This window comes from Thamnophis sirtalis, unplaced genomic scaffold (genome assembly GCF_051295495.1).
Source record: "Thamnophis sirtalis isolate CommonGarterSnake01/CBP01778 unplaced genomic scaffold, rThaSir2_p1.2 scaffold_7, whole genome shotgun sequence".
NCBI lineage: Eukaryota > Metazoa > Chordata > Lepidosauria > Squamata > Natricidae > Thamnophis > Thamnophis sirtalis.
The window spans coordinates 14,546,069-14,618,157 of record NW_028261387.1 but is presented as its reverse complement, the minus strand read 5'-3'; the positions used below and the strand labels follow the sequence as shown (position 1 = coordinate 14,618,157).

General features: G+C 39.9%; 3 protein-coding genes across 6 annotated transcripts in view; 2 read left to right on the top strand and 1 right to left on the bottom strand.

Annotated features, from left to right (window-relative positions):
• CLCA4 (chloride channel accessory 4) overlaps window positions 1-6,112 on the top strand; it is a 23,646-nt gene extending 17,534 nt beyond the window's left edge. The window contains exons 12-14 of the mRNA XM_087719351.1: window positions 1,050-1,214; window positions 3,874-4,113; window positions 4,410-6,112. Coding sequence (XP_087575477.1) covers window positions 1,050-1,214; window positions 3,874-4,113; window positions 4,410-5,104 — 1,100 coding nt within the window. The 3' untranslated portion in view covers window positions 5,105-6,112. The remainder of the gene's footprint in view (window positions 1-1,049; window positions 1,215-3,873; window positions 4,114-4,409) is intronic.
• A 6,571-nt stretch (window positions 6,113-12,683) lies between these two features.
• On the top strand, window positions 12,684-39,124 carry SH3GLB1 (SH3 domain containing GRB2 like, endophilin B1). 4 transcript variants are annotated; one of them, XM_087719349.1, is made up of 11 exons: window positions 12,684-12,852; window positions 21,909-22,050; window positions 23,964-24,092; window positions 24,401-24,534; window positions 24,793-24,885; window positions 27,437-27,523; window positions 31,271-31,294; window positions 34,530-34,619; window positions 35,126-35,226; window positions 35,712-35,946; window positions 38,130-39,124. In XM_087719349.1, exons 1-11 carry the CDS (start codon window positions 12,781-12,783, stop codon window positions 38,235-38,237), a joined length of 1,215 nt encoding a protein of 404 aa, XP_087575475.1. In that variant the 5' UTR covers window positions 12,684-12,780; the 3' UTR covers window positions 38,238-39,124. The 4 variants fall into 4 exon arrangements, with proteins under 4 accessions (XP_087575475.1, XP_087575476.1, XP_087575473.1 ...); XM_087719350.1 differs by having other exon boundaries at window positions 12,685-12,852; window positions 27,437-27,475; XM_087719347.1 differs by lacking the exon at window positions 27,437-27,523 and having other exon boundaries at window positions 12,685-12,852.
• A 21,794-nt stretch (window positions 39,125-60,918) lies between these two features.
• Window positions 60,919-72,089, bottom strand: part of SELENOF (selenoprotein F) — a 22,820-nt gene continuing 11,649 nt past the window's right edge. The window contains exons 3-5 of the mRNA XM_087719345.1: window positions 70,358-70,421; window positions 63,675-63,724; window positions 60,919-61,801 (exon numbers count right to left, since the gene is read on the bottom strand). Of these exons, the coding sequence (XP_087575471.1) occupies window positions 61,670-61,801; window positions 63,675-63,724; window positions 70,358-70,421 (246 nt within the window). The 3' untranslated portion in view covers window positions 60,919-61,669. The remainder of the gene's footprint in view (window positions 61,802-63,674; window positions 63,725-70,357; window positions 70,422-72,089) is intronic.

Below are 72,089 nucleotides of genomic sequence, written 5' to 3'. Positions count from 1 at the left end.
GGCTGGATACGGCCTGCACAGACCATGCCCATCCGGCTTCACAAAGGCAAAAAATGTCAACACGAGGCTTTATTCTTTGGGTGGGGGGACTGTAGGCAGAAGTCTGGGAGAAAATGAAGGAGAAAATGAAACAATTCTATTTATAACATTGTGAGATTCTATCATTATTTTGTTTGATATAAAGATTAGCACATAATTATTAGAAATACTTCTCACTCAACACTCAGCCCAGAAAAACCAGGCCAGAAAATGAGGAGTATTTTGGTACTTACGGTATTCCAAGTCTTGTGAACTCCTTCATTAGTCATTGATTTCAGTAGAAAAGCACAGAGATTTGGGCAAACCAAGGTACAAAAATTTACGCTACTGAAACTTAAGATAATGTTTGTTTTTTTACCATACAATTACTACAATTCAATTGGCATAACATTGCTTTTCAGTGTTTATATATTATCTTAGGTATCTACACTTAAAAATATAATTATACATGCCTGTTAGTTTGAAGTTTGAAATATATCTCTCATGATGAATGAATATATACATGTTACATACAAAAAAAATCATGCATGGCATATACCATCTGTGTGATATCTCGCTTAGAGAAATTACAGTCTGATAAATCTTTAGTCATTAGATCATTGGATACATTCTTTATGCAACAACCATTTTCCATGAACACTTATAAGATATTCTGAGTATTTTTAACTAAAATTTATGGACATTCATCTTAAACAATTCTGAGTGGCTTACAACAATATTCAAAATTAGCTCATCATCCTAGATTTAGGAATCTATAAACTATGGATTTCTAAACTGCCTCAGGAAAACTATGCCAATACCATTGTTGCATAGAATCTAACACCCAAGAATTATAGAATTAGAAGTCATTTTGACAAACTTCAAACCATAAACAGCTATTCTTTGGTTCTGAATGTAAACAATCATAGATTTAAACATTTACTTTGATGAAAACAGGGATAGATACAACTTAGTTTTGGTGTCTTTTCTACATTATCCTGGATGTTAATTTTTAATATTTTTGTTTCAAGGTGCAGATATTATCAAGAACGATGGGATCTACTCAAGATACTTCACATCATTCAAAGAAAATGGTAGATACAGCATAAAGGTGCATGTCCAAGGGAGAGATGGGAGCAGCCGACAAACTCGCCAAAGAAATCACGCTTTATATGTCCCAGGCTATATAGCGAATGGTAAAAACTATGAAAAAACAATAATGTAGTATAACTGTATTATTAATTACATAACTTCAAGTTGTTTTGGGCTCCTAGAAGCCACATATATTTTCTCAATCATGATCTATCATGAAGACCTAACCTGATCTTTCAATTTTTCCATCACCACAATAACTGAGTCCATCAACCTTGGTACTGGTCCTCTTCTTCTCTTTACTTCTACCTTTCCCAGTATTATAGGCTCCTCTAGAAAGCCAGGTCATTGCATAATGAGTCTGAAGTAGGATAATTTGAGTGTAATCATTTTAAACCTCTGAGTTGATGTTTGATCCATTTGTTTGTCCATAGTATTCTCCAACATGAAAGTTCAAATACTCTTCCTATCTTGAAGTCCAACTTTCACTTCTGTAGAGTATTACAGGGAATATCATGACTTACATGATTCTTTTTTAAAATATAATTTTATTCTTAATTATTAATTATTTATAAAGTATTATAATATTAGTAAAATACTTATAAAGTATTATTAAGTATTATGATACTTAATAATACAAACTAATACAGACTAAACTTAGAGAAAAAAAAGAATAGAAAGAAGAAAAAGTACAGGAAAGAAGAAAAAAGAAAGAGAAGAAAGAATATAATAAAGAAATATATAAAGAAATGAATTTCAAACTTCATCACAATAAACATAAATAAATTTAGCAATTCTTCACTAAATAATTTTACAAAAAGCTAATCCTTCATTTCATATTCTTTACCTTATTTGTAAGCAAATCCATAAAACATCAATTTTTCACTCTTGGTGTTGGTAAAAATTGCACAAAGAGTTGCCATATTTTGCACACAAAAAAAGTATTTCATTGTGATGAAATAAACTTATTCTATACTCCTTTCTTTTATTTCTAACAGTCTTAATTCAATCAAATATTGTCATAAGATTTTATTTGTCTTCAATTCTTCTTAATTCCATTGCACAGTTTTTCTTCAAGACTTTAACAAATCTCTTTTATAAGAAAATATTTTCTCGGTCATTCTCTTGGTTTATCACTTGTATTTTCCTTTTAATTTTAAAACTTCAACCAGTTTCTTTTGCACTTTCTCTGTCTTGTCAGCTAATATTGTTCCATGTCTGTCATTCCTTCATTAACATCTTTTGGACATTGTCTATTCGCAGAAGCATAAATCCTGTTGTAGTTACAAATTCTGGCTCCGTTCTCCTAAGATCTCCTTTCATATTTTTAATATTATAACATTTTGTAACTCTCAGTATTAGCCAACATCAAGAGCAGGCTTCCATTTCTAATATACTGATTTTAAAAGCTATATTAACCTTAATTTTATAACACCAGAGAAAGCTATGCTATTCAAAGCTCAAAGAATGCCATTCTAGTTTGAATATCTTATTTCTTAGCAGTAACCACTCCGTCATCCAAATCAAAGAGTGGGCTTCAAGTACAATTTCATGCAATCCCAATCTTCCTCCTTCCTTTGTAGCTTGGATGATCTTATATTTAAGCCTTGGCAAGGTGGCTAGCATAGATGTTTAATAATAAAAACCTGGACTTTTTCTTTTATCATGCAAACCTAGATATATTTTTCTGCCATTGTTGAAATGGTACAGCAGCTGTCTCAATAGGTATTCTCTGAAACAAAAACATCATTTTAGGCAGTAAATTCATTTTTATCTTGTAATTTCTCCCATCTTTCATGTCCATTTTAATTTAATTTCCTGTCTTAACATACTGTAATTATTCTGAAATAACATACAATTTATATTAGTCACAGTAACATCCAAGCATTTCAATTTTGTCAGTCTTAAATCCATTGTTCTCATTCTTTTTGCTCTTCCAGATTCCTGTTTTTGTTTATATTTTCATTATCTAATTATTAATTTTAAATTCGACTAATGCACTACAATCCTTTAATTTTCCATTAATATTTCTACTCCTTTGAAAGAATTTTCAAATATTATCACTATATCATCAGACAACACTCATAATTTATATGTTTCCCTTTTAATCATCATTCCAGCAATTATTTCATCTTGCTTTATGTCTCCATTCACTACTTCAAAAGCTAAAATGTGACAAGGGGTATCCTTGACTTCTCTCTCCTTTTCTGTATTTCGCAAGGTTTTGCTAATTTTCTACTTAAAATTATTTGTGCCTGTTGCAAAGTATAAATCAATTTTATTCATTTAACAAAATTCTCACCAAACTCCATATCTTCCAAAAGTTAAACAGGAAAGCCCAGTTATCAAAGGCCTTTTCTGCATTTGAAAAGATCAAAGAAGACTTTTTTTCAGTATTTTGTTTTAAGTATTCCAAAATATCCAATACATTTCTTTTGGGTAAAATTATCTTCATTAATATTAAAGTTATTTTAAAAAATATTATCCTTGGGTTAAACACCCACACTGATCTTCACTATAGAAATCAATATAATAAATAACTATAGCTATCTGTATATCTATATCTATATATCTCAACTTCTAATAAATAATGTATCTCACAGTCCCTGATGAGTAAATAGACATTATTTATGTATATCTATTTATATTTTCAACAATATGGAAATGATTTCACATTCTTCTTTGAAGACAACTCAAATAAGCATCAGAATAATGAGAAAATTTGGAGTTTTTGCTGAATGATTTTCTTTTCTTTTATAATAGGTGAAATAAAAATGAATGCACCAAGACCAGAAGCTAGTGATAATGATACCCAAGCAAACCTTGGAAAATTCAGCAGAATTGCTTCAGGAGGTAGTTTTGTAATGTCAGGAGTGACTCCTGGAAATCCTTCAGATGTCTTTCCACCCTCTCGAATTACTGATCTTGAAGCAGAACTCAATGATGAGGATGAATTCCTTTTGTCATGGACTGCTCCTGGAAATGACTATGATATAGGAACAGGTAATATTTTCTTTCCTATGTTAGGCAGAAGAAATCATGCTAAAGGAGGAACAAAATGCTACTTGTTACTAGCTCCCAAATTTAAATCTTTATAGGATTTTCCTTATGGGATAAAATTGGGTGAATACAATCTAATTTAGCACATAGGGTGATTTCGGTTTAAATGAGATGCATTTGCCTTAAAATATACCCCAGAACCATCTGTGTGCTTGTTGCAAAGATTTAAAAGATATCAGTTCCCAAGTATTGTGGAGAATTTGTCTTAATGTGTCCTTGAATATTTTTATTTTTTCCAGCTGAAAAATATGAAATAAAAATGAGTGAAAATCCTGACGAATTAAGAGATACTTTTCAAAATGCTGCTTCCGTGAACACATCTGATCTGAAACCAGATGCTACTGGGATCAAACAGTCATTTCAGTATAAGATGGAAAACTTCACAAAAGAAAATGGCACTGCAATTTACTTTGCCATTCGTGCCAGCGATGGCAGCAACAATGTTGGGGAAGTGTCTAATATAGCAAGAGCAGTTGTACTTCTTCCTCCATTGCTCACTACTCCTCTCACACCCACCGATCCTAGCTCTACTTATCCCACACCAACCAATCCTCCTAGCTCTACTCATCCCACACCAACCAATCCTCCTAGCTCTACTCATCCCACACCAACCAATCCTCCTAGCTCTGCTCATCCCAAACCAACCAATCCTCCTAGCTCTGCTCATCCCAAACCAACCAATCCTCCTAGCTCTGCTCATCCCAAACCAACCAATCCTCCTAGTTCTGCTCCGCCTACACCAACCAATCCTTATACCTCAAAAGGCAATTCTAGTTTGGAAGTTCCCAATAATGAATCTCCTGGTGTGATAAATATGGTGACTTTAATTGTTATCATAGTGTGTATTGCTCTAATTATCATTTGTGCTTGCATATGTATAACTATATGTGTTTTACATAAGCAAAAAAAGGTAAATCCACAAACTGTAATGTAGGAAGAAATAAGATCAAAACGATAGAATGGAAGGACAAATAAATACAATCTATGATGGTTACATGAACTTAACAACCTGTGTTTATGTATTTAGACAACCAGTTAATATTATCTATCATAGCTATAGATTTTTGCAGAATCGTTGATTCTAAAAGTTGAAAGGATATTGAATCACTATCCACATCTTTAGGGTAATATTTTAAATTTTACAAGATACCCGCAATCATCTATGTGTGAGTTGGGTGGATAAATAAATTTCTTTAATAAATAAATAAATAAATATAGAAATAGTTTTTCTCTTTCATCAAGCAAAGTTGAACTTCCAATGCAAATACTCCATCTATCTACTCCTCCTTTTACCTTTAGTGTAAATTTAACATAAAGCCAATCTGAATTAAGCAACCTCAAAGGCAGCATTATTAATTTCATCTATGCTGATTTATGAGAATAAGTTCTATGAGGTTTAGGTTACAAGATATTATTATAATGGAGTCTGATTCAGCTTTATACTGGTATTTTTTTATGTGATGAGAAAGATTAAATTAAATTAAATCAAGTTTCTGAAGGAAGAATTTAGATGAGTTGAACATGTTGAATGGCTAAAGTGACAACTTTTTAGGAATTATGGATTTTACAGACTAAGAAATCTGGAAGCAGCAAAGGTGGGGGATTTGGGATAAAATAATTATAGAACAATGATGTTCATATAATTTAGTAAAATTGCCAAATACCCAATCATTATATTGCACCATAATATTCTATACTAGACTTTAACTAAATGGAAGATGGCTTAGCAATTCTGATGCCTACCAACAGGGACAAAATTGCTTCTCCTAAATATTCGTAAATAAGTAAGACTGATGTCAAAATATTTTTTTTAACAAACATGTTTGGTAGGGAGAGATTTAGAAGAATCATATAAGACAAAAAAAATTCAATGTTCCATTTGAACAACTTTATTTATTTGTAGTTGTTTATTCAATGTATTCAGTCTCCGTTCCATGGGTAACTAACCAGGATTAAAAACAAAATAAAAACAACGAATCACTAAATAATAGAGAGAGTAGCCAATGTAGAAAACCAACTAACTCATCAATCAACAGTTGCTCCAGTCTTTCTGAAGTTTAATAAAGAATAAATTTAATTGATTCTCAAACTTGGTTACCATTGTGTGTCTGATTGCTACATTAATAGCCTTTGGTATATTTGTGAAGAAGTATATCGAACTGTTTTGTTTTTGCAGGTATAATTCAAAATTGTGGGCAACATGAAAATGGATGTGGTTATGATTACCATCCTGACATTGTCAGGTTCCGAAAGGAAGGAAAAGTCACCAAACACAAACCTGGTGTGTCAAAATTCTTTACTCTGGTTCCAGCACAGGCTGACAATCACAGCTGGCAAAACACAATGAAATTCTATTTAGGGCAGATTGCCCTATGCTCCTCATTGCCTTTAAAACTTGTGCCGCCCCATTCTATCACAAATACAGTCCCCTCCCACATGACCCCAGACACTCCTCAAGTGCAGACGCCAGTCTCCAAGCTGGACCGGCCCCTGCAGTTTCTTTTTAAATGTTTAAGTGATTAGCTATCTCTTCACTGGCTCGCAGCTCAGCTGCAATGCTCTGCGGCACAGCGGGGAGCGACCACTGCTCAGCTATGGGGATGGTCACTCTGTCTCCTGCTGTTCCTGGTAACGGCAGCCCCTTCCTGGATGTCTGCCATGGCTGCCGTCCCGCAGTCCTGTATTGACATCCCCTGAAGATACCCCTGTATTTCTGTCCTGAATCCCCAATTTCTCCTTTGAAAATAACACCCTCAGAATTTGCAATTTGAAGCATGTAAATGCAAGTAGATAAGGTATCACTTTGGTGGAAACATTTTGTATCTGCTCATTACCTATCTACCCATCACTGTGTAGAGCCATTTCTTTGGTCTTTTCAACTCTTCATTCTCATGCTTGCATACTGAAACTCTAGCATCACCATAGACCCGCCATGTTTCACCAGCAGTGATTTCCATAGAAAGTCCTAATCAGGGGTGGGTTTCAGGTGGTTCGCGGCGGTCCCCGTGAACCGGTTGGTCAGCGAACCCGGAAGTAAGTAACTTCTGGGAACGCCGAAGGGTCCACCCGCCCGCCCACGTTTCTTACCCGGTTTTGACGAGTTCTGCGCTTCCACACATGCGCAGGACGCGTACAGAGCCTGCACGATCCTCCAGGAGCAGCTGGAGCATCGCACAGACACTAGTATGCATGTGTGCACTGCGCGCGTGCACGAGGACGCCACCGGCCCCGTTCCAACCGAACCGGTTGGAACGGGGCGAGAAACCCACCCCTGGTAGATAGGTAATGAGCAGATATAAAATATTTCCAATTATCCATGTGCATCAGAGGTGGGTTTCTGCCGGTTCAACTCGAATTGGGCGAACCAATAGTGGTGGCAGCGGGAGGCTCCGGCCACCCAACCAGACATTTCTGTGCAGAAGCGTCGCGCGTGCACAAACCAGTAGTAAAAAAAATAGAAACCCACCACTGATGTGCACATTTCTTTATTAGAAATGGTAACATCCATTAATAACTTATCATGTAAGAACCAGTTATAGGAACCCTTAACAGATTTATAGATGGTAGTGGGGTGGGTTTTGGAATTGTACTTAGGCCCAATCGGATGGCAGTTATCTGGCACTTGGAGTGTACAGTATTGTTGAAATACAAATGAGATAAAGACTTTCCAGTCACATTTCTCTGAGTTAAGGACTTTCCTCTTTCTGTGGGACTAATTAGTTTATGACAGAAGTAGTTTGGCGCAGTAATTAAAGCAGGGGTCAAACTCAAGGCCCAGGAGCTGGCCCGCGGGGTGCTTAGATCTGGCTCACAGGGCTATCCTGGATATAGCAAAGGACCGGCCCACAGTATCTCTGCCAGTGAAAATGGAGCTTTGTTGGGTTGCATACGGCAGCTGAGCTCCGTTTTCACTGGCATCACAGTCGAAAACGGAGCTTGGGAGCCTGTTTTCTCTGTCAGAGTGCTCTGGCCACCATAGGCACCGCTGACAGAAGTGACATCAAGCTGGCTACACCCACCCTAGCCACACCCACCCCAGCCCGCCAAGGTCAAATACAACCCTGATGCAGCCCTCAATGAAATCAAGTTTGACACCCCCGGATTAAAGTATCAGGCTAGAAACCAGGGGATGGGGTGGGGTGGAGGAGAACGGACCCCGAGTTCTAACACTGACTGAGGCAGAAAACCAGCTGGATGACTTTGGGCCAATCACTCATTCCTAGTCCCAGGAAAGAGGCAATAGCAAACCACTTCCAAATCTTGCCAAGAAAACTGCAAGAGTCAAGACTGACTGAAAGGCGGGGGGGGGGATGATTTGAGAATCTGGAGGCCCCGTAGGAGACAGGCCAATAGAAATGGAAGCGTTATATTAAGTGATTCTAATCCTGGAGCTCTTCCCATCTAGCTGTGGAAGCTAAGAATACAGTCCCTCCCTCACTGCTTACTCTGAGTGCAGCACAGCTACAGCAGATCATTCACCCTTCCTAACAGTGCGTCTCCTTTGGGAAAACTAGAAGGTCAGTTTATATTTCCCTTACAGTTTTATCCAAATGCTCATGTCTGTTTTCCTCTTTCCCCTGCCCTTCTTAATTCAATCTTCTTAGGAGATAAGGTTGGCCCAGCTGTTAGACAGGTGAAGCCAGCCACCTTGCCTGCTTCGAGCTACCTGTATATATAATTTATATTTTTCATTTATGTTTTCTAGGATTGTATCTAGTAGAACTGCAGTTTCCATTCAAGGTTTCTTTTTAACCACCAGTTGTAGTAAAATATTCCTTCTTTCTTGTGGCATTTCCAACATTTTTTTGTTATATGCTTTGTTTATCTTAGCAATCATCGATAAATCACATAATCTAAATCTAAAGCAGGAGCTCCCCTCCCAGGTCGCAGACTAGTGCCAGTCTGCAGCCCTTAGGAAAACAGGAGCCTTTCCCCCACTTTATTGTTGCACCTGCCAAATTCAAGGTGGGTCTCTAAAGCAGGCCTGCTCCTGGATGGCTCACTGAGGCTCCTTGGGACAAACAAAGGGCCACTTCAGGGACCTGTTTGTGGTATGTCCTGCAATCAGCACCTGTCATTGTGTTTTGGATGACACAATTGAGGACTTCTACCTCCTTTTTGCAATAATATAGTCTGTTTTATTTTTCCTGTGTTTCCCCAAAAATAAGACAGGGTCTTATTTTCTTTTGACCCCTGAAATAAGCGCTTGGCCTTATTTTCAGGGAGGTCTTATTATTTTTAAGGTGCAGGAGTTCCTTTAACCTCGGCCCACAGATCATCTGATCCAGAGAGGTGGAAATTCTGTCTCTGTTTCTGACACACTCTTGCCAATCCTAGTGTCACTGGGCCGGCTGCCACTAAGAGAGGGGCTGCGGTAACTAGAGTTTGTGGGAACAGCCTCCACAAGGCCATTCCACATGGAAGGCAGGTGCATGTGGGGGGCGTGGGGCATGTTACCCCCTCCCTTCAAAGAAATGACGGGGACAGGCTGCGCATGCATTTAAATATTTTAGAGGAGGGCTTATTTTAGTGCTCAAAAGTCCGATTGGGCTTATTATCCAGGGAGGTCTTATTTTTGGGAAAACAAAGTATATGCTCCATCTGGTGATGTCATTCTATAGATGCATTGTTCTGGCTGTTTCAAAACAGCGTAGCTATATGAAGAAATAATTGGAGTGTCAGAAATTGATAACGCCAGCTGTTTTTATTATAAATGAGAGTTTGTGGCTTGTACATAAACTCATCTGTGATTTATTCAACGGACTGCTCTTTATGAAATTGAGCCAGTGTTATATATTGGTGTGAATTTAGCTTGTAATTCTCCAGATGCTAAATTGATTTCTTTCAGTCTGGTGACATCTAGTGGATTCACGATATAATTTTTAATTTGTTTATTTATATCCTGCCTGATAGATTCTGGTTGCTCTGATAGCATTTTTTTGCATTTGTGGCAGACTTTCACCATGTGCATCACTGACTACACTTCGGTTTTTGGGAAAGAAATTCAAGTGTGAATGCAGAAAATGAATCTTCAGTGACATGCACTTCATAGTCCAGTATGCTGCTAGAAGTTTATCACCCAGCTAAATGTAATTTGGTACTCTGTGGTAGAGTACCAAAGAAAATTCTTAATGACATTTTTGTATGCATTTCAGGCAATTCTCTCGGGCCTCACTAACAGATATTTGAATGGCTTGTCATTGAGTATGTATCTGACCAACAAAAATGCCTTATTTAATTTTGGCATTAGTTATTCTTGGAAATATCTGTCTCAAATAAGAAAAAAAACTTCATCTTCCTTGTTCACCACTTTCAGAAATTTTTTCATTAGAGTTTTATGTGAAGCAGAGGCAAAATATATATTTGTCCACTCAATAAATGCCTTTTACGTGTTTTTCTGTCCTAAAACCACATTCTTTTGGAGTGGCTATTTGTTTGTGACTGTCTTGCATGACTGTCCCGTTCACATAAATAATAACAGTACTTGGTACATCAAATGTATTCCAAGCAGCATAGCCACTAATTTTAGATATCTTACACTTGATCTACTGGATGTGCATCTACCCACAGTTCCATCTCTTTGTATGTTTCTTTCATATGTGCAGTATAGCCAACAGGTACTGAAGGATATACACAGTCATTGTATAACAACAGAAGAATTTTATAAAACGATAACGATGTGATAACTTAAATTACAGGCTATTTTCATGATTAGTAGCCAAAAATCTATAAGATACAAGCAAAAGTATTCAGGAAGCAAAATCTTTGTTGTCCAGAACTACATTGGGAAATTGAACGCAATGAAACTAGAGGAAGAATAGAGCAAAAACAGAGGCAGGTGAATTAAACAAATAGTTTTCATGGTTTCTATTTAAATAATTTCTAGTAACAGCCTGGTGAAAAGTTAATCAATGAATACTTTGCAGATAAAATTGTTCATGTCCATGATGTTAGTTTGGATTTGATATTGGGTACTATATCAGTGGGGGTACTAGCAAACTGAATTTCCTTACATAAGATTTAAGTACTGTAAATTGTAAACTAGTTTTTTGTACAGTAACTAATATCTTTCAAACCATCTTGTCTCCAATGTTCCCTCTAATTTTTTTCAGTGTGAGCGGAAAAGTATAGTGTGTGAGCTGCACAGTTTCATGCCTGAGCACCTAAGAGAGCCACAGTTTGAACTGCTGTCGCGTCTGCTGGACATTTGCGCAACCTTCCAAGTGTCAAGCGCCAATTGCGAACGAGGTTTCAGCCTGATGAATGCCAGACATGAAAAGTGCCACTCAAACACTATACTTTTCCGCTCACCCTGAAAAAAAAAGGCTCTCTGCTCAGCTTTTAGATTGTTAGACTGGCTAGAGAAAGACAAGGCACCAACAGGGTCCTGGTCTCTATTACTGAAGTTAACAGGAGAGGCACTTTAATGTAATGCTTAAGGGACCAAGCTAAAGACTGGGAGATGAGTTCTAATCCTGACTAAGGCATAAAACTACCTAGGTAACTGCATCAGTCATTCTCTCAGTCCTAGGAAGAAGGCAATGGCAAACCACTTCTGAAATCTTGCCAAGGAAACTGCAGAGATTTGTCCAAGCAGTTGTCAGGAGTCAATGATGACTTGAAGGCATGCACATAACTTTGTAAGCTTCCCAGGGTTGCGTTATAAATTCAGATATGAATTCCAAAAGGCCATTTGAAGATTGCCAGATAATAGGCACGTACACTCTTTACTATACTGGCAATTTACAGAGTTTTATATATATATACACGTATACTATACCTCTGTACAGAGTGGAGAGAAAAAACACACACCTTTTTTAATGATACGAGCCACATTGTCGTAAACGCATAAAAACCGGTAATCGCTGTTCAACGGTGAGGAAACGACACTTATCAAAGTCACATAAATTTATTTTTAGCGTAAGATATTCCTTCCGTCGGCTCCTGTTTTTAGGATAGCGGCTCCCTGTTCTGAAAAAGCAACCAAACAGTAATTACAGAGGGAGGGGGGGGAATCCACGTCGTAGCTACTCCTTAGACACCACCTCTCCAGAGATCACTACGTGACCGGGCGTTGTAATCTAATCCAGTGTTTCTCAACCTTGGCTACTTGAAGATGTCTGGACTCCAACTCCCAGAATTCCCCAGCCAGCATTCGCTGGCTGGGGAATTCTGGGAGTTGAAGTCCAGACATCTTCAAGTCGCCAAGGTTGAGAAACACTGATCTAATCTACACCGCAGCGGCTGAGGAAATGATCACGCCCAGACTCCGAAGGCCCATTCCCTTAAGATCCTCTTAGGAAGCTCGTCATTGGGATGGCCGGGGGGGAGAGGAGTGTGGGGTGTGGATGGGCGGAGCGTCCTTAGCAGCTGTGCCTTCTCCGTTCTCGCTCCTGGCTCCGCCCACGAGCTCGATGCCTCCAATTGGCTGCCGGTTTCGTAACTCCTGGCCAAGGCCCTGTTGCGGGCTGGCACCACCCTTCCACTGGCCACCGCCTTTCGCCTTCGCCCGGCGCTTCCAGAGGGAGGAAGTGTGGTGGGCGGCACGCCGCCGCCGCCGCCACCACCACCCCCGACCACCACCCCCAAATTGGTCGGCTCTGGTGAAAGATGAATATTATGGATTTCAATGTGAAGAAGCTGGCGGCTGACGCTGGCACGTTCCTCAGCCGAGCCGTCCAGGTAAGGAAGGCAGTGCAATGCCGAGGAAGCGAAGCCTTCCCTGAGGAAGAGTCGTCTCCACTCAGAGAAAGGCTCGGGCGTTGGCTAGGCCGTTGCTGCACGCGCCAGACCCCCCCACCCCTCCCCTGGCGTCTCCCCCCCCCTCTCCCCTCCCCAACTGGCATAGAAGCCAGCTCTTCTGGCATTGGGGCAGCAACTGGTTGATCAGGAGCCAAATTAGGCCTAGTCCTCCTCCTCCTCCTTTCTCAGCTCTGCCGGGCCGTCTGCATACGCGGAGAAGGCAGAGAGGCGTGGATAATGGGGTTGGCGGGTGGGGCTGTTTTGGTGCCCCTTACCCGACGGCTGTCCTCACCGCCTGGGGAAGGAGGGGGAAAGCGCCGCGGGTTTAATGCCCGCCGTTCCGCAGCTCCAGCGCTTACGCAAAGGTTTCTCTTTCCCGGCCTTCGCCTTCTCCCCCCCCTCCTCCACTTTTTGGGCTTTCTTTTATTCCGTTTCGGTTTGCCAGTCTCCTCGGAGGCTTGCGGGGGGGGGGGGCGTTTCCCGCGAAAGGGAGGAAGGTAGGAGACGGAAGGAAGACGAAGACGGGTGATGGGGAACCACCGATGGCCCTAAGACGACGCGTGAAGAGTTCAGTGCTGGGACTGACAGTGCAAAAATCGTGGTTTTTTTTTGCCCCGCAACAATAACTACGCTATGAAATTTTTCAAGCCTGTTCATAATGATAGCAGCCAGGGCAGGTGATTTTTATTTTTTTAAAAAAGGCTTGGACAGGTTGATGGAAGATTTTGGGAGGGTGGAGTGGGTGGGTGGGTCTTGACTTATATTGATAGCTGCTTGCTAGCCTTGTAAATCAAATGGCAAGCTGATGTCTTCAATACGGGACTGGATTTTGGGAATGAAAATGTTGCCATTCATTCTGGCCCTGAAGGTTTCAAAGTGCATCTCCGCTGGGTACTTTGTGACACAAAATGCTGGACTAGATCAGTGTTTTTCAACCTTTTTTGTGCAAAGGCACACTTTTTTCATGAAAAAAATCACGAGGCACACCACCATTAGAAAATATTAAAAAAAAATTTAACTCTGTGCCTATATTGACTTTATATAAAGTAATTTTCCCATGGCACACCTTACACTATGTCACGCGGCACAGTGGTTGAAAAACACTGGACTAGATGGCCCTGCAGTTTGATCCAGCAAGGTTCTTGTGCCACCATTGTTTCACTTAAATTAGATTTCTGCAGGCGAATAATTGCAAGCCATTAGGCTAACTGTATGTGGCTGCTGGCTTTTATAGACACTAGGGTTCGGTACTGTCATTTTGGAATAATGCAATACAAGTAAAATCATAATATAATAAAACAAAGCGAGGCCGCCTCCTCGCTCTCCATGTGTCTCCCTTTGTAACATTTGAAAAACAAAAAATAAAACATGTGCTCTCAGCTATTATTAGCTTAAGATCAAGAGTAACTTCGTACAGCTGACTCCGCACATTGAGATTATGTTTAACTTTGCAAAAGGAAAATGCCTGTCTGTAAAGTCTTATGGTTGCTTAACATTCACTTTTTTATATTTTCATTATTGGTAGATTGGGTGAATTAGTGGCTTTATAGTATATTTTGTTCCTAACTACACTTACATCAAACTTCCTGTGTTGTGCAATTGTTGCCATAGCACAAAGTTACTGGAGATCTTTTAAGTTTTTCTTGTTAATAACAGGATGGCATTTCGTTTTTTGGTAAAATTCTGTTAGTTGCATAATTTCCAATACAACTAGAACTATGTTAAACTTTTTTTTTGCCCCACCCTTAAAGTGCTACCCTGTTTCCCCAAAAATAAGACCTCCCCAAATAATAAGCCCAATCGGGCTTTTGAGTGCATGAACTAAAATAAGCCCTCCCCTGAAAATAAACCCTCCCCGAAAATATCGCAACACAGCAACAGCCATGAGGTGACCACGCTCGTCACCTCCTGCACCTCAAAAATAATAAGACCTCCCTGAAAATAAGGCCAAGTGCTTATTTTGGGGGTCAGAAGAAAATAAGACCCTACCTTATTTTCTGGGAAACACAGTATTATATATTAATTTTAAACCTTCCATTTGGTTTTTATGATATGTTTCTGATCTCTTTTCTTAAATATAAACTAATGATGGAAGCAGGGTAATAGTAATGTTTTCTTTTAGTTGCTGGTAACACCATGGCCATGTCTGTAGTTTTCTGGGCACCAATAAGAATGGTTTGCCAATGCCTTCTGTCATTATTGATTTTCCAGTCTAGCCTATAGTTCCAGAGTTTTTTAAACGCTCCCTATCCTGATCCTAAACAGAATTAATCTGCTTTACATTTTGAGGTGAGCCTTCATTGGCTAAGTACGGTTTATTTATTGATAGTATTAATAGTTAATTATGCAAATCTTGACTTAATTCATTGTATGATATTAAAAGTTATATATAGGGATAGAATAACAAAATGAAAAGTATGCTGATGTCATAGTGGTTTTGTCACCCTGATTTTGTGACATACCTTTCCCTATATTGCCGGCATTTCCTACCAAGATCAATTTTATTCCAGCATATGTTCAGCCCTGAGTTTAGTTGGATTTGTTTTGTGGATATCCAATCAATTTAATGTTTAATATTATTGTAACTTATTGTATACTGGTTTTTTATTTTGTTTGCTTTGACTTTGTACCTTGTCCAGAATTCCTTAGAAATAGCCTAATCCTAGGCTATGCATATTGTAAAGTAAACATGCTAAAGAACATTTAAGACTAAGTCAACTCATTTCCAAAATACCAAATATTTTGGCTGAATTTTTCACAACTAAGGAACAGTATAGGGGAGAGGGAGAGAGAGAGATGGTTTTACACATTTTTTTTAATAATATATACTGTATTTTATTTACAATTGTTTAGATTGCAGTGAACTCAGAAGAGAGAAGGTGGAAAACAGGCAATATGCAAAACAGATGTTTGCTCAGCTCGTCTCTTGTTTTTTTCATTCAGGCCACCAACACTAATGGCTCTTTGCAAAATCTCCAAGTTTATACTATTTTTTATTTATAGATATATGCGGTATTGAAAGCTGCTCAGAGATAAAGCAATGCCAAACAGATTGCATTGCATAACCCAATGTCACTAGAGATCATCCACGAGCATCTATATACTACTAAAACTCTTGTGTTTGATTGTGACCTTCAATTGGGTGAAACAGTGCAATGTAGGTCACTGGTATTTTAATCAACATACCTCTAACAGGCTAACTTACAAAATGTAGGACCCATGACTCCTGTAGGATTGACATTTTGCAAAGTTGTGGTCGCTGTTACACTCAGCCATGGTCATATGATCATCATTTCCAATATTCCCTGCCAGCTTTCTACAAGGAAAGTCAATGAGGAAGTCAGAAGTCACTCCCATTGCTTTTCTGCCGTGCTCATGGTCATTCTGTTTCTCCGATTAGGTAAGGATATCTCTCTGAAATGATGACCCAATGAGTAACCATAGTTTTGTAATCTTGGTGGCATACATAGGTCTGAATTAAGAATGGAATTCGTTTAGAAAATCTGTTTCCCCGGGGCTTTCTGCAGCTGTTGCCCCAAAGTTGTCTCAACAATTTTCCCTAGAAAGGGCTGGTTGGAGATTAATGGATAGTTGTCCTGAATTTCCAGTCTGAGCTATCGTGTCATGAGAAAGAGGTATACTACCACCTTCTCCTAAACAAGCAACATCATCTACTCTTTCAAAGATGCAATTAGCAGTGTACCAACCCATCACTGAGTCATGCCTTGGAGCCCTTTGCCAATCAGAAAACGAAAAGATCCAGATTACAGATGCCTTGTCCCCATTCTTCAAGCTAATTGCTAAAGATTAATATAAATAAAAGTTAGCATTTTTCTTAAATACGAGTGCTTCTTTAAATTACTGTATTTTTGGAGTATAAGACTCAGCAAGGTTTTGAAGAGGAAAATTTTAAAAAAAGTTTTTGCACTCTGCAAAACCTCCCTGTTTGTTTTTTTCCAAAAAAGGCATGAATAGCTCTTAGGAGGCTTGTAGAGTGCTCCTGGAGGTGCCCCCCCCCCCCCAACCAAAGAGCAAAAACCAGCCCGTTTTTCTCAAAAATGGACCAATTTTTGTCAAAAAAAAGAGGTCATGGATAGCCTTTAGGAGGCTTATAGAGTGCTCCTGGGGGCTGGGGGGGGGCAAAATTGAGCAAAAAAACAGCCTGTTTTTACTCATTTCTGCTCTCCCCAGCCCCCAGGAGCTCTCTGAAAGCCTTCTACAAGCTGTGCACGGCCATTTTGATGTAGGGGGTGGAGTTTCAGGAGGCAAAAAATGCTGTATTCAGTGTATAAGACACACCCAGATTTTCAGCCTCTTTTTTGAGGGAAAAAGGTGCGTCTTATACTCTGAAAAATATGGTACTTTACAGGCTATTATACACTTCCTCTATTTTAAAAACTACATATCTTCATTTGTAGTTTGTTCTTTGGTGCTGGAACAAGAACAAACAAAACTCTGTTCCCGTTGAGAGATCCTATAATTTTTGTCTTATGATGCTGACTTGTTCACTTTTATATGAAAAAAAATTAACTGCTTCATTTTGCATTTTCTTGACTACAAATAAATATAGTTTTGATCTGAGTTAAACTAGTTAATAGAGGCTCCAATAATTTTTGTACTAGTAAGTCATCATAGTAATAGTAATACTATTGTCAATTTATATGTTATTAATGGTAGTATTGTTATCATGAATTAGATATTTGGCTACCTCTCTATTTTCTTACATAATTGTATGCAAAAGGTTATTTGTATAACTGGTCCATAAAATGTATGTCACATAGTCTTTTGAGATTACCTGCACAAATTCATATCTCTGTCAAGATATTAATTAATAAAAGTTGCATACTGGAGATTCTACCCAACATTCTCATGCATTTCATTTACACATTATATAACACCAAATACTTACCATACGGTAACTATAGCATACTTCTTAAGCATTCGTGAAAGTTCACAAAGAAATAAAGCAATATTTAAAGGTATCTCTAAATCTCAATTTTTGAGAGATTAATCATAAGCTTAATAGTTCATTTTTGTTATTTGGTATTGATTGGAATGTCATATTTAGAGGCAATCTTCTGGAATATTTTGTTTTTTAGATTATTTTTATCCCACTTAATTACTTTATAAGTAATTAAAGGCAGTGAACATATATAATATTTCTTCTTCCACCTGTTTTTTTTCAACAAAAATAACCCTGTGAGATAGATTGGACTGAGAGACAGAGAGAGACAGTACTAATTGGACCAAAGTCAATTAGCTTTCATGCCTAACCTAGACTAGAACCAGGGACATGCAGTTAGGGGAGGCAGGGCCTCACCACTGTCATCATGAAAAGAAAAAAAAATGTAAAAGGAAAAAGGCTGAGGTAGTTGCTGCCAGAGTCACAGTTAGTGCTTAACTGTTTAAAAAAGCCTCTAAAAAGTGCCCTCTACAGGAGGAGGCGGGGGAACCACGTGCCTCATTTAGTCTATCTTTATGATCACTCAAGCAGAGTTAAGCAAGGGTTAAAAGCCAAAAAATTCCTTATGTAGATGAGGCAAGTGGTTCTCTCGCCGCCTCCTGTAGAGGGCACTTTTTTAAGAGGCTTTTTTAAACAGTTAAGCAGAGTCATCCATTGGAGACTCTGGCAGCAGCTAATCCAGCCTGACCTCAGCAGCTCTTGCCTTTTTCCTTTTACTTTTTTACATTTTCATCATGGCAGACGAGCAGAGTTGAAATCTTCTGTGAAGCAGCTGGAAAAGGTATGTGGGTCGGAGGGAGGGGGAGGAATTCAAAATTAATGTAATTTGTAAGTAATTGTATTATTGTAAGTAATTTGTGTGTGTGTGTGTTTTACCCGCCTCTGCTGGCGTGCGGGCTGGCACTTTTTTTATGTCGGACATAGCGGCAGGGCTTTTGGACATAGCGGCAGGGCTTTTGGACATAGCGGCAGGGCTTTTGGACATAGCGGCAGGGCTTTTGAAAATAGCAGTAGGGCTTTTGGACATAGCGGCAGGCCTTTTGGAAATAGCGGCAGGGCTTTTGAACATAGCGGCAGGGCTTTTGGACATAGCGGCAGGGCTTTTGGACATAGCGGCAGGGCTTTTGGACAGCAGCAGGGCTTTTGGACATAACGGGATGCCTCTATGTTGGACACAGCGGCAGGGCATTCGGATGCCCTGGCGCTGTGTCCGCCATAGAGGCGCCTCTATGTCGGACATAGTGGCAGGGCAGCTTTTGCCTCTAGCTCCGGGGCAGCAGGGGTGCTGCCCCGGCGCTAGAGGCAAAAGCTGCCCTGCCGCTAGGCGTCCCGCCTCTATGGTGGACGCCCCTCCACGGTGTCTGGCATAGAGGTGTCCCGCCCCTATGGCTGACACAGCACCAGGGCGTCCGAACACTCCACCGTGGTGTCCAGCATAGAGGCATCCCGCCCCTATGACGGACACAGCGCCAGGGCGTCCAAACGCCCCGCCGTGGTGTCCAGCATAGAGGCATCCCGCCCCTATGACGGACACAGCGCCAGGGCGTCCGCCGCGGTGTCCAACATAGGACGGCTTTTGCCCGCTTGCCTCACCAGCCATAAACCTCACCACACGTCACTGACTAGAACCTACTCTCCTGTTTTCTAGGCCAACACCTTAATTACTGCAGCAAACTGTTCAGAAAATCAATAATAATCAAGCTCATCTTGTGAAAGAGAGATCATAGGGATATATATGCTATTCCATTTTAATAAAGAAGCTGGATTAACATGCTTCAGCATTCCTTAAATGTGAACCTAGTCCTTGAGAGAGAGAGAGAGAGAGAGAGAGCAGTTCTAATCTGAATAATTTGAACAATATCTGCATAAACTACCAAGGTCCAGGAAAAACATTCAATCTACAGAATACAAAAAATATAAATAAATTGTTTTTAATTAATTTATTTAGTCGTATAATTCTAGAGACAAATATATATATATTACAATTACTGTAAAAAAATTTTTTATTTATTACATTTATTCACCACCCATCTCTCTGTCAAGTGATTCTGGGTACAACATTCCCAAAGTACTGACATTCTTATGTAGAACTAAAATGATATATCTTCTTTTAGCATAAGCACATAGCGGGGTGTCAAATGATAATCTAGCGAAGTCCCTTTCTGAAAACAGTTGTTAGAAATGAGCCACCACATCTTCTGCTTCCTACTTACAAACTAAATGGAAGGATACCATGCAGTTAATGGTACTGAAAGCTGTTAAGAGATTTAGGGAAACTATTCCAGCCACACCCTGCCTGACCTTTTTCTACAGATCATCTGTCAGGCCGACAAAGATAGTTTGTGATGAATCAGATTGCAAAGGATAACAAATTTCAGGAATTGCAGAGGCATCGCTTGCTTAAACATGTTACCAAAGGAAGGTTTTTCATCGAGGATGCAAACCCTTAATAGCCAGTCATTATTTGTTCTTACATTGTTGCCCCTTCCCCTCAAGTTCTGAAGCTGTGAGGAGGAAAGATTTCTTTCTTTAACACGGAACATGTCCATATTGGTGGGAAAGGAAGGGATGTTCCATAATGCTGAGGCAAACAGCTTCTGGAATCAAGTAATATTTATCTTCATGCTACCCAAGGCATCATCTCATCCAATGGGATTGGCCGATCCCACTTGCAGAGGTTTAGGAGAAGAGCCTTCTCTCCATGTCCTCCCTCTGGAGCATTGTATCCCCTCTGTGAGATCTGCACCAACCCTTTGGATCTTCCAGAAAGATCTTAAAATCTGGTTCTCTAATTGGCTGGTGTGTGTGCGTGTGTGTGTGTGCGGTACACTAAAGCGCGCTCGACGAAAGTGCGTACGTGACATCACAGCGCGACGAAAACAGCACGCTGTGAGCGGTAAACTTAAAATTAACGCGTAAATCTAAACCTAACCCCCCCAAACCTAACCCTAAGCCTCACCCTTAGCCTAACCCTAAACCTAACCCTAAACCTAACCCTATACCTAACGCTAAACCTAACGCTAACCCTAACGCTTAACGTAACCCTAAACCTAACCCTAACCCTAACCCTTAACCTAAACCTAAACCTAACCCTTACATTTATGTGAATCGGCTTGCTTTAAAAGCGCTTTTTAAAGCGCCCTTTTTTCTCTGCGGTCGTATTTGTCGCGCTGCTGATGACGTCAGGTACGCACTTTAATCGGGCGCGCTTTAGTGGACCGCGGTTTTGACGGGTCACGATCCTAGAGGTGGTTATGAATTAGAAGATTTAACCTCTACTCCATTGCATGCCCCTCTGCTAGCTTAATTATTGCTTTGTTAATTTTGTTGTATTCATTATCTTACTGTTTTAGTCTTTTATAATATTGTTTTATTGAATGACAGAGAGATGGGTGATGAATAAATTCAATAAATAAATAAATATACCAATATATTGGCAACTCTGGCAGCAAATTATTGCCCTTCGTCTTCTGCTCCACTTTAAATATAATGGAAATATTTTGAAACCTGGGAACCTATTCATAAATACATGCTGTGAATCAGCAGAGTGTATATAATTGCTATTGTGTGTTTTTCCCCATGTGTTTTTTCTGCCAAAGCGAGAATTTAAAAGTTGAAATTATTTTGAGTTCTCTTTTCTCTTCTCAGAGCAATAAACTCCTGCTGGGTTATTTACTTTGGAAAACGTGCAAAAATGAAAGAGTGTTGATTCTTGTCACTACTGAAAGTGTCACATTCTATTGACACTTTTATACATATGTCCATATGTATAAAAAGCCCATATGAGTATAGACCAGTAAGATATGACAACAGTTATAGAAAATGGTATATATTGTATTTGAAAAGCCATGCATGCCTATTTTAACATTCTACCTAAATACAACAGAAGAGAGGGTTTTTTTTAAAGTAATATGAAAATAAAAAAAACTAAATGAGTAAATTGAGACAATCTTTTCTATTTTTTTCTATTTTTGCTGATCAATTTATATTGCTCATATCTTGAGAAGTGCTTTTGTTTGTTTAATCAATATAGTTTACAGAAGAGAAACTTGGGCAAGCAGAGAAGACAGAATTCGATGCTCACCTAGAAAATCTTTTGTGTAAGGCAGATTGTACAAAACAATGGACAGAAAAGATTATGAAACAGACAGAAGTGTTGTTGCAACCAAATCCAAGTAAGAGCAGAACTTTATTTCTCTTTTGCCATTATTTACATTTTGATACATTCTACATGCATATATAATGTAACCTGAATTATTAACTTCTGAGGAACTAGCACTTAATTCTTCATGAACCCACATGTCATCTTTTAGTTGTACAAATATATACAAATAATGCAATAATTACAGAACTTAAAATGTTAACTTAAAACTATAACACTAAGCTTACAATTTCGCAAAACAAATTGATTCATAATAAAGACCAAACTTATAATTTCTTAAGTGATTAGGATGAAATAAAATTGATAGTATAACTCTTTGAATGTCAGAAATTCAAGGTTTGTTGAAGCAGAAATAACCAACTAATTATTCAAAGCTTTATGCTACTTTAATATAACTAAACTTAATTCAATGCTACAATTCTGAAAATTGATTTATTAAAAGCCTTTCTTATTAGATTTGTGCCTGCCCAAGCTTTCATTGAGTAGCTCAAGACAGCATTTAGCACTCTTTCCTCCAACTATTCCTCACAGCATCAACCCTTTCAAACAAGTTGGGCTGAGAGAATGTGACCAGCCCAAAGTCAGCCAGTGAACTTATATCATTGAAGTAGAATTTTAACGTGGTCTTCTTCCTTCCCTTCCCTTGCCATCACATTGTACTGCCCTTCAGCAATAATTTATTTGATTATATTATTATTATGGGGGCACGATGACTGAGTGGTTAGAGACATTGAGCTTGTCAGGTGGAAAGCTGACACCCTGGGTTTGGGACCGAGCACTGTACAATGGGGTAAGCTCCCATCCTTGCCCCAGCTCCTCCCACCTAGCAGTTTGAAAGCATGCAAATGTGAGTAGATAAATAGCTACCATTTCAGTGGGATAGTAATAGTTTTCCTCAGCATATAGTTATGCTAGCCATATGACCACGGAAAGAGTCTTCGGGCAACTCTGGCTCCTTCAGAGATGAGCCCCTCCTCCGAGAGTTCTACATGACTAGACAGGGGAAACTTTTATTATTATTATTACAAAATATACAAGTTTGGTTATATATGTAGTCGTCAAGTTACAATGACAATTGGGGCCAGGATTTCCATTGTTAAGTGATGTGATCATAAAGTATGTCATGTGACCACATTGCTTAGCAATGGCAATCCCAGCAGTCCCAGTTGCCATTATAAACCCCAGATTGTGCAGATCATTGAATGGAAACAGGTGGGAGTCCTAGGCAGGTAATGCAAGAGAGAGCATGGTTGCCATGGTGGGTGGGTGGGCACAGGGTGCAGGTACTATACAGTGAGTAGGTGGCTGGTGAGGGTGCTACAGGTAAGCACTACAGAGTGAAGGTGGATGAAAAATCAACAGGAATGACTTCCAATTTCCTGCCATCTTCCCCATTCACTTTGCTTGTTAGAAAGCTGGCAGATAACATCAGAAATTGCAATCATGTAACACGGCTCCAAATTGCAAGCCACCCAAGCACCCAGATCACATGACTATTGGGACACTATGATGGCTGTTTCTCCAAGGATTGAATAATAAATCCCATTTGTTCAATGCTGTAGAACTATGAATAGTTGCTGAATGATTGGATGCAACCCAGGGTCAGCTTCTCAAGTAGACCAGACAGGAAATATGACAGGATGAACTAATTCTAATTTAATGTAAGGCTACATTTACAAAATCGGCAAGTCTGAAAGTACAAGTCTCCTGCTATCTTTTTTTACCCATGATAAATTAGTATGGATTTTATCTAAGTTTCTTTCTTTGTCTGTTACTTAATTCTGGGCTTTTCATTTTAGCTGATCATTCCCTAGGCAATATATTTCTTCTCACCTCACCACCCCCACTTCCAAGCTCATTCTCACATTTCATTCCATCCAAGAATTTCCTGTAACAAAGAAATGTTATGTTTTATTTTTTTGCCAGATGCTAGAATAGAAGAATTTGTTTATGAGAAACTGGATCGCAAAGCACCAAGTCGTCTGAATAATCCAGAACTACAGGGCCAGCATATGATTGATGCTGGAAATGAATTTGGCCCAGGAACAGCATATGGCAAGTTGCAGCTATTAGTTTATATGACTGGAATGACGGGAATGAAGTTAACTAGATACTATTTCTATGATGAATAATTTATCTTCATTGTTCTGAAAGTGTTCTATACCTTTACGTTTTGAAGCTATGTGCTGGGTACTGAAAATAATATTTTGAACATACTATAAAAATTGTAGTATTTAAATATGTAATAATACACAATTAAGGATTTTTTGAATAAATGGTGTCAACAGTCCTAAGTTAAATACCTATAATATGTCTATATTGCTACTTATATTGCTATTAAACCAATCAATTTTTAATTGCAGGAAATGCTCTTGTTAAATGTGGAGAAACACAGAAAAGAATTGGGGCAGCAGACAGAGAACTAATACAGACTGCTGCAATAAACTTCCTTACGCCTCTTAGAAATTTTATTGAAGGAGACTATAAAACAATTACTGTAAGTTATTGATATAATTTCTTAATGAAACGTGACGTAATTCTGAAAGGTCAAATAAATGATTTTTATTGTTGTAGTTGAGCATTTGGAATCATTATCAAGAAATATAACACAATCTCTGATATGCAGCCTTCTGTGATAAAGAAGGAACAAGAAATTGAAGTAGTTACGCTATTTCATTTTTGTGAAATGAAACTGAATCTTTTTCACATTTTCTCCAAAATAATAATGCTTTGGTTTTGTTTTTGTTTTTTTCAGAGAGAACGCAAGCTATTACAAAATAAAAGGCTAGATTTGGATGCTGCCAAAACTCGACTGAAAAAGGCAAAAGTAGCAGAGGCACGTGCTTTAGTAAGTAGGATCTGCTTCTTAAGAACTTCACAATACATAATTTTGTATTTAATTAACATTTTGTCTCGGTTCTTCACATTCCAGACATTGCTGCTAATAGCAGAAAGGATAGAAAACGTTCACTCATTTGCCCTTACTCTCTTTTATAGTCATGTAGACCTTTGAAAAAGTCTGTGCAGGTTTTTGGAGCCCACAAAGTATTTATTTATATATTAGATTTTTATCCCACCTTTATTATTTTATGAGTAACTCAAGGCGGTGAATATACCTAATACACCTTCCTCTTCCTATTATTCCCACAACAACAACCCAGTGAGGTTAGTTGAGTATTGCAAGAGAAGAGAGGAGCCAGCAAAATACTTCCATCTGCCGAATGCTTTAGTTGGATGAAATATTTTTTATGGATATTAGGAAATCTTTCATTTGCAGAACAGGAAGTCTGGATCCAGTCCTTTAAAAACAGTCACTGTGGGTTCTTAATTTTTTTTAAAGTCATATAACAAGGTTAAAGGGTTTGTGGCTGTGAACATATTAGTAGAAGAACTTTGTTCCGCTTAAGGCAAGACTTTGTAATAGGAAATCTCTAGTCTCTGAAATTAGAACAATATTGGGGAAATTAAATTCTTGAAATGAACCCGTTAATTAAAATGTTAATTCCAGGTACATAATTTTAAGAAAGAATAGAGAACAGGAGAAAAATATTATATTGGCTTTAATCCTGAGATATTCTGGCAAGAAAGAAAGCTGAATACGAGTACAGCAAAGCTAAAGCTCAGTTAGCATGAATCATAATAACCAGGCTATGCAGAAAAAGCTGAAGGTGATGCATTTATTAAACTATTAACAGGTACAGTGGCTTATAAACATGTGACCACCTCCATCTAATTAATGCCAAAAAAAGGATCCAGAATTGAAAACTGTCATAAACTGATGAAAGCATTTCAAAAGCAGGACAAGAATCTGCTTGTCTTCAGGTGTATATTTATGTATTAGATATACAAATATAATTACGCATTATTAGATACTACTTTCAAAAGTCCATTTATAAAACAAAAACTAAGAATATCCAAACACTACCAAAAAACCCTGCATTAATCAAGAAAGGTTAACTAAAAACACAATCCAATAAAAAATACAGCACTCATAATGCTGATGGTCATTGTGACTGGCCAATATCATTATAGAATTGAGTGGTCTTATGCATTTTTAAATTAAATAAAAGCACAACACAACAAACTTGTCGTCTTGGCTCGTAGAAGGATATATTGTGTGTATATATGTGCATTTTAAATTAGAATTGTTAGCCTTTGCAGGCTTTCACTGTATCTGTGGCACTTTCCTTATAGGCTTAAAAAAAAAAACCTGTGTTATTTATGCCCTAAACAAGTATGTATTTACTTGTTTACAGCTGCCCTAAACAAGTATTTATTTACTTGTTTAGGGCAGCTGACAAACTGAGAGAAATCATTTGTACTTCTCTTAATTCTGACAACTGTTAATTCAAATATATATCAAAATGAAAATTGGCTAAATTGAAAAAGCAGATATTAATGTTTTTTCCTCAAGATTTTTGTTACACTGTAATGGTTTGTGTCTAAATGAGTGCTAAGCAACAATTTTTTTAGCCAACAGCTGTGGTAATATTTTTAGGAGAGACCATAAAATGATGGAATGAGTCCATATTATACAGTTTGAACTTCTAAGCCTCTCTCTCTCTTTCCATCTCCCTACCTGCCTACTACCTGTCTGTCTGTCTGTCTGTCTGTCTATCTCCTTGTGCCCTAGTGCAAAATGAGAAGTAACAGCTATCCGTTTTCAGCAATAAAAGAGATGGACTTCTAGGGCCACCCAGGAGACCAGATTTTCCATCTCGGATCTAAATCAGGAGTCTCCAACCTTGAGAAGTTTAAGACTTGTGGACTTCAACTCCTAGCAAAGCTGGCTGAGGAATTCTGGGAGTTGAAGTCCAAAAGTCTTAAACTTCTCAAGGTTGGAGACCCCTGATCTAAATGATAGCAAGACCTGTGCAGGTTTCCTGAGGGAGATCATGCTTAAAGAAAATGCACTGAAAACTTTCTAGTTATAGGTAGTTCTCGTTTAGCAACTACCTCGTTTAGTGACTCTTCACATTTGCAGTGATGACAAAAGAGTAACTTTACCATCAGTTCTTGAATTTGCAACTTTCATAGGTCTGTAAAGCAAAGGAAAGCTGAAGTCAGGTCATTAGCACAATTGTGGTTTCACTTAGCAACTGCTTTACTTAATGATTGAGTTTTCAGATCCAAATGAGTTATGATTGCTAAATGGGAACTACATGTGTTATCTAAGATGTGTAGGTAAGGCATAAGTGATGATCTAATAGTCTGTGGGTACTACATTCTGTATATTGAAAAGCATTACAAAAATTATTCAAGAAGTGTCACTGATCAGACAATGTGTTTCTTATATCTTTGGCTCTGCCTACTGATACTGCAATCTAATTAATTGATCTACATTGCATTTTCTAGCTTTTTCCCCACAACATAACATCCTTTTGTCTTTATACTTTAAGCAACTAAACCTGTCTCCACCTGATGAAAATAATATTATGGTAAATGTCTCTTACATGCTCAACTTGCTGCATGTAAAATGGCTGAAGGTTTGTTGGCCTCTTGTCTTCATAACATTTCCCTCAGGTGTTTCCTCTTGCTTTCCTGCTGATCAGTATTATTTATTTAGATGAAGAACCCCATCAGTTGGCATATCTAACCCCAGTGGGGTGTGGAAGTGGAGATGTATCTGAAAGAGCAGTTTGCTAATTGAAAAAAAACTAATCATTTAAATAATTTTATTGTGTTTCTTGTCCTTCTAAGTTGCTGAATATATTTAGGAAATAATATATGCGCATGCAAGACTCCCCATTGTACTATTAACCTTTAGGGTGAGCAGCAGTATTTGGAGTAGTGGTCCCCAACATTTCTGGCGCCAGGGACCGGTTTTGTGGAAGACAATTTTTCCACAGACTGAGGAGAGTGGATGGTTTCATGTGCAACCTAGATCCCATTAGTGCAGATAAAGCTTTGCTTCCTCACCCATTGCTTGTACGACCTGGTTCTCAACCGGCCACGGACCGGTACCTGGCCACGGCCCAGAGATTGGGGACCCCTGATTTAGAGCATAGAAAATGGGTAAGAAAGAGTAAGTTAGAAAAGGTACAAAATAAAAAAGAAAGACATATTATTAGTACTAGTGTTAGTATTATTTGATTTTTACCCATCTCTATAGGTGACTCAAGGCAGTGATTTAATACTCCTTCCTTCTTATTTCCCCACAACAATGACCCTGCGAGGTGGCCTTGGGTAGCACCATTCATTATATTTTTTCCATATCTGGAAAAGCATTCTGGCTTATATCACTTTTATACTACTCCATGTATTCCCTTTTTCTTTTTAAACTTGCCTCCCTTTTTTTAGGAACTCATCAACTCTATCCTACACATTACTTGATTTTCCTCTTCCCCATTCATTCTACTTTTATAAATTCCTGTTGCATTTTCTACAACTACATAACCCCAACATACATATTTTATGCTTGTCATTTGCATTTATATTAAACCCATATTCACTAAGCACCCATTTATTTTTTTTATTGTCTACTTATTTTACCACATATACTGCTTCGGTATTTCAATCCCCCTGCATTTACTTTTTATGTTTTTCTGATATCTCCCAACTTTTACTTTCATCTAGCAAAGTGGGCAAAAGCATCCTTGGATCTATAGCCATCTTCACTTGTTTCAACAAACATTCATTCCTCACATCAGACCTCATATTTTTTTTTATTTAGTAATTAATTATTTAATAGAGATGGGAACCAAATAGAGAAATATTAAGATGCGCTTATAGAAAGAGGGCGGGTGGCTTATGGTCTGTTATGAGGGATTAATGTTTGTTGAAAGAAATGAAAATGGTAGACACTGGCAGAATGTACATAGTTTTATCAGCTTGAAGTTTGCCATTTAAGTTCACCTATGCAAATATTCACTCCATTTTCCTTTTCAAAACGCAACTTATTTTGACAACTAATTTTCCTGTCCATATTCCTGATTGTGTCATGTAGTCTAACATTTGCTGCATATTCAATTTTAACACTCTTGTGCTTTTGGCATTAACTTGTGCTTTATTTCCATTTCTATACATGAACATTACCTTTCTTCCAATAATCAATTACAGAGTCAATCTTCACACACATTAAACATGTCACATGGCCACTTCATAAGCACACCTTAACATTTCTTCAGCTACATCAGGGGAGTCAAACTCGCGGCCCGCGGGATGAATGCATCACGCACTGGCCACCTCCACCCCCAGTTTAGCGAAGGTGAAAAAAATTGTGACCTGTCACATGATGACAACATGACGTCGTACATTTGATACCTGTGAGCTGCATCTTCTAGACATAAGGGTTTATCATGTTTCATCATTCTCACAGCACGTGAGTTTCTTACATACCAGCATTTAGGAAAATGAATTTATAACATTCAATCCCAGTCCTCAAGAGATTGGTATCCCGTTACTTCCTTACTATAGGAGTACTCCTTTTGTTCTTCAAAATTAAAGTGAAATTCCGTTCATTTCTGAATGATCTGTCTGTCTTGTCAACACCATCAACCCCTTTTTTCTGGTTTAAAAATTCTTGTGCTTTTCTTCCTTTGTTCCTTAGGAATCTTTTTATCTGCCCCTAACATGAATAGGTGGGGAAGAGATAGAGTGGCATACTCAGTTAACATTTAAACAAATGTATGAATTTCAGTAAATAAGTTAAAAATGGGCTATAAAGAGTTTAATTTAATATCATAGTAGTCCATCAACACTTATCTTTCCTAGCACTAAATAAATTCATAATTCTGTGAGTAGACTAGGACTCTGAGCTTCTCTCAAATCTATCTTTTCATCCAAATCTTCCAAATCCATCTTTTCTATACCAGTGGTTCCCAACCTTTTGGACAACAGGGACCAGTTCTGTGGAGAGAGGTTTTTCCACGGACTAGAAGGAACATGGTTTTTCATGCTGCCTGCATCCCGTGGATGGGGCTTCGCTTGCCTTCATGGCCTATAGTATAAACTGGAAAGAGATGTCCTACATGATTATATTTTGATTGGCAATTTCATTATCTAATTATCATGGCTAGCAGTATTCCTCCCAGCGTTAATCGTCTCACTTTAATTTCAAATAAATCACCACTTTCGTTTATATTTCCATTCACTTAGTGTTTTCACTACATCTTTATAAAGTTACAATTTCTACATAAGAAACTGTTTGCTCTACTGAAATTTCAAATAGACTTTAAAATACTATCATGGAAGCTTTTGATGTATACATATTTTCACAGGAATCTTTTAGAACAGAATTACGGTACTTAAAATGTAATATACTGATTTTTAAAAGACATAATACTGTAATTGTGAGCGCTAGCAATTTGAATATTGTATTGTCTTTAACGCATAAAAATTACAATAAGTGGGTCCTTTTTGGTAAATCACTTGGTTGGCCTAAATTATTGAAATGTCAAAGGCAAGCTTGGATAGCAAGAGAAATCACTTACTTTTCCATTATTGTTTGTAGTAGTTGTATTTTGAATAGATTTGGCTCGTATAAGCCATTTTTCAAAATAAATGTCATCCATTTGGTCATAATTCTGTCAATTGCTATTTACATTGTATTCTTTTTATTGCTTTCTAAGATATAGGGTAATCTTAACACTTAAGACTATTCTTTTGACACATTTAATTCATTGGATCCAGAAGTCTATAAGAGGGAACAATACTCAAGAGAAATGAGGCATTTTCTCTCTATGTATGTACAGCCTCCTAGTATTGAACATTATAGAGGAGTCCAGAGACATCTGGCAAGAAAGAAAATAAATCTCCACTGAATCAAAGCCCAAAGGGACCTTTTTTCTTTCCTACAAAAGCCACTCTGGATCCAAAAACTGAACATCTATTTAAAAAATACCCTATTTGTTTTAAGCTGCTGACAGAATGTTGAAGATTCCTGTTTCCACATTTTCCTTTCCTACAAATTGATTTTAGACTACTATGAGGAAAATTGTTGCATAAAGGTCTTATCTGGCAGTAAAAACATAATAGTACATGGATATTATAAATAAGGATAATGATGATGATAATTTTGGAAAATCAGCCTGTAAGAATCTACACTAGTAATAGCCCTATCAACTATAACAATATTCAGTAGACTAAACTTCAACTAATATCAAGCTATGGTCATTACATTATAAAATAAATTCATGAAATGATCACTAATTCATACCAGGAGAAAAATGAACATTGAGGAAAACGTAGCAATATAAATTCTTATTGTTTCTTTACATCTTTATGCTTACAAGATATGGGCGGAGGAAGTGACAAAAGTAAGTATTCCTAAGTGAATTGCTGATGTCCAGAGATAAATATTATTGCTTAATTCAACAGTCAGTGGTGTCATAGCAAAATGATAAACAATTACCAAAGAACTCCAAACATATATATATGAACTCCATGACACAAGATAATTCTGATTTTTTGCATAGGATAAATACTTATTGTATCTAGCTTATTGATTAATCTGTAAGCTTCAGTCTCCAATTCTGTATTTGAAAAGCATTCAGTACTACTCATTGGAACTATATAGTCTTTTTCAGGCACTCATTTGATTGCTTTGAGAGTTTAAAATGGGGAGGGAATGGGACCAAGTAATTCGGGGCCCAACCCATGCAGCGGGTCACATGCTCGACCTCGTATTTCTCTCGGAGCAGTGGATGTGTGATCTTGGTCTGAGGGGTAATGAGATCATACCCCTGTCGTGGTCAGACCATTACCTACTGAGGCTTGACTTCCGGAGGCCAAACCCCCACCGTAGGGAGGAGGAACCGACCAGGTGGTTCCGCCCCAGGCGACTTATGGACCCTTTGAGGTTCCAGACGGAGCTTGGGGTTATTCCTGATACCCTCGCCCACAGTTCGGCGGAGACTCTGGCTGCCGCCTGGCATTCGGCGGCGTCGGAGTCTCTCGACCGGATTGCGCCACTACGGCCCCTCCGGGTCAGTGGATCCCGGAGAGCTCCCTGGTTTACCGAGGAACTCCGGGAGAAGAAACGCCGGAGGAGATGCCTAGAGCACCAGTGGAGGTCCGATAGGTCCGAGGCAAACCGAGCACTCTTAACTACCTGCACCAAGGACTATGTCCGAGCATTAAGAACTGCAAAAAGATCATATATTTCTTCCTTGGTTGCGTCCGCCGAGTCACGCCCAGCCGCCCTGTTCAGGATAACCCGCTCCCTCCTTAATAGGAGGGATGCGGGAGACCCCTTACAGGGTAGGGCTGAGGATTATGCTCAATTCTTGGCGGACAAAGTAGCTCGGTTTCGATCGGACTTGGACTCCACCGCAGTAGATCCAGCTGAGACACAGGAGGATCATTTGCCACATCAGTTCTGGGTTGAGTTCCAGGAAGTTGCCTCTGGGGATGTGGACAAGGCCATCCGAGCTGTAAGTGCCTCCACTTGTATTCTGGACCCGTGTCCCTCCTGGCTGGTGGCTAACAGCAGGGAGGTGACACATGGCTGGATCCAGGCGGTTGTCACCGCCTCCCTTCGGGAGGGGCACTTCCCCGCCGTACTCAAAACGGCGGTGGTGAGACCCCTCCTAAAGAAACCATCGTTAGATCCAGCCATCTTAAACAACTTTCGTCCTGTCTCCAACCTTCCCTTTATCGGGAAGGTTGTTGAGAAGGTGGTGGCCTTTCAGCTTCGACGGGCCTTGGAGGAAGCTAGCTATCTTGACCCCTTCCAGTCCGGCTTCAGACCCGGTTACAGCACAGAAACCGCTTTGGTCGCATTGACCGATGATCTCTGGAGGGCCAGAGATGGAGGCTATGCGTCCATCCTGGTTCTCCTTGACCTCTCAGCGGCTTTCGATACCATCGACCATGGTATCCTTCTGCGACGACTGCGGGAGGTGGGAGTGGGAGGCACTGTTTTGCGGTGGTTCTCCTCCTACCTCTCGGACAGGTCGCAGTCGGTGTTAGTGGGGGGGCAGAGATCGTCCCTGAGGCCCCTAACATGTGGAGTACCTCAGGGTTCGGTCCTATCCCCCCTACTATTTAACATATACATGAAACCGCTGGGCGAGATCATTCGGAGGCACGGGATAAAATACCATCAATATGCGGACGATACACAATTGTATCTGTCCGCCCCGTGCCAACTCAATGAAGCGGTGGACGTGATGAACCGGGGTCTGGAGGCCGTTAAGGACTGGATGAGTGCTAACAAACTGGTGCTCAACCCGGATAAGACCGAGTGGCTGTTGTGTTTCCCCCCCAATAATTTGGCTAATACACCAACGCTTAGGCTGGGGGGTCAAATTCTACACCCCTCAGATAGGGTCCGCAACTTAGGAGTCCTCCTGGATCCACAGCTGACTTTTGATCACCAGCTGTCAGCTGTGACCAGGGGGGCATTTGCCCAGGTTCGCCTGGTCCGCCAGTTGCGGCCCTACCTAGATCGGGGGGCCCTCACAACAGTCACTCGAGCCCTTGTGATCTCTAGACTGGAATACTGCAATGGGCTCTACATGGGGTTGCCCCTGAAGTGCATCCGGCGACTACAGCTAGTCCAAAATGCAGCCGCGCGAGTGATAGTGGGCGCACCTCGGTTCGCCCACGTTACACCTGTCCTCCGCGAGCTGCACTGGCTGCCTGTTGGTCTCCGGGTGCGCTTCAGGATAATGATGACCATCTTTAAAGCACTCCATGGTAGTGGATCTGGGTACTTGAGAGACCGCCTTCTGCCGATTACCTCCCTAAATCGACCAATCAGATCGCACAGACTGGGCCTCCTCCGAATTCCATCTGCCAGTCAATGTCGACTGGCGACCACACGGAGGAGAGCCTTTTCTGTTGCTGCCCCGACCCTATGGAATGAGCTCCCCATGGAGATCCGCACCCTCACCACGATCCAGACCTTCCGCGCAGCCCTCAAGATCTGGCTCTCCCAGCAGGTCTGGGGATAGGCTTCCAATTACCCGCCCGAGTGTTTGATTGCTGAATGAAAGTTGTGTTTTATTATTTTTCTTTTGTTCACAAAGTGTTTGTTTTGACCTTGCACTTCCCCTCCCCTGTGGTTGTAAGCCGCCCTGAGTCCCCTCAGGGAAAAGGGCGGCATATAAATCCCAATAAACCTGAAACCTGAAACCTGAAACATGTAGACAACCTTACTGCCAATTTCCTCCCCAAATTATACCTTCCGTCAACTAATCTGAAACAAACATGTGCATTCATTTAAACATGAATACCTCTGTCGGGGTGATTTAAGACTACATAACATTGAATGAGAATATACTGTAGCTGTTTTTCAGAACCTAGCTCCTGAATTATTTTCAATATTTTTAGCTGAAAATGTTGTTTTTTAAAACCTATTTTATGAATATAGCTTTTACACTTGTAATAAGCTTGCTTCCATTGAAAAATGTAGTGCCTGGCTGTTTTGGAAGTGGTTGTTCAGTCCAATGAAGGACCACTACTTACTGAACCATGTGTTATATTTTGCCCACAGCATAAGTAAATTTGTGTTATCAATACTCTGAAAAGTTGTAATATGTTTTTCAGTCTGAACAGGAAGTACGGATAGCCCAAAGTGAGTTTGACCGGCAGGCAGAAATTACTCGACTTCTGTTGGAAGGGATCAACAGTACACATGTAAGTATAGGGTAAAAGGGAAAATAGTTTTGCTTAATTGTTAAGGGTAAGAAAATCAAAATCAATCAATTATACAGTAACGGACCACAGAGATGTCTTCGGACAGTGCTGGCTCTTTGGCTTTGAAACGGAGATGAGCACCGCCCCCTAGAGTCAGGAATAACTAGCACACATGAGCGAGGGAAACCTTTACCTTTAACAATGACAATGGAAAATGCTGTCACTGCTATGCTAAGTTGATGTGGTCATCTGATACCATATTCTCACTATTTTAGCAGTGGAATTGCTAGTCCAAATTACTGCATTAACAAAGATTGCCCATATTAGTGGCTATCCTATGTTAATTGTCTTCTTTTGTAAAATTTATCAGTTTCATGGCTGATAAAGGTAATCCATAAAACTTTTAATTTCCCCGTATCTTCCAAATTAACATCCTTGTATTTTTAAATGATGGAAACATCCCAGTAATTTTGTTGTCATTAATATTTGTGTTTATTGCCTCACAGGCACATCATCTTCGTTGTTTAAATGACTTTGTGGAAGCCCAGCTGACTTACTATGCACAATGTTATCAGTATATGTTGGACCTTCAGAAACAGCTTGGAAGGTAACAAAATAATCAAAGCTATAGTTATGTGTCCTAACTAAAGAGGTAAAATAAATAGAATTGGCAGGTTTGAAAAAAATCTTGCTTAGTGATTATTCAGATTTCATGATAATGCAAATCCTTGAGAATATCTTTCTGGGAAATTTCTGTTCACATAACATCAAAGATCAGGATTTGATCACTGTAGATAGGATTTTATTGCACACTTTTCCTCTGAAGAAAAGAGTAGGGTTTTTTGGTTTTATATGACTAAGTAATCATCCAGGACAATTTGAATAAAATATTTTGTAACTTGTACAATTATGTTTTTAAAGTTATATTGTGTGGAAGCTTTTGTACATTGTGTTTTGTAGTTCAAAAATTGAATTGCTTGTTTTTGGAAAATTATATTGGAAGATGAAACTCCACATTAAAATTGTTATTTGAAAGTCTTTACAACATTAGTTTTTATCTGTAATCATTAATTTTATGTTCATCCTTTATAGCTTTCCAGCTACGGTTCTTGCCAACAATAACCAGTCATCTTCAACCTGTATTCCAAGTAGTTCTTGTAGTAATACGTCCTCAGCTACTGTTACACCCTCACTAACTTCAATAAACAGTGCAGCAGCTTCTTCAAGCTTTGGTGAATTGAAGCCCTCAAGTGGTAGTCGAAAAGCCAGAGTACTTTATGATTATGATGCTGCAAACAGCAGTGAATTATCACTACTTGCAGATGAGGTAATCATTTGCTATTTTTAAATAAAAGCAAATATTTTATAAAAGTATGATTGTCTTGGAACAATTGCAGTGTGATCTGGGTTTGAATGATATTACCATAAAGCCTTTGCCTTGGTCAGATTATTGGGTGATTTCTTTTTGCTCACTGGTGATTGCCCCCTCACTTTGCAGGTATACAGATTTAGGGTTATATTGGTCTACCCTAGGTAACTGATAGATCCTGTGAAGTTTCAGGTGGACCTGGGTTTTTATGCCAAGGATCTGATAGGTGGTTAAACGTAGCCTTGGTTATTGCCTGGGATGGGCCTTTGTTGGATTGCTCCTATGTGGCCCCTACTGTGCCTTTATCTGAAAGTGCTCCGTGTTTTTCTGAGGAACTTTGGGAGATTAAATGCTAGAACATTGTTGGAAAAGGACAGAGAGTGAAACTGACCAAGTATGAGTAAGACCCATATCTGGCATTCCATAATGGCAATAACGGGGGGCAAAACATGGTTATTTTTCTGCCCTTGTTATGTCTGCAGATAGCCACCCAACATCTCTCTTTAAAGTGACTTTTTTCTTGTTGGGGAAAGATGAGCCATTGAATTATTTGGAGGGTGGTACGAGGAATTGGTATCTGTCACGTAAAATCGTTTAGATTCACTCAGAAGTAGACTCTTAACTGGATAAGTTTACCAAAGTAAAAGAAACAAGGATCTGTGTTGTTCTTCTGTTGTGCGTTTTTCTGGTAACTCCTGTGGAAATAGAGAGGGTCTTCATTCTCTTAACCTGTCCACTTGTTTATTAAATCCATGCTCCACTTGAATAGTGAACATGAGATGAGATGTGATATATCCTTGTGATAATTTCAGCTCCATTCAGAGGGAATGGTACCATTTGCATTGAAAGTAGCATGTTCCATCCTCAAGAAGCCTTTGCTGGATCCAACGGTCCTGGATAATTTTTCACCTGGTCTTTAGATTTTCTATGCTGGGGGACATTGTTTAGAAGTTAGTTAGGTTACAGCTTCAGAGGGCTTTGGCAGATATGGATTATCTAGAGCTCTTTCAGTCACATTTGAGACCAGGGCTTAATATTGATATGGCATTGGTTGTGCTTGTGGATGGCATTTGGCAAAATCAGGGTGGAATAGTACAATGATTGTGGTTCTCCTTGATTTCCTGACAACTTTCTATACCATCAACCATGGGATCCTTCTTGATACCATGCAATGATTAGGAGTGGGAGGCTTAACATCTGGGGGTTTTATCTCTGTGGTCAGGTCCAATTGTTGTTAGCAGATGTGTGAGAGAGATCAAGCCAGAGACCCTAATATATGAGGTGCCTCAGGACTTGATGTCCCTCTTGTTGCACATTGGATGAGTTTATCCATCAGTTTGGTGTCCACTCATACATGTTAAGTAGAAGATGATGTCAAAATCTTATGCTGTGTTGTTCTGGATGAAGAGGGACAGCTCAATCTCATCCTGACAAGACTTAAGTGGCTGTGGTATTTTAACTATCCTGATCTGAAGATGTTCTATCTAATGCCAGACAAAATTAAATTTTCCCAGTCATGACTGATGTGCAGTTAAGGGGACCTTTGGATTCATGGCTCCTACATGAGGATCAGGTGGTCACTGTGGCCAAGAAAAAATTTGTACACATTCCTCTACCACAGTAGAGGCACCTATGCCTGGATTGGGAAATAACCAAAGCATGAGTGATTATCCTTGAGATAATCATTCATGCTTTGGTTTCCACGTGGGGCAGCTTTGAAGACCTCACAAAAACTGCAGCTGGTTTGACATGTACTATAGTGGCACTAGCAGTTATGGGTATGCCATTTATGCCCATGTAACCCCTCTGCTTCATGAACTGGAATTGTACATGGTACAATTCAGTGTTTGTTTAATATCTATGAAGCTGTTCATAGCATGGGGCCTGGTTATCTGAGGTTTGTCTTTCATAATTACTGCCCCCCTAAATTATCTGGGAGAGTTGGAATGCTGTCCTCCCGTCAATTAAACAGTGTCATCTGGAATGATCCAGAAGTGGCTTTTCTCTTGTCACAGTACCTGCAACTCTTACTTTTGATAATTGTCTAAAAGACATTGTTTTATTCTGTTTATGGTCAGAATTATGTCAGAGTAAGATGACTTACAGTTTACACATTTAAATGTTTTCTTTATTGCTTCTAGGTGATAACAGTGTACAGTGTCCCTGGCATGGATTCAGACTGGTTGATGGGTGAACGAGGAAATCAGAAAGGCAAAGTGCCTATTACTTACCTAGAACTGTTAAACTGAGTGGTTGGCTTGTATAAAGACTGTCAGTTATGGTGAGATCATATTTATATGCAATTTAACTTTATATAAACCAGATTTAAGTGTCTTCCATGTTAATGTCTTAATGGATGAGAGTAACGAGCATTAGAAATGGGCATTTCTTGCCAATATTGTTGCATGGTAGATACTGTTTTGAGAACTAAGTTGTTTAAGGGCTTTTTACTTTATGTGCCAAGATTGTTTCCTACATAACTTTGTTTCTATTGGAATTTTCACTAATAACAGTTTTCTGCTTTTGAGTACTGTGAACCTGAAAGCAGGGAAAACAGTTTTCTACAGAACTTTTCATAATGACAAGCCTCTTCAAAATAATAAATTGTTGAAAAAATGTTGCCTTTTTTTCCTGGGTAGAATTGAGGTTTAAAGGTCTATCACTGCACTTTTGTGCAAAAAAAACCGTGGCCTTAAAGAAAAGTCTTCATAACATGGTAGTGTCGGAGTTGGTTACTACAGGGCAATGTTTATGGGATATCCTTTGCTTATTCTCCCACTTCTATACATTTAATTCTTTGCTCAGATTTAATAGCATTGCTTATTAATACAAGCATCTTGGTCAAATGTTGATTGGATTACAAATGTTACCACTGTTAGTCACCTTGAATACAAAAGGAAAGGGATAATCCCAAGGAAATCAGAATTGGGAAGTCTTTTGTGAACTTGCCTCTGGGTAACACAGTAATTCATCTAGGCAGTCTTAAGTTTTCAGTCATTTATCATTATAATTTGCAATTGTACATTTCATTTTTCCTGTGAAACATTTTTCTTTTTTGTAACGGAAACCATAACAGCCTTTTTCCAATCAGCCACAGATTGGAACACACCAGAAATAAATTCCCAGTTTCACAATGCCTCTATCTTCTTTCATGTTATCATTGTAACTGAGGGTCTTCTTAAGTCATAAACACACTTGAGAGATTGATGACACATCAGAAGCCAATTCTGAACAGGCAGCTCCTAATCAGCTGAAGATTGACAAAGTAATGGCTGCCAGGAAAGAAACTGTGAGTATTTCAACCCTCCAGAATTAAGCAGCATACCTAAAGCATTTGTAACTCAGGAATGCATGCTTCCCTCCTCTCTTAACATTAAGTCACTCTCTGAGGAAGGTATCAGCACAGTTATAGCTGGAGAAATCATTCTGAAACGAGATCCTGGGATTTCATGCCACAATAAATAAGACACCAAATAAAGACGCTGTAGTTTCACCATGTTTGCATTCAGCCCATACCATAATACCTATATTTTAAAAACTCAGTTACTGAACATAAAACGGATATTAAGACGTTTCTTATGTAGCTTGTCAAAATGTATTCGGTGGACTTTTTATCTGAAAATAGTTTGGATTTCTAGCTCCAGAAGAGGATTTTCCTTACATTCAGATTACAACTTGACTGAAAAATGCCACAGTGTATTAAAACTTTCTTGGCCAACTTCCTTATTATCCCCATAGGAGTTTTTAAAGGTTCAGCTTTATAATTGTTTCCCCAAAGCTGAACAAATAAGGGGAAGCTTGCTTCTATTAGCTTAGTGAGCAAGTCTTGTCTTATCTATAAGTTACATGCTCATATGCTTTCTCTTTTTATTTTACTTTGGAGGAGGAGCTGTTTAGCTTGATTTTTAAAAACTCCTATGGGAATAGTAATAGTTGGGCAATCTCTATCTCAGCCACTACCCCCACAGTCTAAATGAGATACTACTGTACAAAAGTTGCAAAAACTGTCCCATACAGTGTACAGTTGATAAGACTGCTGGAAATGGATGTGTGCTGAAAGAGGCTGCTGTGCATCTCAGGGATCCCAACTGGGGGAAGATTCAGGACCTGGAAAAATATTTTAAATTGCTGTGTATTTCAGTGATTAGACAAAGTAATAAGGAGAACAAGCTGTCAACTTTCCCATATAGAGTTTCCCCACATAGTTTGGCTAATTCCCCCACTATACAATATGATTCTATCGAAAGGGAGAATGGAATTCAGAAACTGGGAAGAATTCGATTTCAAGCACACACCCCCCCCATGACTTCCCAGAGCAATGAACTATAGTTCTCCCAAGTACAAAATCCTGCTCACTCACTCACTCAACGCCTCTTCACCCAACGTGGGTATAGGCGACTTCCATGGAAATTTATGGCGATCCATGGAAGCTGTTTCGGCTGGATATACCCAAGGGGACGCCAGTCCCAAGGGTCGACAGAGCCCGATTGGTGGGAACAGGGGGCACCACGTGAAGGCCGGGTTGTCGTTTGATAGTTGAGAGGCTATATTTGGCCCATCAACTATCCTTGCCCCCCCAAAATCCTGCTAGTCTGAATGTAGCTAAGCACCTGGTCTCTCTTGTCACCAGAGGGATATTAACAATTTCAAAAGAAGCACTGATAGCTGATTTTCAGATTTCATACTAGACCCGTGTTGTTCATATTAAATGGCTCCTTCACTAAGGACTGTTCTTCTGTATACAGCTTTTCAGAGTACAGTGGATGATCTACTCTTGATGGTTGACCTCTAGTGATATGACACATTATCCATTTTGGTGATGAAGCAACACTTGGAAAGTGACTGCTTTGTAATAACAGGATACATCCAGTGAAACATCAAGAATGCAGCTGGTGTTCTGAATGGTTAAAAATCTTGATCCACTATAGAAATCTTCACTAGCTTAATTTCTATTGATGCCATGTAGACTTATAGATATATTTGAATGCATTGACTGCATTTAAATCTAATCTGCATACAGAGGAAAAAACACAGATGGGTTGATTAAACCATAAATTACCAATGTGACTTGACCTTGAATGCATCAGACTAAAATTCAAAGATATAAAACAGCAGCCTATGGAGGCACACTAGATGGCCCTCCTAGCATTAAACTATCATATATAATCTCTTATAAAGGCAAATGCCAAAAGCCATTATGAAAACAAGGCAGATGTTGATTTATTCTGTCAAATTGCTGAACTTCACCTTTCTGGCATTTAACAACTTAAAGCTTTTGTAATGCATCCTCAAACTCGGCCATACAAGACCTTTATTGACACAGGAAGCACGTTATAAAGCCCTGTCTCTGAATGTGTGTTACACAGCTGTACAACAGGGCTAACAAGAGTTGAAACATGGCCCCCAGTTTCAATATCAGAAATGGCAAAACTGGTATCTGAAGCTAGGCAAAACTTTAGGCTTTGGCCAAGTTTTGTCAGAAGCAGTAAAACTGAATTCCAACTTGGGTATTAAAATTAGCTTCCTGGATTGCATACCTGGTCTCATACAAAAGGACTGAGGAGAGAGGATGACACTAATTGCACCAGGGGTGGGTTTCAACCGGTTCGCGGCGGTCCCCGCGATCCGGTTGGTCACCAAACCCGGAAGTAAGTAACTTCCGGGAACGGCGAAGGCCCCCCGCGCCCGCACGCCCGCGCCCGCTCCTTACCCAGTTTTGCCGAATTCTGCGCTTCCACACATGCGCAGGATGCATACAGCGCCTGCGCGATCCTCCAGGAGCAGCTGGAGCATCGCACAGACGCTAGTACGCATGCGCAAGGACGCCGCCGGCCTCATTCCAACTGAACCGGTTGGAACGGGGCGAGAAACCCACCCCAGAATTGCACTCATATATAAGAAACCGTATGCTAAGCACCTGATACAGGGGTGGGTTGCTAATCCCGTTCCAACCGGTTCTGTTGGAACTGGGCCACCGGCGTCTTAGCGCCTGCGCGATGCTCCAGCTGCTCACGGAGACTCGCGCAGGCACTGTATGTGCCATCCAGCTGCTCGCGGAGAATTGCGCAGGCGCTGTATGTGCCATGTGCCTGCGTGGAAGCACAGAAGCCTTCAAAGACCGGTAAGGAGGGCGGGCGGGTGGGTGGGCCCTTTGCCGTTCCCGGAAGTTACTTACTTCCGGGTTCGCCGACCAACCGGTTCGCGGGGACTGCCGCGAACTGGTTGAAACCCACCCCTGACCTGATATCAAGAACATGATTGGAGCTGGTTTAGCAAATTCCCATCATTAAATACATTGGAGTGGATTTTGACACCAAAGAAGTGCATCATGATTATGCCTTTGAAGCAGCCAGCATTATGATCTTTTGGCACCTTTTTCTCCCAACTGTAGGGAGTTGGTTTCTGTTGTTCTTAAAAAATTTTTTAAAGCTGAAACATTAGTTCATACATTATACAGAGCAGAGTTGACTATCTCTCTGCCATTAATATTGGGAACTAATTTTGTTGGTCCAAGTTGTATAATCCAAATCACTCTCAAATTTGAGGCGGCAATGCTTAAAGTTATTGGCTAATGACATAGTTCTTCCCCACTGCCCAATTATTGCTTTTATTGTCTGAGGACAATTTGCCAAACTTGAAGGATGCTATAGAGAAGGTGTGTCAAACTCAAGGCCCACGGGCTGGATCCGCGAAGGACCGGCCCACAGTGGCTTTGCCAGCAAAAATGGAGCTCGTGAGAGCCGCGCATGGCTAGTAAAAGTGGCATTTGATCACATGAGTGACGTCGAGCTGGCCACACCCATCCTGGCCATGCCCCCCCCCCGCCCACTCCAAGGTCAAACACAACCCTGATGCAGACCTCAATGAAATCAAGTTTGACATACCTACTGTAGAGGAAGCTCTCAATAGGTATACTGTACGTACATACATACATTTAAATATTATAAAGCTTAGCTTACGAGAATGTGGACTGTATACAATTCTGAGTCCTTGACTTACTTCCTCACTGACTACTTGTCAGAAGATTGCAAAAGGTGATTACAAGACCCTGGGATACGGCAACCGTCATAAATATGTTGCCAAGTCAGTTGCCAAGCATCTGAATTTTGATCATGTGACCATGGGGATGCTGCAGTCATAAACAGTCATAAGTCACTTTTCAGGGCCATTGTAACTTTGAATTATCACTAAATAAATGGTTGTAAATTAATGGCTACATGTATATATTATAGTCATCTGAAGTACAACTGTCTCATGAATGTAAGGGTAAAAGTAGACATGTACTGCTTTCTGGTGGTCAATGTATTTAAAGACACCATATGGCAGTTGTGGGGAACGATGACCCTTTTATGACTTGTGGATTTCAACTCCCAGAATTCCTGAGCCAAGCATGCTGGCTCAGGGACTCTGGGAGTTGAAATTCACAGGTCATAAAGCCATCGTTCCCCACTCCTTCCATATGGGATACACTGCCTATTTCATTGAATCCTAGTTCTGTGTTCTGTCCATCTGACCCATCTGCTTGAATTGCCCCCTGTATCGAGACAGGTAATGTCACTGAAAAATCTCATCCACAGGCACTGGTAATGAACTCTTGTCAAAATTTAAAAATACTGGCCGTAAAAGTACTGGTCTTCTCTTAAACTAAATTGTCAGGAAATGTGGATAAGAGAAGGGAAGAAAAATAGATTCATACATGATGGAAATATAGAGCCGAGGTGGCGCAGTGGTTAAATGCAGCACTGCAGGCTACTTCAGCTGACTGCAGTTCTGCAGTTCGGCTGTTCAAATCTCACCGGCTCAGGGTTGACTCAGCCTTCCATCCTTCCGAGGTGGGTAAAATGAGGACCCGGATTGTTGTTGGGGGCAATATGCTGACTCTGTAAACCGCTTAGAGAGGGCTGAAAGCCCTATGAAGCGGTATATAAGTCTAACTGCTATTGCTATAAATATGGGTAAGGATGTCCATGTTCCAATCTACCTATTCAATAACCCCTTATTTTATAAATCTATCCCCATTTTCCTGAGTAAGTCTTTTACAGCTGTCTTCAGCTGCTGACTGGACCTTAAGATTCAAGTGAAAAATGAAGCTAATTCTGCATGACATTTGCCCACTTCTGGATTTAAAAATGGTCAAAACCCAGCAGGTTAGGCCCAATTTCATGACAACCCATCAGTTTGAAATTATAACCTGTATAACCTGTTGACCCATGACGCACAGCACACAATCAGTTGGGTGGAAAGTAGGGTGGATTGCAGTTGTTATGCCTGAACCTGCAACTTTCCATAAAAGTTTATACAATAGTACATAGTATAGCTGGTTAAGAAGAAGAAAAAAACTACTAGAGTAGATAGTAGTCAGCATCACATAGAGTAACACAACCACCAATGTTTGTTTTTTTGTCACACTGTTCATGTTAATTTCAATTCCTTGAATTTAAGAACAGGTAAGAATATTTAATAAATGCAATATATTTGTGCTACTGTTTAAATGATCCCTTTAAAACAGATGCTGGAATTGATGCAAAGGTGGGATTTATCGCACAGGGTAGGCCTCCTCCGAATTCCATCCGCCAGTCAGTGCCGACTGGCGACTACGCGGAGGAGAGCCTTCTCAGTTGCAGCTCCAACGCTATGGAACAATCTCCCCGTGGAGATCCGCACCCTCACCACCGCCCAGGCCTTCCGCACGGCCCTTAAGATCTGGCTATCCTGTCAGGCCTGGGGATAAAAAATGTTAGTTCGTCCCCTCCCGAATGATGAATGAATGTTGTGCTCTATTTTTAATATTATGTATTGTCTTATGTTTTTTGTCTTTTTACCCCCTTCCCCGTGTTTTGTAAGCCGCCCTGAGTCCCCTCAGGGAAAAGGGCGGCCTATAAATTATAATAAACATTCTAAACATTCTAAACATTTAGTTCAGAAATGAATCAATCTGTCTGAGAACTATATTGTAGCAATTAAATGTTAAATTAGGACAGGGAAATGTGTATTCCATTCCATCCTCAGCCATGGGTGTGTAATTCTCAACCCATCCTGTCTCAAAGCTTGTAAGGAAAACCTGCGGGCAAAAACACTGTTTATTTCTTGAAATCCTGGAGGAAAGGCAGAGTAAAAATCTGGGAATGGGGGGTGGGAAAGCAAAAGAGAATTTTTGCCATTAATACTTCCTATATATTTACTCATTAGAGAACATTAAAGTTCATGCTTCACCTTCCTTAAACCTACGCAACTTGCCAGCAGTGACACATACCATTATATAATCGAATTTCACGACAATGTATGCATTTAGATACATTTGGAATTTAGAAAAGTAAGGTAGGTGTCCTTATAAAATGACTGCCATTAACAAATGCTTCCAGGTAAAAAAATATCTATTTACTAGAAAGAAGAGTGCCAAAATGATTTTGTGCCAACCCCTTTTATTAATCCTGTTTTTATTTTTTATAATGTGACACATTCCCAATCAAATCACGATGAATCTTTAAGTGTTGTAGAACTGCAGCCCTCATTAGCCCCAGCCAGCATAGCCAGTTTAACATTTGAAGGGCTATACAGTAATGTTAAGTTTGGTAATGTCTCTTAATGGCAATTAGTAATATCCTTTACCATTTCTTCATGGCGTTGTTTCACCAGTAGATGGCATCATCTCTTTCCTAAAAATCAATGTAGAACTATCGTTTGCATTGCTTACCAAGAGTTTTGGGGAGAGTTTTCTGCAGTCTTCAAGGCATAACAAAGTCTTAACTAATTTGTATGCAGAAAAGCTATAATCGGAGTACAATGTCTCCTATGTTATTCAGTTTAATTGCAGCAACATGCATATTGGTTACCAACAACTGGATGTGTGATCTAGTATGTCCAGTAAAATCTAAATAGATAATGTAGTTTCACAATTCATAAGTTGCAAAATTACCCAGGATTTTATTTATTTAGGAAATTTATATTGCCACCTACCGGTATTCTCATATGGCAACACAAGGCGCCTTACAAGAACATAAAAAACAGTAAAATGAATAAAAGAGAGAATCCTATAATAAATTAATATAATAATATAATAAAATAACCCCTCAGCCCAGCGACAACATATCACATGAGCCATTTAATGGGCTCCATCCCACTCTGTTCCACAAACCGGCTGGCAGAACCAGGTCTTCTGTGCTTTCTGGAAGAGTGTTAGAGTGGGGGCTATTCCATATGTTCCAGTGATTGGGACCCACCCCAAAGAAGACCCTTCTTTTGGGTCCCACCAGAAAATATCTCCATATAGGATGGGACCCACAACATTCCTTGCGTCTCTGCTGTGGTGGGTCAAGTAGATGTGACTGGCAAGATTACTGTACAGTGGGACCTCGGGTCCCGAACAGCTCAGACCATGAACAATTCAGTGCCGACTGAAAAATCCGCGAAATGTGTCACTCAGGTCACGAACACATCCTCGGGTGCTGAATAAACACAGCCCCGGCGATTTCCCCTGCCGCAGCGATTTCCCCTTCTGCGCCATTTTTTTGCATGTGCGCACATGTGTAGTCAGTCTTGCTTCTGGTCATGACCAAATTGGGGGCCGACCAAAGTCCTGGAATGGATTACGATCGGCACCAGAGGTCCCACTGTACAACTAAATCAGAAGTAAACAAACTTTGGTCCTCCAGTTCTCTGGTCTTCAACTCTCATCAGTCTCATCCAGCCACCCCACTTGTAAGGGCTTAAGATCCAAACTGTTTAGCTAATTTCCTCTCCCAGATCTCAGCCATTCATCCTGTACATTTACATGTATTTTTAAAGAAAAGACAATCATACATCTCAGCAGGGTTTTAACTCATGGGACATGATGTTTATGAACACATCATGAAAAAAAGATATTGAAAAAATATATATATATGCATTTCATTTGCCTATTGTTTCTATGTCAACGTTTGATCACAAGTGCATTATCGATGCTAAGTAGATAAAAATGAAAAGTCAAAACAAACGGGGCACAATTACATTGAGCCATTCTAACCTGTAATACAAAAGATTGAGATTAAAAGGACTTTACAGGGCTTCCAAATAAACCATTCACACGATTTGATGGACTACTGAGAACAAACTTCAAAGTCACTGTCAGATTGCATTATTTTCCTAGCACAGAACTTGATCCTTGGACCTTTACTTGTTTCACTGGAAGTGTGGGTGGGATTGCTAAAAAAGACGATAAACACAGAGAGCACAACATGCACAGTAGGATTATCACTCCAGTTTTGATGTTTACAATAAGAACAGGACATAGGTAAAATCCTCCACATGCAGCAGTTCACTTAGCAACCGTTCGAAGTTACAACGGCACTGAAAAAAGTGACTTACGACAATTTTTCACACTTAAGACTGCCCCCATGGCCATGTGATTTAAATCCGGATAGTTGATAACTGACTGACATTTATGACAGTTGTTGTGTCCCAGGGTCATGTGAACACCTTTTGTGACCTTCTGACAAGCAAAGTCAGTGGGGAAACTAGATTCACTTAACAACTGGGTTACTAATCTGACAACTACAGTGATTCACTTAACAAATACGGCAAGAAAAGTCATGAAATGGGACAAAACTCAGTGAACGCATTTCTCACGTAGAAACAAATTTTGGGCTCAGTTGTGGTCGTTAGTTGAGGGCTACCTGTAATGTTAGACACACACATTTGTTGTTATAAGTTGAGGACCTGTAATGTTCTTTGTGTGTACACACACACACACACACACACAAACATGAAAACAAGCATTTTGACAATGTGTAAAGAATATAAAGCAGTTTTATTTGGTACATGTAATTCTCAACTTATATCATGACAATTGAGAGCAAAATTTCCATCATAAGTCAGTGCAGTCATAAAGTAGGATGTCACATGGACCCACTGACTTACATTGGCAATCCTGGCACTCCCCCATTCCGATCATTAACCAAGAATGATGGGTCATTAATCGAGTATCCACCCCGATCCAGCCATTTTGGGCTTGGAGTCTCCCAGCCCCAACCCTATACACGAATGCACCCTAAACTCTTTTTATGGTAAAAGAGAACGTTTTTAAATGTTGTCCAAGCAATTCTGACGTTTGGCAAATGTTCTTTGCATGGATATTATTACGGGCATACAGCTCTGCGAGCTGTCATAGCAGTTTGAAGTAGACTGGTGGCATCAAATGGAAATGGAAATGTTTATTATGGGACTAACGGCAAGACCAATCGCTTACCCAAGAGGAGCCAGACAAAAACCAAAATCACATCAAGGGCAATGGTGGGATTCAGATGGTTCGCATCTATTCGGGAGAATTGTTTGTTAACTTTCTGAGCAGTTCGGAGAACCGGTTGTTGGAAGAAATCTCCTTCCAACAGCCTTTGTTTTTTCCCACTTCACAAGAATTATTCAGACAGACAGGTTTAGGTTTCCATGATGGCTGTGACTCTCATTGATCTTCAGTGTGTATTCCTCCATTTCTAATCTAATGATTAATATTTAAGACAGTTTTTTGCAAAGAAGCTATTTGTATTTTTGTACAGATTATCCTTGCCTTACAGAAATTCATTTCGTGACCATTGAAAGTTACAATGGCACTGAAAAAAGTGACTTACAATCTTTTTTCACACTTATGACAGCATCCCCATGGTCATGAGAGGCCAGGCGAGGTGAAGCGCCCCTCAATGTGAGTGGCGTCAAGTTGGTCATGCCCACCCAGTCACATGACCACCCAGCCATGCCTACCCAGGCATTAGAGCAGAGGACTGGTTGTTAAATTATTTGAATTCCACCACTGACCAACGGATGAATGGTTTTCGTTCTTCATCGCCCCTTTGCTTGTTCAAAAGCTGCTAACAGTTGTTCTTCAGGAAATCTTACTCCTTTGCTACAAAGAAATAGAAAGAACTGCAGAAAGTCCTCCTTTGATTCACAAGCGTGTTTTTTTTTTAAACACACGAAGTGTGAAGTTTTAGTGTTATGTTGGCAATCTTGGCTCAGCATCTAACAGTTTTTTTCAACTTTTTCAACTTAGAACTTGAAAAACCTTGAAATTAATAACAGTTATTATCTCCCCTTTCCTGTCATTTCTGCTTAAAGTGCTCTACTATGGTTAAAATTCTGAGGAATATTATTTTTAAGATTTAACAAAATTCTCTATAAGAACAAGGGTGATTCTCAAGTGCAACTGGGCTCTTTTGTTTTGCTAGAAGACATAGACACACACACACCATTAAGTAATTCTTTCACCATGGAGTGGGGGAGGATTGTATAAAGTTATTAGTGTGTGGAGTATTGGATAACAGGACCAAATTATGTACACTTGCAGAGAGCCTGAATTTTAGGAATGAAGCATCATAAAATTAGACACTCTGTGACTAATTCAGTTCATGTAATGTAAACATCAAGGAGGCTTTTTGTGTTAAACACAATCAGGAACTTGAGTATGAAGGCACATCAGGTTTTTTTTAGGGGGTTGCGGGCTGCATATCTGGTTAGCAATGGTAGAGTTCATTTCTCTCTCTTTTGTTCCCTGGTAAAACTGGAGATCAGAAGGAAAAAAAGAAATCGTGTCAAGCTGTAGCATCTTGCTTCAAAAATGAGTGGGTTACTCTTACTTTCAATCCTTTAGCACAAATCTGAAAGCAGATGTTCGGAAGATGAGCCTTCTTTGTTTTGATCTGCTGTGACCTCTCAGTTTACTCAAGGCAATGTATGTCCCAGTCTACAAAGCATTTAATTTGAACCTACTCCCAACAGAACTTAACAGAAGTAGTGGTGCAGTGGTTAGAATGCAGTGTTGCAGGCTAATTCTGCTGACTGCCAGAGTTCGATTCCCACCGGCTGAAAGTTGACTCAGCCTTCCATCCTTCCAAGGTTGGTAAAATGAGGACCCAAATTGTTAGGGGCAATATGCTGATTCTGTAAACCACTTAGAGAGGGCTGTAAAAGTACTGTAAAGCAGTATATAAGTCTTAGGGCTATTGCTATTGCTAGCTTCCGCACTAGATTCCAGTTCTCAATATCAGGATACAGGTAGGCAGTCCTTGACATATGACCCCAATTGAGACCAGAATTTCCATCTGCTAAGCAAGGCGTTAAGTGAATGGTGTCCCATTTTATGACCTTTTTTGGCCACGGATCAGAGGTGGGTTCCTACCAGTTTGCACCTATTCGGTAGAACCGGTTCGTCAAATCTACCAAACCGGTTAGAAGAGGTTCCACCAGTGGACCCAGAAAGCAGGCCACACCTACAGAAGAGGTTCCAAGATTTGTTGAAACACACCACTGGTCCTTGGATATGATTATTCTACACTATCATGCTGATATTTATAAAACTCAGTGCCTCTGTGAAAGGTAAGGATGATTACTGCGTTTGTGGTGCAATCAGAACATTGCGTGTGTTGAAGTTGTTTTAACGCAAACCAAAGATGCCTTTTAAAAAATAAGTTTACATCATATTCTTATGCATGCCAGTGCTGTGTGTGAGGTAATTTAAGGTGGTTCTGACAAGTGTCGTCGGCATCTTCATATCCGGTCACATGGGAGGCAAGCCACTCCCACAGAGTAGGTTCGAACAATTTTTGAAACCCACCACTGCCACAGATGTTAAATTGAGTTACTCCAGTTAAGTGAAACATGCAGTCGTTAAAGAAATCCAGCATCCCCTATTAACTTTGCTTGTGAGAAGTTGGTTGGGAAGGTCCCCAATACCAAATACAAGACCTGGGATGCTGCAACCATCATAAATACATGTTGGCTGCCAAGTGCCCAAATTATGATCATGTAACCCGAGGATACTGCAAAGGGCATAAATGTAAAGGCTAGTTGTAGGTCATTTTTTCAGTGATGTTGTAAGGTCGTGGACCACATATGAAAAGCCTTCTTTTAGTATCAAGTATCTGTATGGTTCACCAACAAATGCACACTCAACCAAAGTGCGTCGACAAAACCGCGGTGAGAAAACAGCGAGGATGAAATCACGCCCACAGAAGCGCGCCGATAAATGCACGCCGACGAAAGCGTGCCATCAACAAACAATGTGAAAACAACGTAATAACCCTAACCCTAACCCTTACCTTAACCCTAATCGCGCTTTCGTCCTCGCTGTTTTCTTGCCGCAGTTTTGTCGGCGTGCTTTTGTCGGGCGCGCATTTGACGGGTCACGATCTGTATTACTATTATCCTTCTCTTCCTTCCTAGTCTTTCCACACTTACGACTATAACCATGTTGCTTGGATTTTTCAATTTATATTGTTTTTATTTGTTTCCTAGTACAATTTGATAGCTTATTAGTAACCTTGACTATCAGTAAGTGTTATATCTTTTTATTCTTGATGACTGTATTTTATTCTCCTTATGTACACTGAAAGCATATGCACCAAAGACAAATTCCTTGTGTGCCCAATCACACTTGGCCAATAAAGAATTCTATTCTATCCTATTCTATTCTATTCTGTGACAGATTTCAGCTGCAACCCAACCCAACCCTTGGCCCCATTTTCCACCTTCTCATTTTGTTCCCCATTCTTAATTTAACTGCATTCTTTTACCCTAATTGGTGCAAACATGGGAATCATTCGGGTTGAATTTAAACTGCTAAAGATCAGATTCAAATGTCCATGCATCATTTAGTCATATTGGCTGAGGCCAGGGAATGCTGAAGTTTAACCTTCAAAACCCTGCTGGCTTCAGGCCAGTTCTGTGAGAGGGATTTTTTGCTATTTTTTTTCTTCCCTTAATTTTCCTCCCAGGTATACCAACAAAGTGAAATATCCAGCTATAAGAATGGCATGCGTATCCCCCTAAATTGGAGGGGACATCTGAGAATCTTAAATCTGTCCCTGAATCTTAATCCAGTAAGTGCTTCTAGCATCAGAGCTTTGAAAGACCAGCTTCAACTGGTAGTTTAAACAATATGTATATTCTTCTTCTTGGGTGTTCGGAATGACTATTCAGTGAAATCATATATTAATAATTAAATCTTGGGTCACATGTTCGATGCTGTAAGAAAATACATTCTGGAATGTCAGTGTAGACAGGCTGAGATTGTTGTAATGGTGTCTTGGCTTAGAAGAAGTATAAAATCCTATATACAGTCCCCGAGTAATCTGATCTATAGTTTAAGACCATTGAGATGCCAGAATTTAATTCCAATAATTAGGTGTAAAAATAAGCAAAAACACAGAAACTGGCATGCTTTTCAACACACCAAAGCTCTTGGAATTAAATTGAAACCTTAATTCTGAGTGGGATTTTTTTTAGTCACAATGAATTTCTATGTGTTCTCTTGGTATAGTCAGGAATGTTTGAGTTTTTAGCATTATTCTATAAATGCAAACTGACATCAGTGAGTAGAGCTAATTGAAAAATATAAGGACACATTTTCTAAATGCAAGTCTTCATATCATGTTTTACATCTCATACGCCCATATTTTTGTAAAGCATAATCAGCCTGGCACTGCCACCAATTGAAAGACAGTTCCTTGCAGAAAGATGAAATGTTATCCCCAAAGTGATGGTGATGAGTGATACAATCTGAAGATTGTCTAGAACTATGATGGCGAACCTATGGCATATGTGCCACAGGTGGCACGTGGAGCCATACGTGCCGGCATGTGAGCTGTCAGCTCCAGTGTGCATGTGCGTGTCGCCCAGCTGATTTTTGGCCTTCTGGAGGGCTGGGGGAGGCCATTTTCACCCTCCCAGGAAAGACTCTGGAGCCTGGGGAGGGCGAAAAATGGGCCCATACTTTGTTGGCTCATTGCAGAGGTGGGTTCCTACCATTTCGCACCTATTTGGTAGAACCAGTTCGTCAAATCTACCGAACCGGTTAGAAGAGGTTCCAACAGTGGACCCGGAAAGCAGGCCACACCTACAGAAGAAGTTCCAAAAATTTTTGAAACCCACCACTGGTCCTTGGATATGATTATTCTACACTATCATGCTCCTATTTATAAAACCCAGTGCCTCTGTGAAAGGTAAGGATGACTACTGCGTTTGTGGTGCAATCAGAACATTGCGTGTGTTGAAGTTGTTTTAACGCAAACCAAAGATGCCTTTTAAAAAAGAAGTTTACATCCTATTCTTATGCATGCCAGTGCTGTGTGTGAGGTAATTTAAGGTGGTTCTGACAAGTGTCGTCGGCATCTTCATATTCGGTCACATGAGTGGCAAGCCACTTCCATCCGGTCACATGGGCGACAAACCACTCCTACAAAGGAGGCCACACCCACAGAGTAGATTCGAACAATTTTTGAAACCCACCACTGGCCCATTGGTCCTGTTTTTCACCCGGGCTCCAGAGACTTTCTTGAAGCCTGGGGAGGGCGAAAACGGCCTTCTGTAAGCCAGAAACAGATCGTTTCTGAACTTCTGGTTGGCCGTTGGGCCTGTTTTTCATCCTCCCCAGGCTTTGGAGGCTTTCCTGGAGCCTGGGGAAGGCAAAAACGGCCTCTCCCTGTCCCCTGGAGGAAATATCAAGCCTCAGCTTGGAGGCGAGCAGTGTGGCGCATGTGTGTGGAAGCATGTGTGGGGGGGGTTGTGTGTGAATGTGCATGTGGGGGCACACTTTGCACTATGGGTGCCAGCACATGCGCATGTGTCTTCACATGCGCACACTAACATTTTTGGCACCCAAGAACAAAAAGGTTTGCCATCACTGGTCTAGAATCTCAGCAATCTTTTGGGTGCCAGGGACTGGTTTTGTGGAAGGTGTTTTTTCTGTGGACTAGGGGGAGGGGGAAGGCATGGCCTCACATGCTGCCTGAATCCTGCACAGGAGTGGATGGACCTGTGGGAAGTTATCATCCAGCCCTCTCCCAGAAAAATGAAATATCCTAGGAAATATTGAAAAGGCAGAATATTTCTCTGGATGTGAAAAGGAAGAAACATGTTTTAAAAGACAGAATAGTTGCCTGTAGCTTCCTGCCCATCCCCACTTTGTCAATGGGCCATTGAGAAGGCCAGGCTAGTCCACTTTACATAATAAAGACTTCTCCACTGCAGCCCCAGGGGGGATGGGAATAAAGGCATGATAATGTTGGAACTTTACTCAACTGGCCACATGGCATCTGAGAACTCATCCATACCTGGATTCAAAACACACCCTAGAGAGTAGCCCCTGCATGGCCCCATGGGAGTCTGACAACCAATCAGAATACATTCCTTACACAGGAACAGGAAACAGAGAGGTGGGACTAAACAGGTTATAAAAAGCCTAGTAAGCCCCTCCCTCAGCCCTTCTCTTCTTCTCCACCAACATTGAAGCATGTGATCACCTTTTCTGTGCAGGGCTCAAGCCATGTGGTCCTGTCCACCAATAAACCATCTTTCCAAGCAGCCTCCATGTCTCCAGTGTCTTTTTCCCCACTTGGAGCCGAACCCAGAAGGACATTTCTTTCATCAGACCTAAACTCACTTGCGTGGGCTGGTTCCTGGTGAGCCACGGACCAGTGGTGGTCTGTGGATTGGGGGCCCCTTGTCTAGATCATCTCAAGGCTATGTTTGGCATGACATTAACGTTATATCGAACGCATTTAAGTCAAGAGTGTGCAAGCTTGGCGACTTTAAGATTTGTGGATTTCAACTCTCAGAGTTCCACAACCAGTTTGGCTGGCTGGGGAATTCTGAGAGTTGAAGTTCACAAGTCTTAAAGTTGCCAAAGTTGAATACTGCTGGTTTAAATTTAAGAGCAAACTAAAGACAATGTGAGTAGTGCGAGTAGGGTTTTCATCAGGATTTCAGATATGGGTTCAATTTATCCATCCTCCAGGCCCATCCAGAGTATCTTCTCCCTAATCAGCTATTGGCATAAAATCTAACTTCTGAAACTAGTTAGAATGGTAACGAAAACATTCTTGCTGGGTGTGATTTTTGAAAAAAATCAGCCCTGTGCCAGGAAAGTGTTAAGTTACTTCACTCCACTCTCAGTTTTGACTGATTTCTTGGCCTACACTAGTGTTTCCTCCTTCCAATTTTGATATGGTTATCCTCATCTGTAATTTAACTCTCCTCTCCCACCTAATGAGGTCAAATCTGATTAGAAAGAAATTAGCTCCTTTATTTCAGCACATAATACTTTCCAGACGCTTCCCTCCCTCCTTTTACACATCACTTTATCTTTCCTTGAGTTGGGTCTGCCAAGTGCTTTAATTTCTACTGCCTGAGGCAGTGACCAAATTCAAATTTCCAAAATTCGATGAACAATAGGAACAGGGTAACAATCTTTTTGTTGGTCCGACTGCTGGACAATGCAATTTGAAGTTACGACAGCACTGAAAAAAATGACTTATGACCGTTTTTCACACTTACAACCATTGCAGAATCCCACGGTCATGCGGTTTACATTCAAATGCTTTGCAACTGGTTCATATTTATGACGGTTGTAGCATCCCAGGGTCATGTGACCATCTTTTGCGATCCAATAGCAATAGCAATAGCAGTTAGACTTATATACCGCTTCATAGGGCTTTCAGCCCTCTCTAAGCGGTTTACAGAGTCAGCTTATTGCCCCCAACAATCCGGGTCCTCATTTTACCCACCTCGGAAGGATGGAAGGCTGAGTCAACCCTGAGCCGGTGAGATTTGAACAGCCGAACTGCAGAACTGCAGTCAGCTGAAGTAGCCTGCAGTGCTGCACTCTAACCACTGCGCCACCTTGGCTCGGATCCAACAAGCAATGTCAACGGGGAAGCATGTTGTTAATTCAACAAGTGCACTGCTTAACAAATGTGGCAAGAAAAGTTGTAAAATGGGACAAAGCTCACCAAAACTCAATTTCCCACTTAGCAACAAATTCTGGGCTCAATTGTGGTCATACGTCGAGGACTCCCTGTACTCTGTCCTCATTAAAGTGCGGTGCAGAAAATGCCTAAGGAACCTTATGAGAGGAAACCTACTGACATTACTTTTCTGTATGTTGCCATGAAGTCTAGTCCGATTTGACTTATATGCCATGAAGGAAATGCATACGCCCCGTGACCCGTCAAAACCGGGCTCGACTAAACCGCGCCCGATTAAACCGCGTCGCTGACGTCATCAACAGGGCGACAACAGCCAGCACGGAGAAAGAAGGGCGCTTTAAATAGCGCTTTGAAAGCAAGCCGATTCAACTTAAGGTAAGGGTTAGGTTTAGGGTTAGGTTTAGGGTTAGGTTAAGGGTTAGGATTAGGTTTAGGGTTAGGTTAAGGGTTAGGGTTAGGTTAAGGGTTAGGATTAGGTTTAGGGTTAGGTTAAGGGTTAAGTTTAGGGTTAGGTTTAGGATTAGGTTTAGGGGGGTTAGGTTTAGGTTTAGGGGTTAATTTTAGGTTTAGGGTTTACAGCATGCTTCTGTCCCCGCGCTGTTGTCGCCCTGTTGATGATGTCAGCGACGCGGTTTAGTCAGGCACGGTTTAGTCGAGCGCGGTTTTGTGGGTGAACCCATACGCCCTTACAAACATGTAAGAAGCAATAAAATACTCAACTTACAACCAACTGAACCCAAAATTTCTGTTGCTAAGCAAGACAGAGGCTAAGTGAGTGGGGCCCCATTTTACAACACAATTTCCCATGGTTGTTTAAAAAAGTCACTGAACTTAAGTGACTCATGCGGTTGTTTAGCGAATCCAGCTCTCTAAATCAGGGGGCAACAACCTTTCGGACCTCGGCCACTAAATTCATAATTTTAAATCCCGCAGTCCACTAATATGAATTTTAAAAAAGATAAATAGTATTTAGTGCAATATAAGAAATGCAAATAATTTTTTGCGGACCACCAAAATTTTCTTGCGGACCACCAGTGGTGACCTCTGCTCTAAATGATAATTGCCAAGCACCCCAAATGTGTTATTGTTATGATTTGAGGGATGCTGCACTGTTCATAAGTGTGAAACCTGGTCATAAGTCACTTTTTTTCAGTGCTGTTTTAAATGGTCCTTAAAGATATGGTCATAGGGACGACCTGTATGTGGAATGGTAAGCTAGGTCAAATTAAACATTGTTGCACACAATTGAAGCAAAAGGAATTCATATCCGTATCAGAAATTCTGGCCAAAGTGACTTTGGCACAGATGAGTTGGATGAGAGCAAGAAGCAGCCAGATGTTGGGGCTTTCCAGGAAGACCAAGGCTTAATTTTACATCTTTCCCATTATGGATCCGAATAGCTTTTTAACAATATTTCTAAGACATCAGTAATATAGATGCAGTCTGTTTAACTTTCAATTAACACTAAGTTAATTTAGATGTATGAAAAGTCTGGTGCTTATCGGGAGTAAATGCACCAGCAAACTGAATTAATGTCTTGGCTTTTTATGTTATCTGTTTTTCTGGATCTGAAAACATCTTCCTTCCTTCTAGTCAAGTCAGAAGAATACCAATAGGATACTGATCTTCTTAACAAACCTTTTAGAAAAATAAAGCAAAATCTTTAACAAAAAAAGAAACAAAAAAAAGAAAGTAAGATGTCAATCAGGGTAGCTCAGTGGCTAAGATGATCAGAAAGATGAGGTTTAGGTTTATTAGATTTATATCAGCAGTTCGAATCCCTAGCGCCACATAACAGAGTGAGCTCCAGCTTCTGCCAACCTAGCAGTTCGAAAGCACATAAAAATGCAAGTAGAAAAATAGGGAGCACTTTGGTGGAAAGGTAACAGCGTTTCATTCCCTTCGGTGTTTAGTCATGCCGGCAACATGACCACTGATACGTCTTTGGACAACACTGGCTCTTCGTCTTTGAAATGGAGATGAGCACCGCCCCCTAGAGTCGGGGACAACTAGCACATATATGCGAGAAGAACCTTTACCTAAGATGTCAATCAAATAGTAAAATTCCCCCAATATTCCAAATATTCATCACCTCAATATATTCCTATTGCGGCAACTTATGAATGATTTTGAGATGCAGCTTGGCCTTTTTGAATATCTTGTGTTTTTCTGTGATTGTGTTGTAGTAGTTGAATAGAAAACCCATATACCCTGCAAGTTACATTGGAATTCCTTGTTCCCTCATAATCTATTTTTTAAATAGCCAAATATTCTGTAGAAAAAAAAGTGAAAACACTTTATCTAATGTAATACATTTTAATTGAAAGTTTGCCCAGTTTTGAAATATATGTTATTAAAAATTAAATCTCAATGTTCACATTGTTATATCTGCCTAATACATTTTTTTGGGGGGGGGGATCTTAAACAATAAGCAATTTCCATTACTCAACACATAAGAAATTTATACATACCAGGGGTTGTGACTTTAAGTATGTATGTATGTATGTATGTATGTATGTATGTATGTATGTATATATATATACTTCCCTCTATCCATATTTTCCATACTATGAATTACTTTATATGCTTTATACTTTCCCCCTTACTATCCAAGTCTGCAGTGATATTAGCAAGTTATGAATAAATTACCAATTGATGTAGATTAGCAATTGGGGTATATAAAGAAACAAACCTATTATTTATTGAGTTGCATGTAAACAACATTTATATATTGGCTGGCTGTAAACTATATTTTACCATTTGCTTTTATATGATGATTCAAGAACTGGAACCATTTGCTGTATCAATGCTATGGATGGTAACACCTAGCTGACCATGGCTGATCCCCCAAAAACTAGTAGACTCTTTACTGCTGCCAAAACAATCTACATGGAGGTTAGGCCAATTTGAACTTGCTAAAGAAATCTGATCAGTCACCTTTGAGAGGATGAACCAACAGAAAATAAAGTTGGTTTTCAATATATTAAACGGCTCATTTAATATACAGCCCTTTCATACGCAAATAATATAATAATGCATGGAATGTGATGAAATGTTGACGTGTAAGTACTAATTTTCAGACGTAAAAATACAAAGATGCATAAAAGATGCAAACCAATACTATAGGTCATTTTTCTGTTTCCTGAAGATTATTCCTTCTCTTGTGCTATTGGTAAAAAAACAGAAGACTAATTCAAAGCATTTAAAAAGAAAATACATAATGACAGCATGCAAGTGTCAGCAAAGCCTTCCCCTGACAGATAAGGGAAAGAGGTATATGACCCTACACTTTCAGAATCAAACAGAAAGAAATCCCCTCCGACTAAACGTGTGTATGTGTGCGTTTCGCTCCTATACTTTGCAATAGATAAGTGCAACAGACCGATCAGGAACCTGAAATCCAATCGCTTCCCCAAAGGCAGAGTGCTCTAATGTGCTTCCAGCAGTCGTTTGGGGCTGGTGGTCCTGTTCATGGTTATCACAAGGAAAACAATTCGCAGGCTCGCCGCCTGCCTTATGCGCACAGAGCTTCAAAAAACAGCCCCGGATAGATGCCAATAAGCGACGGGGCTGCAGGTGCCGGACGATTGAAGCGCTCTGCTCTACCCAGAGGGAAGGAGGCAACCACCAGGAGCAGCCCCAGCGCCTGCCAGGCCACACGGCAAAATGGATGCAACACGCCCATCCGAACTGAGGCATGAGCCACCGCTGCCGCAATTCCCTCTCCACCGCCGCCTCCCTCCCGTCCATCGCACATTTCCTTCGGTGGAGGCCGGGTCTACCCCCCGAGACACTCCCGCCTTTTATTCATGACCGCCTTTAAGTTGCTTGTGCGGTGATTGGCTGGGCCTGCCGAAAGACGGAACTGGCTTGGTAGCGCAGCCACTCCTCGAGAAGCTTGAACGGAGTCCTGGGCCAGGGGTTGCTGGTGGTGGCAGTGTGGGAGGATTTTTACCTGCCCGGCTTGTCAATTCCTGTCGGTCCTGAATTGCATGGCGTCATTTTGGCTTTGTTGCTCGCCCCAGCTGGGCAGTTTCATTTTGGGGGAGGAAGGCGGCTGGCAGAGCTGAGGATTCATCATGCTAAAAAACACTGCGCAGCAGTTGGAAACTGCTGCGTGGCATTTTCTTGACACATGCGCAGCTTAGAGGGAACATTGGACACCACCATTAATGTTTTAAACAACTTCTGAAAAGTGGGTATCATCACAATGAGTTTTAGAATATTTTGAACCTTACTTGAATTGTTTGAGTGCAAGAGAGAGAATTAGAATGACCAGAGGGTATCACTTTTGTTGTAATGGTTAAATCATTTTCAGATGACTAGGACGCTAATTGGCACCTTTGTGATCTGCAGGGAAGAGAGATGAATTAAGATGATCTGCCCAATGTGCCTTATGGATCCTCTAGATTCCCTGTGGGCAGTTTTGGAATTTTCAACAATATGACAGGCAATTGAGTTAGGTATTTAGTTGATCTCTGGAATACAGAAACAATGCAAACAGTTGGAAGGATTTATCTGGAGAAACCACTCTCTGTATGTTAGTCTCTAAACAAGGGCTGAGTGACAGATGGAGCATCAGAGGGACTCCTGGAAAAAATGAGGAAAGATGACTGAACAAGGACACAAATCCATTATCTGGGCCTACATAGTTCCAATGGTGGCGAAACATCAATACTTCTCCGTTCTAACTATATGACTGGATCACCATTTGTTAGCCCACAAATTAAGCCATGCTAAAAAAAAAAGCCACATAGGTTAGGATTACTTTTCTTGTAACAATGATAGTAACAGAATCTTGCAAATATGAATGTGCTTCTCACTTGATCTTCAGTTGAATTAGGATGGTCTTGCCTTAAGATGTTTTCTCAAGTTACTTTCTTGGTCCAGGTTCTAGGCCCACTTGTCTATCCGTTAATATTATATCATTACTAGTACTTTGAGCTGCAATAATGAGATTTTTACACTGACCAAATTAAAGGGTACTTTGGGGGGGGGTCAACTTTTTTGGGGGGAGGGTAATTATTATCCTGTTTGAGAAACTGTCTGTTCTTCTGAAGCCATCCCTGTCTTAAGCAAGTTTGCAAAGTCACTTAAGAGTTGCCTTCGTAATATGAGGCACATACAGATTGATTTAATGAAATAAAATTTAAATGCATCAAATCACAATGTACTGAACAAAAGACACCTTCAATGCATATTTTGTGAAGTAATTTATTGCCCTCTCAAATAATTTTCCTCTTCACTGAACTCAGGTCTGCTGAAGATGATAGAATAATTTAGTGAAAGTACACTGGACATCAGACATACATATGCCTTTCTTTAAGGCTTTCTACGCAGTCATCATGAAGTGCAATCCCCTAGCATTTCCCAGTCATTCAACAACATGTCCCTCCAAAACCACAAACCATTTTTTTTAAAAAGCGAGGATCCATTATGAATATTCTCTGTTATAAAAGAAGAATAGTTGGGAAATACAAAATGCAAAGAAAGGTAACCAGTATTTGGGGTTGGGGCTGGATGGAATACAGTATATCGTATTTGGTACCAAGGTCCCATCATTGTATAATTAATATGCACACTTATATGCAAGCACAGAACATTCACCTAATTAAGAGAAATTGACAAATAGGCTCCCTTTATGAAAAATATTCAAATTGTAAAAATTTTCAGAATTTGCATCAGATTTGTATGAAACCTAACATTAAGGATCTCTTATTTACAAAACTGAATTGAAATTCACTTGACAGTCATTTGATCAGCATACCAATTTATAAACTGTGCTTTGCTTGAAATTCCTTGTAATCAATATCCACGTAATACGAAATGGCTTTTAAATTAATGCCGACGCTGGGATGTTTTCCAGCATTTATCACACTTTGAGAAGATTAGGATGATGAAAAGTAGTAATAGAAATCCAGATTTCAATTCTTTTTAAAAGAGAAAGATATTTAGAGACGTTCTAGCTTTTCATTTAAGAATTCTTCGACGCTATCTGTATTCCATTTCAGGATGCTCAATTCTTCGGCAATGTTCCCACTGTCGTCCAAGAGCTTCAGTACAGGATCAGAGCCACGCACATACTATAGAGAAAAAAAAAATATATCCAACGTTATTGTCTGTTTGGATTAAAAACATTCAGCCTATTTTGCATGGTCAAACCTCATCTCCCTTGCTAAAGTTCAAATGTCAGTTTTATATTGAATTAATTATCGTAGCCTGTTGTAAACATGGATCTATTTATGTCATGAAAAAAAAAGTGAAACACAGGCCTGTACTGCTTTATCTATGGTCAAAATTGCATTAGTTAATTCAAGTCTATGACTGATTGCCAAAAAAAATACCATCACCAGAGATGAAAATTAGATTGAGCAGAATTATCTGGATCTTGCCATTAAATAAAGTAGAGTTGTACTTGGAGTAGAAAAGATAAAGAGCCCATTTGAAAAGGCAATAGTGAACATTCCACTTTCCTTATAAGAAGTTGAAACAATGTGGAAATTTATTTTTTCTTTTTTACTAAGTACAAAAATATGACAACTGGAGGGGAGCAGCATTACAGATAATAAAGTATGCAAATACTATTTGTGCTTAATACATGTTTTTGTGCTAACTTTGTGCAGTCTGATTCTGGGAAAGCTTCCATGTTTATGCTAAACTCTGAAATAGAGAGGTGTTTTCTGATGTAAGATTACTCCTAACTTTTATGTTATCCATTTAATGGAAAGCATTATTTTTTTTATTACTGAACTTCAATGGACAATCTCTTAGCAACTAGACTCATGGTGTTAACAGAATCTGAAATTGTTCTAATACCATCACATAAATAATATTCAAAAATAGTTCTGTATATACAAATATTCCCCTCATGTCTTCAAAATGTATAATGAATCAGTACAAGTTATTTTGCATCGAGAAGGTATCAGTTCAACATTCTTGCTTCCTTAAAATTAAATTTCTTTTTTATACAAGTAACTAGCAATAGCAGTTAGACTTATATACCGCTTCATAGGGCTTTCAGCCCTCTCTAAGTGGTTTACAGAGTCAGCATATTGCCCCCAACAATCCGGGTCCTCATTTTACCCACTTCGGAAGGATGGAAGGCTGAGTCAACCTTTTGAACCGGTGAGATTAGAACCGCTGAACTGCAGATAACAGTCAGCTGAAGTGGCTTGCAGTACTGCACCCTAACCACTGCGCCACCTTGGCTCTAACTAAGTCGCTATTTTTGATTATTATTGATTGAACCTATCATTTGCATATTTTGATGCAAAATATATATAATTCTCTCCTGTCTGAATCTATGTTTTATAGCCACCCTTCTATTACTAGAAGGGCGGCTATTTTTTCTCCCATAAAAAGGGAGAAAAAAGGGAAAACAAAGAGCAAAAAGATTGCAAACTTAAGTGTCAGCCCTTTAGAGCTGATAAACATTAAAGAAAAGAAACACACTATGGTTATATGGTTGTTACGAATAAACAAGAGTTTATTCCCTTGAGAAAGGAAATGAAATCACAAACAAGGGGAAAACGTATAAAGGGGAACAAACTTTGAAAGAAAACTTGCTATACAAAGTTTTCTTACCAAAACAGGTACCATGATTCGTTCTGTATAAAAGCTGAAACACAGCTGGGTTGGAAAACGGATTTTCCTACTAGAAAATATTTGGACTCTCCCTACTTCCATTTTGGCCAGTGAACCAGGAGGGGTCTTGTTGTTGTTGTTGTTGTCAGGCACACTCTGATTGTGTGTGCACACATTCTTGTGGAAAATGCTCTCAGCAAGTGGTTAGAAAATGGCCCATCATGTTCCTGCCCTTAGTTGAAATGCCCCTCTCTACGCACAAAAGGTTTCTAAATGTCTTATAATACTTCATGTCATAAAGATATTTTATGAGTTTTAAATTAAGAATAAAACAAAAAGGCATTACCAAAACCAGTCAAAATCAGTCCTTACCTTAATCTGCAGTCCCCTGAAGAGTTTGGGCTTGTCGCTCTTGACAAAAGCTAGAATTCAAAGGAAAGAAAAAGACATCCCAAATATTTCTTAATTTCTCCAGATAAATACGGTATCTGTTTTTAGGCATTAAGGGATTCATATTTTTACATACCGATTTAAACATCTCACTGGAAGGCAAAAAGGATTTTAGAATGCTACTTTGAGAATTACGTGTTAAAGATAACTAAAGGAGACCAAATACCTCCTGAGGAAAATGGACAGCCATTGAATTTATAATTAGTTCCACAGGAGATGAAAGAAGAGAGCATTGACAGCTGGTCCTCAACTTACAACAGTTCATTTAGTGACTGTTTAAAGTTACAACAGCACTGAAAAATGTGACTTATGACGTTGCAGAAACCCCATGATCATGTAATCAAAATTCAGACGCTTGGCAACTGGTTCATATTTATGACCATTGCTGGGTCCCAAGGTCACTCGATCACCTTTTGTGACCTTCTGCCAAGCAAAGTCAATGGGGAAGCCAGATTCACTTAACAGCCGGGTTATTGACTTATCAGATGCAGGGATTCACTTAACAACCGTGGCAAGAAAGGTTGTAAAATGGGGCAAAACTCACTGTCTCACTTAACAACATAAATGTTGGGCTCAGTTGTAGTCATAAGTCGAGGACTACCTGTATTAATCACTCTAAAGCGAATGCTGGCTGGGGAATTCTGGGAGTTGAAGTCCGGACATCTTCAAGTGGCCAAGGTTGAGAAACACTGCTCTAAAGTATTCACAGTAATTCCTTATTCGTTTTCCCTACATAATTATTTTTCATGTTAAGCATGTTTTTACAAGTAGATCTTGCCTAGCAACTGTTTGACATTATGATGGACCTTGCCAGAGCTACTTATGACTCAGTTCTGATGGTCTCATGCATTTTGGGCACTTGGAAACAAGCAGGGACTTGTTTCCAGCAAACAATGACCACTGAAGCAGCTTTGTTGGCTTTGTTTTAGGACCATGGTGCTTGCTGAAAATAAGACCTACCGTATTTTTCAGAGTATAAGACGCACCGGAGTATAAGACGTACCAAGGTTTTGAAGATGCACTCTGCAGAACTCCCAAAAACGGCCCAGTTTTTCCTAAAATGGGCCAGTTTTTCCTAAAACGGGCCTGTTTTTTTTCTTCCCCAAAAAAGACATGAATAGCCTTTAGGGGGCTTACAGAGTGCTCCTGGGGGTGCCCTCCCAAATGAGCAAAAAACTGCTCATTTTTTATGAGAATGGGCCGGTATTTTTGTCAAAAAATTTGCATGCATAGTCTGTAGGAGGCCTATAGAGTGCTCCGGGGGGGGGGAGGGGGGAATCAAGCAAAAAACATCCCATTTTTCACTCATTTCCACCCTCCCCAGCCCCCAGGAGCTCTCTGAAGGCTTTCTATAGGCTCTACATGACCATTTTGGTGAAGGGGTGGGATCTCGGGAGGCAAAAAATGCTGTATTCAGTGTATAAGATGCACCCAGATTTTCAGCCTCTTTTTTGAGGGAAAAAGGTGCGTCTTATACTCCAAAAATACGGTAACTGGAAAAAAGCCCTAGCATGATTTTTGAGGACGCTTGCAATATAAGCCCTACCCCCAAAATAAGCCCCAGTTAAGATCAGCCAGATCTACGCATTTAGTATCATATTTTCCCAAAAATAAGACCTAACCGGAAAATAAGCCCTAATGCATCTTTTGGAGCAAAAATTAATATAAGACCTGGTCTTATTTTCGTGGAAACAAGGGTACAGTATATTCATAGCCATGGTATTGTAGTCTATCATCCTGGCCAATGTATGAGTGCTAAGTCACCTGAGTGTACAGAAAGCAGACAGGAAACCTCAGGAAATCTGAGTCCCTGCATGTGTTAGTTATCTGGTTAGATTTGCATATAACACTAAACCATGACTCTGTTGAATAATCAACAACTATTTATTTCTTAAATTTACTTATATGCCATAGAATTGTAATTGTCTCATAGCAGTCTTCAAAAAAGAAATAAAATTACCATTATCAGCAAATCTAAACCATCAAACTAAAAAAATATCAAAAAACAACAATACATGAACAAATAAAAGCCAATTCCAGATGGCACTTAAACAATATCCAAAGTTCCTTTTAAAAAATTCAACCTTCACAAACTATGGGAAACCATTGCTAAGAGGATCAAATCAGCTTTTAGAACAGGGGTCCCCAGCTCCCATTCCGTGAACCGGCACCAGTCTGTAGCATGCCAGCAACCAATCCATGCCAACAAATGGAGCCCCATTCACGGGATGCAGGTAGCATGCACACCATGCCCCCTCTGGTCCAGGGAAAAATCTTTCTCTACAGAACCGGTCCCTGGTGCCCAGTAGGTTGAAGGCTGCTGTTTTAGAGAGGATGTTTCACAACATGGGTTGGAAAAAAAGCTACGTTGGGGGGGCTCTTGTCCCCTTCATATCACAAACATTGGCTGGATTTATATATATCATGCGAAGTGATGAAGTATGGGATATCAACCACAATGGCCAAGTTCACACAGTATGCTAAATCAAATCCAAATAAATCCTATTATGTGTAATGCAATGAGTAAACTCAGCAACAATCTGGGAGATCAGCATTAAGTTATCCAGATGAGATGCAAATTTGCTTTGTTGACTGAAGGATTAAAAGCTTGCAATGTTTATCACAGTGGTATGGAACATTTCATCAACTCAAAGATATTCCTTTGTAGACAGATTTCTCTTTTGCTTTTGCGGGAACATTAGCAAACCAGATCTTAGTATGCCAAGAACAAAATGAAATAGAATGATAGAAATAACAGTGCTGATCTCCAGCTCTGTGTGATGTCAATTCAAACCTCTACGACATATTGTAGAGTTGGCAGCTTCCTCATACTAGCAAAAATGAACTGAGGCACCTTCTGGATTTTAAAAAAAGGCAGTAAACAACCTGCTTTATTTTCTGTTGAGGCATTCTCAATATGTGATCCGAGGATGAGTAAGCAGCAGAGAATTTTAATTTAAAAAAAGGAAAAATGATGCTAGATGAAAAATGCCGTTTCCACTATAATAAATGGATATATTTGCTTGAAAGAAAAGAGATATTTGTCCTAACACAGAAGCAATGAACCTGTGTCATAACAGCAACAGGTTAAAATGAGGAAATAGACACGGAATTTACAAAGCTATTTGTATAAAATATTCCATGCATTTAACAGCTAGATTCAGGGGGACATGCATGTTTCAGGCAGAAGTGATATGTGTCCATGTGCGAAAGGAAGTTTTGGGAAGAAGGGGGGAGGGGTAGGGGGGCAGGGGAAGAAGGAGAAGAAGAAGAAGAGAAGAAGGGCAACATTCCTACTATTGTCTACCAATTTATAATACAGTAGACCAGTGGTTCCCAAACTTGGCAACTTTAAGACTTGTGGACTTCCATTCCCAGAATTCTCCAGCCAGCAGAGCTGGCTGGAGAATTCTGGGAGTTGAAGTCCACAAGTCTTAAAGTTGCCAAGTTTGGGAACCACTGCAGTAGACTGAACTTTTATTCAATTGATAGAAAAGAGACAGAAAGCAATGGGACAATAAAAAAAGAACAAAAAGCTGACAGAAGTAAGGAGAAACCTCAGATGAAGGGCTTGCATAGCAGATGTTGGTAAAAGAAACCTACAGTCAGCTGTAAAACTAGAATTAACCTTAAAATAACTAATTTTATAACCCCAAAATAATCTTCGGTGGACAATCTCTCTATTTGAGAAGCAACTGTTCTAATTCCAGGAACTTAAAAAGATAAGGCGAATTTGGTGAAGAAAATGCTTCTGCTCAGCTAAAACAAAAATTTGAAATTAAAAAATATAGTCATGCTTTTTGTGAGAAGGAAAATACTGTTGACTGTTGAGAAAGTATTTCAAATCTCAGTATTACTTTCAGTTATTTTAAAAGATGAACTCAGCAGAGATCATCTTGCTTTCTTACAGATAACATAAAATAATTAAATGTTGATACACTACAGATAGATCTCACTGCCCTACTCCTTTAGCAATAGCTTCAAAGTAACAATGGCATTGTAAAAATAATTTTAAGAACCAGTCCTCACGCTTATGACCATTGTTACGACGTATGTGATCTCTCCAGTGCACTCTTCCCAAGAAAATCTGCTGAAGATCCTGAGGTGAAGGAATCTAACTATTTCTCAATGGCAACCGCCTGCTTTGGAGCACATTTCTTTCTGAGGCTCATGGGCCCTTTAACTTGCTGGCCTATAAGGCCCTAAAAAGGATTTTATTCTGTAGGACTTTCGCACTAGTGACAAGGACAGATTGCCTAAAATTATGTAGGCCTGATGTTTTGCTTTCGGCAACTCAATTTAATACACCCAAAGGTGCTTTTTCAGGAGGCAACTGGACGTTCTTCTTTTTTCTTTGAAAGCATTTCGCTTCTCATGGAAATGAGAAGTGAAACATCTCCAAAGAAAAAACAAAAACGTCCATTTGCCTCCTGAAAAAGCACTTTTTGGGACAGCCATGATTTGGATGACTGAGAATCTCTACAGACTTTTAGCTATACAATTTGGGATAAATACCCTTTGAATGGTGTGGGAGTAGGAATGGATTTCTGGAGGAAAACAAATTGCAGACTACAGGAACCAGGAGGACTACTCAGGTATCCCTGAAGACATCGATAAACCTCCAAGTGCTTCAACAACCCTCTAAAAGGATGCAAATGACCAGCTGTCTGCAAGGAATAAAAATCCTGTCATTCCCCACTATCCTGTCTGAGCTGAGGAAACTTCTTAGATGAGAAGCGAAACGTCTTCAAAAGAAAAAACGAGAAAGTCTAGTTGCCTCCTTTGGGACAACCATGACCTGGATGACTGAGAATCTCTACAGATTCTCAGTTTGATACAGCTATTCCTGTATCAAGACTTTCCAGTTAAACAGAAAAAATGATTATAAAAAAGTAATAATTAATGTGCAATACAGAAAACAAATGTCCCAGTTTTGAGATATTCAGCAAAGAAACAAGTGGGTCCCACCATATAAAAGTCAACTTAAAAAAAAAGAGAGAGAGTCTTGGCAATAACAAACTATTATAGTCCAAAACAATCTAAAAATATTCCATCTTTTGAAGCAACAGAATGACCTTCATCTAGCCTCATGTTCAATTATAGTTATTCAAGTGACATGTAAGAAACAAACAGAGCCCTCAGAACAAAACCAGTATTTCTTCCCTAGGAAAGGGCGGGCTGCAATTTAAGACCTTAAGAGATGCTGAATAGAACAACTGCAACAAAATCTCTTACACCCAACACTTCTTAGAAATCTTGTTAAACGTTTGCAAAGCAAAATGTCTTCTCACTCCTGCTCTGCAACGTGCATGAGCTACCGGTGCTACTGTTTTCTTCTATTTCTGTTGTTTCTGACTCTGAAATCACACTTCGTTATATATTTAATTTATTTCATATTTGTGCTCCTTCTCATGTCAGGAACAATAGTATCCTGAAGTAGTCATTCTTACAGCAGCCAGCAACCCACTCCCACCCTGTTATCTGGGTTCTACCACAAAACCGTGGACGACAAAATCGCGGTCGACGAAAGCGCGTATGTGACGTCATCACATACGAAAAAGATAGAAAAAGATCAAAAAATGTAAAAATAAAGCTAAACCCTTCCCCTAACCCCCCAAACCTAATCCTAAACTTAACCCTTAACCTAACCCTAACCCTAAACCTAACCCTTAACGTAACAAAAAACCTAACGCTAACCCTTAACCTAACGCTAAACGTAACGCTAACGCTCTAACCCTAACCTTAACCCTTAACCTAACCCTTACCTTTATGTGAATCGGCTTGCTGTAATTTAATTTTTATTTCAATTTTTCGATCTTTTTCGTCGCGTTGTGATGACGTCAGATACGCGATTTCGTCGACCGCGCTTTTGTGGAATGCGCTTTTGAAGGGTCACGGTTATCTGGGTTTCCAGCAGCCAACTCTCAACTAGCATAGACAGAATCATTTGGCCTGGGAGATATTTTAAAAATAGTGGGGAGGGGGAAGGGAATGCTGGAAAGTGGAAGATATAAAACCATTTACACACATATCTTGTCTCCCTGTGCAATGCACGTGCACATCTATATAAAAACAAAGTAGAACGTGAGGTAGATGTTTAAAAACCCACACATTATATGCATGTACATAAAGCTACTGCATATTCAAGAGAAAAAAAAACCAACTCAAGGCCAGGACAACTTCTCTCTCGATCCATTTTTTTTTTATTTGGTTTCTATCAGAAAAGTGAAGAGCAAAATTCTCACCTCTCCACTCTCCGGATAGGAAAAAAGAAAGTTCAAGAGTGACTGGCAGTTTTTAATTCAAGAAAAGAAACCCGAATTAGACGGGATGGAAAAATATTAGTGTATGAATTCTGGGAAAGAAAGATTACAAAACAACTGAACTGCAACTCCTATTAGCCTTCATTTCTGGCCATGCTCTCTAGTACTGATAGGAACAAGAGTTCAGAATCTGGAGGAAATCCCAACTGGTGTGACCATGCCTTATAAATTATTTGAGGATGTGCACATACTTTGTCGGACTAGACATTCCTTCAGGATCTAAACAAATGATGGGGTGTAATGATACTGATTTGGGAAGAGAAATATTGCAATTTCACTTACCCTGAACCTGAGGGAACCTCCCCAATTTTCATCCACACACTTCAAGGATTGCTCCTGCGTAGAGCTGTAAGAGACAAGCAACATAGAGTAATAACCCGATCCAACATTATTGCTCATCACGTGAAGCATCAATTTAACTTTATATCTATTTATTTTTAATAGGAAAAAAAAATCACCAAGATAATTGATACACGTGCCTGAATTTTCTATTCAGGGATTTGGTTTAACCAAGAATAAAAAACACCTTAAATAAATCACTAACTAACTAATGTTGTGCAAGATTGCACATTCTGCACATTACCATTAAAAAAACTGCCGATGCTGTATCCATTTCACACAAAATTTATGCACAGCAAACATTCCCCTAGGAGACACTGAAACCCATGGCAGATGTCTAGGGAAAAAAATTGGAAGGACAAAAGCTAACACACTTAATGAGAATTTTATTTAGATTTCATTCTAGATAAGAGTGATAATCATACCACTGGATTCAGTTTACGCTATCAAAAATTCTGGCACTTTTATGATTTTTAAAACCATTGTAGGTTGATTGGAAAGTTACCTACCAAGGGAACATAACCACAGCAACACATGCCTTGAATTTATTTCATTACAGTAGTATGTTCTGTGAGCCGCTGAAGGGAGCATGGAAACTGCCGCTAATATTAGTATGCAGGTCTTGGTTGGTAGTCCTTGGATTATGAAGGCAATTGAGACTGGAATTTTTTTCACTAAAGGATTCAGTTACAAAGTGTTCACTTGACTGTCCTGCTCAGCAACATAGTCTTGGCAGTTCCTGTTGCCATCATTAAGTGAGGGTCTTTAAGTGACATGACTATTTTGTGGGAAGAGGCACTGAAATCACATCCAGGCAAGTATCTTAGGCCAGTGTTTCTCAACCTTGGCAACTTGAAGATGTCTGGACTTCAACTCCCAGAATTCCCCAGCCAGCATTCGCTGGCTGGGGAATTCTGGGAGTTGAAGTCCAGACATCTTCAAGTAGCCAAGGTTGAGAAACACTGTCTTAGGCAAAGAGCTACAGGTATGTAGGTCCTATGGAGTTTGGGCGGGCAGGTACTGTAGAGGTGCTATAGAGCAGGAGTCTCCAACTGTGACAACTTTTAAGACTTGTGGACTTCAACTCCCAAAGCAACTCCCAAAGCAAAGCTGGCTGAGAAATTCTGGGAGTTGAAGTCCACAAGTCTTAAAGTTGCCAAGGTTGGAGACCCCTGCTACAAAATGAGGGAGGGCATTACAAAGTACAGGAGGGAATGAATGCTACGGGCCAGCACTATGGAGTGCAAATGTTACGGCTAGGCACGGCTAGGCACTACAGAAAATGGACAGGTGGGCGGTACAGAGTATGAGATCCCCATGCTGCCTGGGGGCCCCTTGTGAGAAAAAGCTGCAGGAAAAACTTGCGATCTGCTGCCCCCCCCCCCCACTGACTTTGCTTCTCGGAAGTCAGCAGGAAAGTCATAAATGACAACTACATGACTGCAGGGCACTGCAACCACTGTAATTGCGAGTTGCTAAGTGCCTGAATCATGATCATGGCACTGTGGGGAACCTATGACAGCCACAATTTTGAAGACACAATTGTGAGTAAGCCCCGTACCATTTTAACTTTGAATGCTCACTGAATGAACGAGGGGCATTGCAACCTGAGAAATACCTGTACACTCGTAGCACGAAGTGTTCAGATCATCATGATTTGCTATTTGTGACAATG

What these genes read in the sequence shown, in the direction of transcription:
- SH3GLB1 (XM_087719349.1), top strand. Translation starts at nt 12,781, where the DNA reads ATGAATATTATGGATTTCAATGTGAAGAAGCTGGCGGCTGACGCTGGC. An exon ending in TGCATGTAAAATGGCTGAAG is followed by an intron (nt 27,524 to 31,270) that starts GTTTGTTGGCCT and finishes TATGCTTACAAG; the next exon opens with ATATGGGCGGAGGAAGTGAC. An exon ending in CTTCAGAAACAGCTTGGAAG is followed by an intron (nt 35,227 to 35,711) that starts GTAACAAAATAA and finishes CATCCTTTATAG; the next exon opens with CTTTCCAGCTACGGTTCTTG.